Source organism: Lissotriton helveticus, chromosome 10 (genome assembly GCF_964261635.1).
Source record: "Lissotriton helveticus chromosome 10, aLisHel1.1, whole genome shotgun sequence".
Taxonomy (NCBI): Eukaryota; Metazoa; Chordata; class Amphibia; order Caudata; family Salamandridae; genus Lissotriton; species Lissotriton helveticus.
In genome coordinates this window covers 364,042,591-364,114,679 of record NC_136071.1, presented here as the reverse complement: position 1 = coordinate 364,114,679, position 72,089 = coordinate 364,042,591, and the positions used below count along the sequence as shown (strand labels likewise).

General features: G+C 43.7%; 1 protein-coding gene across 1 annotated transcript; it reads left to right on the top strand.

Annotated features, from left to right (window-relative positions):
- The first annotated feature begins 25,256 nt into the window (after positions 1-25,256).
- On the top strand, positions 25,257-69,477 carry LOC144784019 (GTPase IMAP family member 8-like). The gene is made up of 5 exons (XM_078662722.1): positions 25,257-26,452; positions 57,839-58,014; positions 63,880-63,970; positions 64,538-64,625; positions 68,441-69,477. Exons 1-5 carry the CDS (start codon positions 25,259-25,261, stop codon positions 69,475-69,477), a joined length of 2,586 nt encoding a protein of 861 aa, XP_078518848.1. The 5' UTR covers positions 25,257-25,258.
- Positions 69,478-72,089: the final 2,612 nt, after the last annotated feature.

Here is a 72,089-nt window from a genome sequence, read left to right as displayed (position 1 = left end):
CATATGTGTGAACACATGTTTCCATAGACACAGAATGGGTATAAAACCCTTTAATACATCTGGCCATAAATCACAAGTAAAAATTCAGGGTGAAATGACTAATGTGCTTGATTTTACCTCCGAATCTACTCATACTTTTGATCAGTGCTTAATTTGTAAAATTTGAAGTGCAGGTGCTCAAATCTTTGTCAGAGGCCACACCTACTTTTCTTTGGCTCCACCCCCTTCCTCCACTGGCTCCACCCACTTCATCTTTAAGCTTCACCCACACCCTCAACTGGCACTGCGAAAAGTCAGAGGAATTTCAGCAAGGGAGCCTGCCTGCCTTCCTCATAGTAAGGTTTTGATAGGAACATTTTCAAAAAGATTAAATTAAAATGGCATTTAAAGCACAATTTTGGAATAAATTAGATAAAATCACTAATGGATTGAAAAGGGACAATTCCAGTATTCTATGTGCTGATTTGGGGAAAGGACAATACTGGGGTAGGGTATACCCTTTTTAATAGAGTCTATAAGATCAAAGTTACAACTTTTGCATAGCTTATAAATTGCAAGTAACACAATGATGTCTACCCACTGACCTATATACATTCTATGCACTTTGTAATTGTACTGAACTATTAACTTTTATCAAAGAACTGCATGCACACTGCAAAGATTAGATTTGAGCAAAGATTAATTTAGGAAAAAGGGTTAATTTGGGCAGAAATCTAATCTCATTTTAAGAGAACGCCCAACTATGGTGTTCCATTTAAATTCTGAGTTTGTGCTTATCCAGACCAAGTACTATTACACTATACTGCATACCAGTATTGATGACATTTGACTCTTACACCTTGTAGTCCTCAGTCTTATGGAACATTTCCTATACGCTGAGTTACACACATATGATTGATTGTCTCAGTGTAATATGTGTGTAATGCAAAGTGCTTTGACACCACACTGGTATGAGTAGCGCTATATATGCATGTGAGAGAGTGTGGTTATGTAGATTTGGGAACTATTAAGGGGTGGTGGTGAGGGAATCAGTGGTGGAGGTGGTCATTGGGGGGCGCTAACATTGTTGCCTCGTGCGCCACCAGCTCTAAAGCCGGCCCTGCTCAGATATGTTGCCTTCTGATTCCTGTGGGTGTCCTAAAGAACACTCGCAATTATTTGAATGCATCATTGTAATAAGGGGTCATTTTGTACTAGAAACTAGCCCAAATCCAAGGAGATTGCAAACAGAATATCAGTGGAAACCCAGGGAAGGTTGAAAACTAGGCGGAATAAAAAGAGGGACAGCTTTGTTTTGGAAAAAGTTACATCGGTTACCAATTTTTGCGTGGTGCACTTCTATTATTTGTATGGCCTTTGTAGAGCTTTCAGTGCCTGATTGGTGTGTACGCAGCGAGGGGAAGACACGCATTTAGAAAAAGACTGAGGTGGGGGAGAGACCAGAAGGAAGGGAGACAGAATCTGGGGGAACAGAGAGAGCGAGAGATTAGGAGCGAAGGAAAAGACAGCAAAAGACAAGAAGAGAGGCAGAGAAAGACAGGGAGCAAGAGAAAGATGCGATTTTGTGTAGTGACTGGACGCGGTGGCGTACCCAATACATCTCATGTGATGTCAGAGAAGGCGATCCATCTACAGTGCATGTCTGCCATGTGGTGCTTGGACAGGTGTATGAGCGCTTTAAGTGGGCTGGGTTCTGCGGGTGCCGAGCACTTACTAAGCAATAAAAAGAGTGACACAGGTCCCTACCACACCCTGTCTTCACAGTTTCTCCAGTAAGAATGGAAATCTAGATGGCAGCTAAAAAGCATTAGCAAAGAAAATGGAAACCACCGTCATTGCCAATGGTTCTAGCCGTGCTGTAAAGCACTTCCTATGCTGTGCTCTAACCTCTACAGCATGGCTTAAAAAAGCGCTTTGTTTTCCGATCCTAGTTGGATTGGTAAACAAAAAAGAATAATAAAAAATAGCATGGGTAAGGGGAAGCAAGGAGAGAGGGATGGGGAGGGGAATCACGGAGGGCTGGGGGAAGCAACACGGGTGAGCAGGAATTGGAAAGCAGCACAGAGGATGGGGAAGAAACACGGAGGACGAAGGTGGGGGTAGTGAACATGGAGAGAGGAACGTGGTTACATGGGGGCAGCAAACAGGCAAGAGAGTGCGCAAGGTGGAGCTGGGGTGCAGAAGCACCCAGGTTCCCAACAACTCGGTGGTATAAGCACACAAGCAGGGCATCACGTGAGAAGCACAGCACAGGGGCAGCGAAAGGCCAACACGAGCAAGTGCAGCGGGGTGTGAAGAGTACACAATCAATTAATCAATCAGTGGGCGGGTACAACAAAACACAACGCGCCCGTGGCCCCTCGGTAATGCTCTTTCCTAGACGCACTTATTGGGGACCAGTTGAGTGGGACCGGACGTGGGTGGCCAGGCCGTGGGAGGGACTCGGGACTGGGACTCTGTGCACTGCAGGCTGCTGCGCAGCTTTATTCACTTTCTGATTGATTAGGGGTTACTTAGGCCTTCCAGGAGTCCCTGTCTCACCTGATACAGCTGAAGGCTCACAACGTCATCCGGCCGCTGGCCGGGTTGCTCACTCGGTAGTTGTGAGTGCAGTCAACGGCAGTTGAATGAAACTGCATGATGGAGACCGTCACTGGGGTGTGGCACTGACTGGGCGAATGCGTGCGCACAGGCCCAACCCCCGAGAACCAAAATCCAGCCCTGCCCAACAGTGTCCCGCCCACTGGGCCGGTGGCGACATTGCATCAACATACGAGCCACGCCCTCGAGCCAACTCACCCGAGCGAGCAGTCAGTGAGATCAGAAATAAAGCAAAGAATATTATCAGTGAAGTTGAAGAACAAGTTACTGAAGTGAGTGAATACTGCAGACAGTGTCTCCGGAGTCGGACGACCGAGACGAGAAGTACACTTGAGTTTATTTTGCCTACCAAGTCCCGTAGCGATAGCGAAGCAACTAAGCAAGTTAATTAAGAGTATAATCAATTAACTGCATGCACTAGCTTGTGTAGACCCGGCCCTGATAATTAGGTGCCGGTGCTAAGCACCGGAAAGTACCGGCACAAATTAAGCACTGCTTTTGATCACAGAGGTATTGGTGTGAAGTGAAAAATAATGTGCAGTACTCTTCTAACCAGCAGACCATTGGCTATTCAGCTACCAGGCAAGTCTGAGCCCTCCTCTCACACCTGCCCAGGCCCCTTAATGCCTTGCTGGGTGCACCCCAAATCATTCTCCTCCATCTTGTGAATTGCAGCCTACCTGTGCCCCAGATTGCAGTGAGCAGAGTCCAGGAAGTGGTAAGGAGACAGACTAGTGCTGTCTCTTCCCAAAACAAAAGTTGTTTGATTTTCCATTTCTGTGATTACTGTCTTTGCATGTGGTAGTTACAGTTTAAAATTGCAGTTTTGACCTGCCTGTGATTGCATATTTCATCACCTGTGTTGTGTTTTAAACTTGTGGTTTTCCTTGCCCTTGATTGATTGCATTTAACGTGTTGAATTGTGGGATTTGCAGTCCAACCTCTGTAGTTTGTCCCTCTCATTCCTTGGTGACAAATCTGTTTTCCCTCCAAATTTCTCCTTTGCTCTCTACTAAGACCTGTGTGTTAAAACAGTGCACCCCAGCCACAGTTTTGTGTTCACAAGCCAGTGAGGCCAGCCCCCCTGCCCCCCCCCCCCAGCAACAGGGATATTCTACATCAGAGGGTGCTTCTGTGAGCTGTTTAAACTGTATTTACTGGGGCCTGTGCACTTCCTTTTTTGGCCAGCAGAGGGAGTATAGTTTCATTCAAACAGTATTGTTAGATTTCGAGTTAGTGAATCCCTTTCCTGCAGCAGTCCAAAGTGTGGATTGAGCCTGTCTGTCTCCTAGGAGATTCTGAACAGAAGAAACAACTTCCAACACCCTGGCCAGCAAACCTTGTCTGAGGTCGCTGGGACCTTATATGGTCTGCTAGTTGTTGGCACATATGTACACTGATTGGTGGTTGTATCTCTTGTTTCTATTGGGTTAGGGTTAATGTCCTCATTGGTTGGGTATTTGAGGGTTCTGATTGGTTTCTGGATCTGTGACCCAATCATTGTAGGGTTGGAACTAGGGCTAGGGTTAGGATTGCTATTGGAAGTAGGGACTAGGGCTACCTGCACCACTGGCTGCTTGGACTTGGGTTGGGACTACTGGTAGGGCTAAGGCCTTTATTGGACGTAGAGATCAGGGTTTTTGAACTGATTGGGTGCTTGGACTAGGGCTAAGATTGGCAGTAAGGTCCTGGTCTCCTATTGGTTCTAGATTTTAGGGCTAGTGTTGTGATTGGATATTGTTAGGGCTATGGTTCCCATTGGCTGAAGTGGTCACCTGATTACTAGGGCTACACGATGCCAGGGTTAGTGCGTCTCAGCCCGGGTATCGAGGCTAAGGGCGAAGAGGACAAGGGTAGTTGCCTGTTTGAGCCTGTTCGGGACTAGGGCCAGAAATGCTGCCCTTTTTCTCATTTCTATTCCTACTGCTAAGACCTAAAAAAAACCTTTCCCTCTTTTATCCCTCCACTATCCTTTTCAATCAAAATTAACAGACTAACATGTTCACTTCCCAAGTTCCATATTCAACTATACTAATATACTGCCCAAATAACTGAATAACATATCTACTACTCAAATGACTTCATATTTATACTATACTAATTTTAAACACAAATCCTTTATGGGTTCTGGAGTGACGTGCTACTCGCCAGAAAAGCGCTTCAGGGGTAACAAGTGCTATATGAATGCTAATCTTTCTTTCCCTTTTATCCCTCCGCTATCCTTCTCACTCCAAGTAACAGACTAATATCCACCACTGAAATTACCTCATATTTCGCAATATTAATTCACCAATAATCCTTTATAGGCTTAAGGAAAAGCGTGCGTCAACAAGCGAATAATAAATACAAACCTTTGTCCTCCTCTTTCCTTCTGCTATCATTTCATATCCAAATAACTGACTAACCTATCCACCACATAAAATGTACTTGCATGTTTCACTATACTAATTCAACACTAATCCTCTATGGGTCCCGGAGTAGCGTGCTACCCGCCGAAAAAGCGCTTTGACACCTCGTCAGGGGTAGTAAGCGCTATATAAATGCAATTACAATACAATACAATACCCCACTACCCCAACAACGCTACAGTATTCCACTCTACAATACTCCACTCTACACCACTACACTCTACGCTGATCCAGTCTACGCTATCCAGTGGTCAAAGTGGGCGGGATCCCAAGGGCATGATGTGCCCAAACTTTTTTACTTGAAGAAAAACATTCCCCCTCATTCATTTGATAGAGAACCCTCATTGGACGGTAAACTTTGACAGATTAAATGCTTCAGCTAAAATGTAAGGCAGAGAGTTTCCTGTGCTGTGAAACTGAGGTAGGGGTGGACAGCTAAACAAGCCTTCTTCCCATTAGGTGCCTGCTTACCTGAAAGAAATGTAAATCACTTGAAGCTTCCCCATAACACAAATTCATTATTTTTGAATGGTTTTGCAGGGAGTTCCCGGCTGCGCTGTTAAGTGTGCGCTTTTAGAGGACAGTTATAAAAAATTGGACTATGTACTGTCTGGGTAGTACTAAAATCTGTATTTTTGTAGCAATTTTTATCTAAAACGTTTTTGTGCATGTTGTAGCATGCTATAATGTGTGTAATGCAAGTTTAAAATATTTCACAACACTTATAGAAAACCGGGAGTCTAATGCAAAAGCCAAATTAATAGACTATAGAACAGGCACAACTGTTACCAAATCAGTCGAGGATACAAAATTCCTGTGAAGCCTGTAAACAAAAAACATAACAGTGAACAACAATCAGAACCACAAGTGATTGTTGGTGAGACTCAAAAGAGATATCTATGTGATTGATGGATTCCCATCAAATGTCATGCGATGATCAATAATCGCATTTGGTCATCCAAAGTCTTGAGCGGTCTGTCTCTTGATCATTGAGACCATTTCCACACCCAATCTGTAAGATATTCAATGGGTCCAGCCCACAATCACTGTGCTGACCATGAGGAAGATAGAATCATATGGGAATCAGTGCAGGGCAAAAAACGGAAAGAAGTGGTGAATAAAATAGAGTGAAGAGACACAAAAAGAGACATTTTATTCAGAATACTGTCTCTTCCCCTAATTAAAATCAAGAACAGTGCAATAAGGCAGTATCAAAAAAATAATTAACTGCCACGAGGGGCCAACATGTTTCAGCCAGTAGGGAAATGGGACCCACGGCTTTCTTCAGGGCCTCTGTTCTACTAAATTGCTACCGCTAATGTGAATACAAAAAGAATATATTAATAAATATTGAAAAGGATATGGATGTATATATTAGTCTGTATTCATATTCCTCCGTATCAACTGGTGTGTCTCACATCTACAAAAACAAACATAATGGAGTCTGAATTATACATTCACTATATATGTTAAACAATTATTTTTATAACAATTGTAAGTTTACACTCACCCAGATTAACCGGGGACTAGACCTCACCTCTCCTGGACCCAGCTCAGGAAGATGGAGGCCCCGCTCTGTGAAATTAAGGTATGGGGTGTATTGAGTGAAGAACTGGCTATGTTCATGCCTTCTTTCTTCCAAACAAAAATGCACCCTTCCAGAACCCTCTCTCACTAGCACACATCTAGTCTAATGGGGACAAGGCTCACTAAAATCAACAACCATTACTAAAGCCGCAAAGTAATGCTACTGTTAAGTGTGAAAAAAGAGAACTACTGAGAACAACTAATTAGCTTCCTGAAACCTGGCTCCGCAGTACAAAATAGGTTGTCAGTCATTAAGTAGGTGCAAACTTAATAGCCAGGATGCCAGTCTTTAGGTAGGTTTAAAATCCCCTGTAATAAAACCTGCCTGTACATGGAACGCTTGGAAAACAGGTCAGGCAAGTTATCCCCTTTCAAACCCAGCAAAGGTCACAATGATCTTAAAATAATTGACCTGTCCGTCGTTGCCCCAAAGCAAGACCTTAGTCAGGGGAGAGGCATCAGCTGCTTGGTTCTCGGCATATTTAACCTAAAAAAGGGGAGGGGGTGTCTGTGTAGGGGCGGAGTTTTGTTCATCCAAAAACGCCTCATTAATGCATAGTTTTCCCATCTAGAATTGTACTGTAGTTGCCCCCAGATGTATAACCCTCAATTCCGCATCATTAGGCATGCTCATTTTACTGTAGACTCGATGTACATTCGGTGTTTGTTGACCCGTTCCAAACACCGACTTGGAAGTCTCGTGGGATTGGAAAGAACTACAAGATGACGTCATAGGGACTCCTTCTGTAGTTCGCCTATACCCGCGATTACGCTAGGTGTTTGCAAACGTCTCACACTGCGGGTAAAGGTTGCTAAGCAACCGCGACTGACTATGCTCAAATAAATAACCATAATCATGTATTCTTCTTATCTCTTATATACAATGTAGTCATTCATCACCAAAGTGCCTGGTTCACAGGTGGTAGTTTTAGCTCAGTATTCCTGTGTCATTTTTACATTATTAAAACCCATTTCTCAAAAGCGCTGTTCCGCTAATAGGAGGCTTAGTGTAACCTGCAACGATTCAAAAAGGGGGGTGGTGATGGACAGAGTATCTGAATTAAGCAGAACACTCCTACCCAGTCAAAAGATCAGGGCTTGATCCATCACCGTTTTTTAGCTCACTGCACCATCCCAGTTCAGAACCTGGCTACATGCAAATTAGTCTGACCCTGGCCCAGTGCATCATGGGAACAGGGCAGACCAAACTACCAAGCCAATTCTTTACTGGAAAGGAAACAAGCTTCCGGGGACCGGTTTCTGGCATTACAGCCGTCTTCGGCCCGGCTTGCTTGAATCCTGACGGTGCAGTGAGCAAGGGACTCACATCTGAGCATACCCTTCCACACTTGTGGTGGCCAAAACGATTCAAAAAGGGGGGTGGTGATGGACAGAGTATCTGAATTAAGCAGAACACTCCTACCCAGTCAAAAGATCAGGGCTTGATCCATCACCGTTTTTTAGCTCACTGCACCATCCCAGTTCAGAACCTGGCTACATGCAAATTAGTCTGACCCTGGCCCAGTGCATCATGGGAACAGGGCAGACCAAACTACCAAGCCAATTCTTTACTGGAAAGGAAACAAGCTTCCGGGGACCGGTTTCTGGCATTACAGCCGTCTTCGGCCCGGCTTGCTTGAATCCTGATGGTGCAGTGAGCAAGGGACTCACATCTGAGCATACCCTTCCACACTTGTGGTGGCCAAAACGATTCAAAAAGGGGGGTGGTGATGGACAGAGTATCTGAATTAAGCAGAACACTCCTACCCAGTCAAAAGATCAGGGCTTGATCCATCACCGTTCTTTAGCTCACTGCACCATCCCAGTTCAGAACCTGGCTACATGCAAATTAGTCTGACCCTGGCCCAGTGCATCATGGGAACAGGGCAGACCAAACTACCAAGCCAATTCTTTACTGGAAAGGAAACAAGCTTCCGGGGACCGGTTTCTGGCATTACAGCCGTCTTCGGCCCGGCTTGCTTGAATCCTGATGGTGCAGTGAGCAAGGGACTCACATCTGAGCATACCCTTCCACACTTGTGGTGGCCAAAACGATTCAAAAAGGGGGGTGGTGATGGACAGAGTATCTGAATTAAGCAGACCACTCCTACCCAGTCAAAAGATTAGGGCTTGATCCATCACCGTTTTTTAGCTCACTGCACCATCCCAGTTCAGAACCTGGCTACATGCAAATTAGTCTGACCCTGGCCCAGTGCATCATGGGAACAGGGCAGACCAAACTACCAAGCCAATTCTTTACTGGAAAGGAAACAAGCTTCCGTGTTGGATCTAGCCCTGATCTCTTGACTGGGTGAGAGTATTCTGCTTAATTCAGAGACTCTGTCCCTCACCACCCCTTGTTGTAAATAATTTTGTCCACCCTAAGCGTGGAAGGGTATACTCAGACATGAGTCCCTTGCTCATTGCACCATCAGGATTCAAGCAAGCCGGGCCGAAGACGGCTGTAATGCCAGAAACCGGTCCCCGGAAGCTTGTTTCCTTCCCAGTGTAAGAATTGGCTTTTGTAGTTTGGTTTGCCCTGTTCCCATCATGCACTGGGACAGGAACAGACTAATTTGCATAAAGCCAGGTTCTGAAACTGGGATGGTGCAATGAGCTAAAAAACGGTGTTGGATCTAGCCCTGATCTCTTGACTGGGTGAGAGTATTCTGCTTAATTCAGAGACTCTGTCCCTCACCACCCCTTGTTGTAAATAATTTTGTCCACCCTAAGCGTGGAAGGGTATACTCAGACATGAGTCCCTTGCTCATTGCACCATCAGGATTCAAGCAAGCCGGGCCGAAGACGGCTGTAATGCCAGAAACCGGTCCCCGGAAGCTTGTTTCCTTCCCAGTGTAAGAATTGGCTTTTGTAGTTTGGTTTGCCCTGTTCCCATCATGCACTGGGACAGGAACAGACTAATTTGCATAAAGCCAGGTTCTGAAACTGGGATGGTGCAATGAGCTAAAAAACGGTGTTGGATCTAGCCCTGATCTCTTGACTGGGTGAGAGTATTCTGCTTAATTCAGAGACTCTGTCCCTCACCACCCCTTGTTGTAAATAGTGTAACCTGCAAGGCATTCATTCATCGTAGTTCAAAACTTATCCTTCGATTTGCAAAGATAACACAAGACTCAAGAAGGATATGTGTCACAGGCATTTGACTTTATCCTTGTTGTTATCTGAACGTAATATTACCGTGCTACCACTGTAGATTATCTATATACACACATATATATATATATATATATATATATATATATATATATATATATATATATATATATTGCACACACAGAGTTAGCGTGCTTTAGCCTCTTGGACGGCGGGCTCACGACGGGGTACGCCAGCCCCTAATATACACACACTCCTGGTCACGCTTCTTTGATGAAAAACCAGAGTCGGAGCCCAATTGCATTACGATGCTGTCAGTTTATTTGGCAGAGCAAACCCAACGCGTTTCGAGATCCGCCGATCTCTTGCTCACGGGTGGGGCTATGCAGGTACTCACAGTCATTTAAAGAGACATGGTGTTTACAAATTGTGCACGTGTGTATAAACATAAAGAAAATACCATTATAGGCTAAGTCTGTTCGTTGTAAACATAGTTTCATGTAAACAATTGTAACACTTCCAAAACAAAATTGGGAATTAATTAGGAAGCCACATTCTTGACTTGTTATTCAAATTATAGGAACAATGGTCGTATTCAAGAGACAGACTAAATATTTGTACTGTCCATTTAACCTGCGCCCATACGCCAGCCATAATGTGCGGTACTGTGTTAGATTCACACAATTCATCAGATTAGGATTTTTGTTATGTACCAGCGCAAAATGCCTCGCTACAGGATATTGCTGATTCTCGTTTCGTATTGCTCTCTGATGCTCCAAAATTCTTAACTTTGCCTGTTTCGTTGTACAGCCTATATAAAATTTCTTACACGGACACTCTAGAGCGTAAACCACATACTGCGTTGTACAACTAAGATGCTTGGTAATTTTGTGAGCACCTCTGTCTTTAGACAGTTCAATTGATTTCCGAGTACAACTGTATTTACAGGCTTTGCATCTGTAACATGGAAAGAAACCCTGAATAGAATTGGTTTTTTCACTCTCTTTTATCAGTGTACTACTCAAAGTGTCCTTAAGAGATTTGGCTTTCCTGTAAGTCAGTGAGGGAATTTCATGGATTACCTCTTTGACATCATTGTCCAATTTCAGTGTCTCTCAATACTTAGTTAAGCATTTACGAAGTTTCCATGATTGGCTGTTATAGGTCGTAATAAAACGCACCTTCTCATCTTTTTTATGCTCTTTGGGGATTAATAGGTCTTTCCTGTCCATCGCATTGACTTTTGTCAGTGCCTGCTGTATTACTTTTTCACTGTACCCCCTCTCAGAGAATCGCTGCATCATAATTTTGCTTTCTTCATGAAAAACCTCTGCAGTGCTACAGCACCCCCCGGCAGACCTATTGTTTCGTCGGTAGGCAGTCTGTATGAAAAATCTAGCAGATATGTGGACCATTTTTTGCAGCCCTATGTGAGTGAATTACCCTCATATGTTAGGGACTCATCTGATTTTCTAGGTATCATTAAGGATGTTGTGTGGAGTCCCCAATATTGGCTGGTTAGCTTTGATGTGGCCAGTTTGTATACCAGTATCCCGAAGGAGCTAGGGTTAGAAGCATGTAAATTCTATCTCAGAAACAGATCGGTTTCCCTTCTATCACACACCCACATGTTACTTGACATGATTTGGGAGTGTATGAATAACAACTATTTCATTTTCAACAAATCCATGTTCAAACAGATCCGGGGGGTGGCGATGGGTACTTGTTTTTCCCCCAGCCTGGCTTGTTTATATCTGGGCTGGTGGGAGGAGCTAGTAGTGAAGAAGATCGCCCACTACAGTGCCCACGTCATCCTCTGGAAGAGATATATAGACGATATTTTCTGTGTTTGGGATGGTACCTTGGACCAAATACACGAATTTGAAGCTATTTTGAATAACAACTCTCTTAATCTAAAATTCACAAGTGTAATCAGTAAAGATCAATTGGAATTCTTAGACATCAAACTTGCAGTCAAGGGTGGTAATCTCACAAGCACCTTATTTCGAAAATTGACTGCTGGAAATAGCCTGCTTCATGCAGGGAGCAGCCATCCCCAAAGCCTTATACGCAGTATTCCCTTGGGTGAATTAATAAGGGCTAAGAGAAACTGTAGCACTGCAGAGGGTTTTCATGAAGAAAGCAAAATTATGATGCAGCGATTCTCTGGGAGGGGGTACAGTGAAAAAGTAATACAGCAGGCACTGACAAAAGTCACTGACTTACAGGAAAGCCAAATCTCTTAAGGACACTTTGAGTAGTACACTGATAAAAGAGAGTGAAAAAACCAATTCTATTCAGGGTTTCTTTCCATGTTACAGATGCAAAGCCTGTAAATACAGTTGTACTCGGAAATCAATTGAACTGTCTAAAGACAGAGGTGCTCACAAAATTACCAAGCATCTTAGTTGTACAACGCAGTATGTGGTTTACGCTCTAGAGTGTCCGTGTAAGAAATTTTATATAGGCTGTACAACGAAACAGGCAAAGTTAAGAATTTTGGAGCATCAGAGAGCAATACGAAACGAGAATCAGCAATATCCTGTAGCGAGGCATTTCGCGCTGGTACATAACAAAAATCCTAATCTGATGAAATTTTGTGTTTTGGACAGCGTTGAACTCAATGAGAGGGGAGGCAACAGGTGGCTAGAGTTACGGAAACTTGAATCAAAATACATTATAATGTACAATACCTTGCAACCCACAGGACACAATTTGGGTGAAGAGTTAGCCATTCACCTCCAAACATAAAGTATGGTTTTTCTGCGATGTAGAATATGCTGCTGCTTTTTTGGTATCTGAAGTTTAAATTTTAAACAGTTTTTAACAAAACAGATGTTTGCACTGATCTAAAAATGTAAATATCCAATAGTATAGCTACAGTCTTGTTTTCTTTTTTCCGTTACAGGATATGGGAGATACCACCGCCCACATGGGCATTATTGGAAGTCAATTCTGATTAATTTGATGGACTTTGGCCCACTGGGGCAATACAATACATGAACAATGACTCGGGGAATTGTGTGAATCTAACACAGTACCGCACATTATGGCTGGCGTATGGGCGCAGGTTAAATGGACAGTACAAATATTTAGTCTGTCTCTTGAATACGACCATTGTTCCTATAATTTGAATAACAAGTCAAGAATGTGGCTTCCTAATTAATTCCCAATTTTGTTTTGGAAGTGTTACAATTGTTTACATGAAACTATGTTTACAACGAACAGACTTAGCCTATAATGGTATTTTCTTTATGTTTATACACACGTGCACAATTTGTAAACACCATGTCTCTTTAAATGACTGTCAGTACCTGCATAGCCCCACCCGTGAGCAAGAGATCGGCGGATCTCGAAACGCGTTGGGTTTGCTCTGCCAAATAAACTGACAGCATCGTAATGCAATTGGGCTCCGACTCTGGTTTTTCATCAAAGAAGCGTGACCAGGAGTGTGTGTATATATATATATATGTATATATATATATATATATATATATATATATATATATATATATATATATATATATATATATATATATATATATATATATATATATATATATATATATATATATATATATATATATATATATCTCCTGACCCTAGGACCTAAAAGGTGGCTATCGGTCAAATATGCATAAATATCATAGTTCAGTGTGACTGGGGAGTACTACCTCCTAGGGAAAGGCATATGCCCTTGAATGGTTGCTTAATTGTCAAGAGTGACATGTACAAAGGTCTGTATCGTACATTTTCATCAAAGACTTGTCCACTGTATCCCGTCGTTCAAACCGAGGGAATCAGTGGACAGTTTATAAATCCATAGTTGGTCTTTCTTTAATAGATGTTTAAATACATCCCCAATATGTGATGGTATGAATGGTTTTTCCAACACTGTCCATGTGAAATCCTCTTCTGTGTAGTTCTGTTCCACAAAGTGCCTACTGAGTCTAGTTATCGTCTTTTTACACCTGAACGCACTTTTGTGTTCCAACATCCTTAGGCGTACTTTGCGCGTTGTCATTCCAACATACCCAATAGCACAAGGGCAAGTCAACAGGTAAATTACATGTGTGCTATTACAGTTTGTAAAATGTTGTTGTTCCCATGGGCGATCAGTCCCAATATCTACTTCTGTAGTGTGTTTTGTTTGGGAACACACCGAACAGCATCCACAGGGATGATGTCCTGTTACTGCTGGTAGATCCCATAGAGTGCCAATTGTGCGTTTGGGGATTTCTTTTGGGCGAGTGTGAATTAAGCGATCGTGTATACTGCTTGATCGCTTGAAAGCAATCAATGGAGGTTCGATCTTATCATTGCTCGCGTTCAGAATGCGCCAAAGGTGACGGACGATCTTCTTGATTTGAATGGACTTCATGCTAAAAGTACTCATAAAGGTTAGCTGATTAAGGGGAGGTTTCTCCTGGGGGGGCTTCAACAGTGCTTCCCGATGGTTGTTCTCGGCCCGCTTGAAAGAGCGTTTGATCAGGCTTTTCGGATAATGTCGGGCTTTGAGTTGTTGGGATAAGCCTTGTGAATGTTTAGAAAAAGTCTCTTTGGTGGAGCAGTTCCGCCGCACGCGGAGGAACTGTCCGTAAGGCAAATTATCATGCAGGGCTTTCGGGTGTTGGCTTTCATATAACAACAGAGAATTTCTAGCCCTGGGTTTTCGCAAAAGCTCGCTCTCTAGTCCCGTGGGGTGGCATAGATTGAAAGATCAAGGAAAAAAAGTCGATCCTTACTGATCTCCACAGTGAAACGTAAATAACGGTTCTGACTGTTAAGCCACTGGTGGAATAGTAAGATAGATTCCCTGTCACCTCTCCATACCACAAGCACGTCGTCTATATATCGTTTCCACCATATGATAGATGGAAAAAAAGGGTTGGTGGGTGTCAAAACGTGCTGTTGCTCGAATGTGTGCACGTAGAGATTAGCCAGAGACGGTGCAAAAATACTGCCCATGCTCGTCCCGGACACTTGTAGATAAGTTGTTTTTCTTCATACTTAAAGAAGTTTCCTTTATGGCGAGTCTGGCCAAGGACATTATAAATTGAACTGGTGTGATAGAGTTCAATTCAGTCTCACCCAGGATGGACATGATGGTATCCAAAGTCTCATCCTGGGGTATTGAGTTATAAAGAGACTCCACATCGAAGGAAACTAAATAGTCTGTTTCAAGATTGTACTCTATCTCAGGTATTACTCGCAACACATCTTTAGTGTCTTGCAAGTATGTCGGCATGGTATGTACAATAGGTCTCAGAAAGTAGTCTACAAATTCCGACAGGGGTTCTAAAAGAGAGCCTAGACCAGATATTATTGGTCTTCCGGGAGGTGGTCTTTGGGATTTATGCACTTTTGGCAACGTATAGACATAGGGTACAGTGGGGTATTTTGTCTGTAGAAATTGAGCCTCATGGTTGGTAATCCAACCTTCGTTTAAGGCTTCCTCTACCGAAATCTTAATTTGGTGACTCAAACGTTCAGTGGGGTCTACTTCCAAGGGTTCATATGACGATCTGTCGCTCAGTTGTCGAAGACATTCTGATCTGTAATCGCAAGTGTTTTGGATAACAATAGACCCGGCCTTGTCGGCTGGCTTAATCGTGATGGTACAAAAACCAAAACGAGCACCAATATTGCCACCTTATTTCTACAGGGGCCTAGAATGACCACACGACCTACTGATCTAAACAGTAAGTACCAAGACCAATTTTTTAGTCCAGAATAAATCAATTATTTTAATCTGTTTGACACAATATATTTGGACAAGATTCACATAATTAGAAACATTGCTTACTTCACTCTACACTTACTCACAACAACAATTCTTGCATTCAAATCAATCATTCAACCATACATACAATCTATACAAAACATAGAATACATTTACATCAGTGGTTACAAAAAATTATTTACAAACATCATTTCACAAAACAGCATCGGAAATAATTTGAGTTTTTTTAAAGCAGTTTTGATTTTAGAACAACACTCCTAACGTAGACCCTCCACTGGAGACCATCCACTCTATGGCAATACAGTCTATGCTTCTCCACTGTATGCTACTCCACTCTAAAACACTCCACTCTATGCTACACCACGATACACTCACTAGTATACTGTACACCACTACAGTCTAACCCCTACTCTCTACCCAGCTCCAGTTTACAACACTCTATTCTATGTTATTCCATTTTGCAACACTACAGTGTACACCACTACACTGTATGCCACGCCATTCTATGTCACTCCAGTCTGCTCTATTCCACTAAACAGCCCTACAGAGTACGTCACTCCACTCAAGCTACTCTACTGTGTGCTACTCTACTGTACCCCACTGCACTCTATAATATTCCACTCTATGCCACTCTACCCTATGCCAGTGCACTTCTATCCCTCTCTAGTATAAATTATTCTAATGTATGGTACTTCTTTGTATGCAACTCCACTCCACTCCACTCTACGCCACTCCACTCTTCGCGATTCCACTTTATGCCTCAATGCTGTACTTCACTCCACTCTATGTCAGTCAACTCTAGAACACTTCATTGTTTGCCACTCCACTCTATGTCACTCAATTCTGTGCCACTCCATTGCACCCCACTGCACTAGGCTCTATTCCACTGTACGCCACTCGACTCTAACACACTTCACTGTACACCACTTCACCATACCCCACTACACTTTACACCAATCACTCTGCACTATTTTACTGTAGGCGACACCACTGCACAGCACTACACTCAATCCACTGTATGACACTCCACTGTATGCCACTCTAATATACTCTGTTCCACTCTATGCTACTCCACTATACTCTACTCTACTGTACCACACTCCAAATTAGAACACTCCACTCCAAAGTACAACACTGCATGCTATTCCACTGTACATCTCTGTACTCTACGGCACTCTACTCTATTCTACCTCACTCCACTCTTTGCCACTCCACTGTTTGCTACTCTACACAACTCCCTTCTATGCTATTGAAGTCTAAGCCATTGCACTTTATGCTAGTCCCCTCTACTCTACTTGACTCTGCGCTATTCCACTAAACGCAACTCCACTTTCACCCTACTCTACACCATTCCACACTATGCCTCTTCACTCTACACCACTCCACTCGACTATATGCCACTCTGCTGTACGCTATTCAAACTCTACCTCACTACACTCTACGTCACTCCACTGTATGCGCTCAACTCTATGTCACTACACTTTATGACACTCCACTCCATGCTATTGTTCTGTATGCCACTACACTCCACTCTTCACCACTTCACTCTATGATACATCGCTGTATGCTATTAAACCCTACAACACTACCCTATATGCCACTACGCTCTTCGCCACTCCATTGTATGCTATTCTACTGTACGTCACTCCACACTATGCCACTCTACTCTACAACTCTCCACTCTACGCTATTCAACTCTACTCCACTCCATGCTATTTCAATGTAGACCACTCCATTGTACCACATTCCACTCTACTTCACTCTACTCTTCTCTCTACGACACTATAGTGCATGACAGTACACTGTATGACACTCTCCTCTACTCTATTGTACCACACTCTACTTAATGACCCAACACTCGACTACAGTAAACTCTACAATTTACAAAACATTAAAAAATGCAAATCATTAAAATTCAATGAATGAAACAATAGTTATACCTTTCTGATAGTTTGGAAAACATTATTTATTCTTTCTGTACAAACCAAATAGTTGTTGTTATACTTTATTTAAGTGCCACTGTTGTATTAGTGTAACTTTATATTCTTTACCTGCAAATAAAATTTGTACTACACAAAAAAGTTAATTTCTACATTTCTATCTTTATAATTTATGAAACACCTGTAAATGAATATACCTCACGCACCTCCATACACTGTGTATTCTACTCGATAGCCACACTACATCAACTGTAACTTGTTCCTCCTTCAAGTGGGTGAATGGATGTAAATTTTTTGTGGGAGAAAAATACATTTTGAGGTGTAAATTGCATTTTTGGAAGTATGTGTGAATAGTGTGAGTAGCGTTAAATGTCTAAGTTTTAAAAACCATAATTATACATCGTGGCGCTGAATAATGCAGTGAGTTTTATGTATACTGTGGTACTTGTAAATGAGGATTACTGCAAAACCTAATACTTGCCTAGGTCTGAAGGCATTACGGAGAATACAGCCAAACTGGCCCTAAAAACTGCATGGCTGCCTTTAACTTTTGTAAAGAAAGTCATTAGCCTATCACCTAATGACTTGTCATTGATATGTACCTCAGTACTCCAGTGAAATACCGCAACAATAGATATCACAAAGTTAAAATACCTTATAAGTTAGTGAAACACTTACCTTACTTACCTTTGGTATCAAAAGGATAATCTGCCAAACATAATGCCTTGTCCTGCCAAACTTGATGTAAATCCATTCAGCCGTTTAGCTGCTAGGTCTAATACAAAAAAAGTCATGTAAAACCTTTTTTGAGGCCCCCTTTTTTTCTTTGCACCACCTTGACCAATCCTCAGTGGGCAGGGGCTTTAAAAATACTCCCACCAGCTGGGAGCAGACATGTATTGTTTCCCTACCCACACTGATGTGGCCAGGATAACAGAACAAGATATTGCTCCCACTCTCAGGGAGCAACATAAATAGCTGCTCCTTCTGGGCAGGAACAATGTTGGCTCCAGCAGCATGGGGGAGCTGGCTGGGGCTGCAAAAGCCTGGGGGCTCCCCCATGGCCTCTAACATGTTCGTGGTGGGTGCCCGATTATGCACTGGGGCACAATCCTTAAATGATGTGGGCCCTGGGTATTGGGTTCCCAGGCACCCCTCACCTTAATTTAGATGTTTTGGCTGCAAGGGATGGGGTCCCCAATTCCCGAAGGCCAATAGCAGTGTGGGGCTGGTCTGACTGTGGGGGGTTTAACGCAGGGCCTAGCCATTTTAGAGGTTATCAGTGTTGTCATAAGTGGTGCCATAGAGCTAGTGGTGGGCAGTAAACTCGCAGTTCATAGAGTTTTGCCACTTCACGCTCCACTTGGAGTGCGGAATTTTGCAAAAACTCCTCCAACCACCCCTTGTTGGAGTTTACCAGTGCACAGCTTCACACCAAACTGTAAATATAGCATGGTGTGTCAATGCTCCTAGTTCACTGAAGTAACAGGATACCCCTTTCCAGCTGTGCCGCATGGTTGGCTCTCTATGGCTTACATCTCCATCCCAAAGTAATGTTCTTCTGAGTTGTGACATGGGCCCGGTTGTCGTGCATTAGTGCCGCTCACTGGCAGTAGACTTGGATGTGGTGACTGCCAAGTAGGTAGATCGTAACATGGAATCGATCATTGACCTGCAGGCTGCAACTATAGCCCAATTCTGAAGCAGGACACAAGACTGTTGTCACACGCTAAATCTGCTGCGCTTCTAAAGCTCCAACATAGTGCCTTTCAGTTCAGGTGACCAGATTTTCATTATGACTTTGTGTGTGCGAAGTCATGAGGTCATTAACCAAAATGTAATATTGAGCTAAACGTGCAATCCAATGGGAGTGCCCCAAGGGAAATGCACAAACAGCTTAAATTATCTGACGGCTATCAAGAATATATGCAAATCATTTGAGATGATGATCAATGTATTTTAGATTCATATGTATATATTAATTCAAATGGTTCCAATTCCATGAAAGTAACGATCCTGTGTCACTTAGTGATGTTTCAAACGAAAAGTGTTTCCTGGTTTAAGTTCTGAACGATGAGAGCCAGTGCATTTCGATCATTCAAACACTCAATCAGGGGAAACCTATGACCTAAATATTAAGAAAACAAAGTGAAGTTAACAGGGAACCCTGGTCAACTGTGCACCTAACTACATCTGGTATTAAAACAAACTCAAAAGGTGATTGTGTTTAAATTATAACGAAAATCATAATGTTAACCTGTATTGGAATAGGCAGGATCTGAGAGTAGTCAATGATAACCAAACTAATAACAAAAGGTAAAGTGCACTTATGGGTCAAGTTACAGTGAGGCTGTTCTTGCATTAAGACGGCTCCCAGTTTGAACAGGCTGGCATCCACTGCCATGTTGGTGGGCTTCGTGAGGTCAAAGTACGATAGGGTGGTGTCGGAGGATAGTGCTTCCTTGGTCCTCTGGAAGGAGAGCTCTTGTTTCTCTCCCCACAGCCATGTCATGGTCCATTTAGTGAGATCGGGAAGTGGTCGGGTCAGGTTCATCAGGTCTGGGATAGACCTGCCACAGAAATTGACCATCCCTAGGAAACTCCACATTTCTGTGATATGCTGGTGGTGCTAGGGCTTCCTGGATGACCTTCTCCTGATTAGGGGTGATGCTTTTGTCAGAGACGGTGTATCCAAAGAAACATATGTTTTGCTTTAAAAACTCACACTTCTTCTTGTGTAAGGTCATGCCAGCCTCCTTGACACATTGCAGTACACCTCATAGGTCCTGGTGGTGTTCTTTGAGTGACTTTGTGTAGACAAGGTCATCATCACTCACGTTGAGAACTTCAGGCAGTCCGCTGAGCATTTCCCTGATGGCATTCTGAAATACCTCAGCTGCGCTGGAGATTCTGAAGTTTAGGCATCGGTATCATCGCAGACCAACATGGTTTGAAAACATGGAGATGTAACGTGAGTCGAGGTAAAGTTGCAGTTGGTGATAACCTTACCTGAGGTCCATCTTTGAGAACCACACTGCACCTTTCAACTCCCCCAATATGTCGTCGATGATAGGGGTGAGGTGCTGTTCGCTCTTGATTGCTGCGTTCGGGAGGCACATGTCCAAGCAAATTCGCACATACCCCTTTTGCATCAGTTTCTTCATGGCCACTATCAAGGAGAACCCCAGGGTGGGGCAGGTAACCTTCTCAGCTATTCCTTCGCGTTCTTACTTCTCATGCTCCTCCTTGACTTTGTGCCTCAGGTTGAAGGCGATACGCCTGTGCCTCAGCACCACGAGTTGGATGGACTTATCGATGTGAAGTGTGATTTATTTGTTCTTGAGGCATCCAATGCCATGGAAGATTTCACTGTACTCCTCTAGGATCGTCGCAATTTCTTCCTCATGCGCTGCAAAAGCAAAAGATTTCAGCTTGAGTGCTTCTGCTGTAGCTCCACTTATGAGCATGCCTTGTCCTTCCTGGGCTACGTACATGGCAGTGTTCACTGTCTGCTCTTGGTGAGATATCACGGACATGAAACGCCCAATGAGAGGTATGGGTGTCTTTTGCCCATCTGCAAATGCTCAGATCTTCGTATCTCTCAGTAGGGGGCTTGGATCCATGGTGCAGTGAGTGGGTGACAACAAGGGTTCAATAGAAGCTCCAGTGTCAATGATGGCTGTTATGTTCTGTTTGTGGACTTGTATCTGACACCTGGGGAGGTGACTTTGATTGGGTGATGGATTTCCCACTGCGAGGATGTAATGTACCAGCTAGTCTTCTGCATCGTCGTCCATGTGTCCTCTTCCCGCATGTCATCCACCACATATGCATACTCTTTCTGCACTTTAGACCATCTGCATACCATCACAAAATTAATAACTTTCCCACATGATGAGCATTGTTTTCCTTTTGTTGGGCTCTCGCTCATTCAGTGTGGGGGCCCTCCATAGTACTTACATTCTTTCCTCCTCTCTTGTGGATGCTTGGTTGCAGGATGGTGTGATCGCACCTTTGCAGTGTTGATGTGCTCTCTCTTGATAGGGGGGGTGAAGAGTGGCTTCCATATGCGACGCCCTCGCCTTCTCCAATTCCTTGGACCTCCCCGTCAACAGGATATTGTGCAGCAGTTTTCTGCATTCTTGAAGGAAGTTCTTCTGAGGTTTGCAGAATGGCATCCATGAATGATTAGAGCATGAATTTCCTCTTGTTCATACTGGAACCTGCACATTCTTGTGAGTTACTTGTGAGTTACTTTGGGTGGCCTTGGAAAGTATCTAGTGACTCATCGGACTCCTGGCCAACTTGCCTGAAATGAAATGCTTCTAGCCCCTCTTTGCCCTAGGTTTGAAAGGGGCATTTAAAGCATTCATGAAGGTGCCATATGTTTTGGGAGTAGCTTCCACTTGAGTTTGTATATCCTGTGGATGTTACTTCCCCCCAAGTGTAGTAGTAATGCCTTCCTCCTTTCTCAGGCAATGATCAGCCCTTCAAAGTAGAATTGTAGGCAGTTCATCCACTGGGGCCAATGAGGATTGTATGCCATCGACCTCAAAAGGTTCAATGGGCAGGATGGTTGAAATGGCTAGCAGCAGGTGATGGAATACTCCTTTGAATGCCTCACGGCATCAGCGCTGTCACTCCTCAGTGGGATGAAGTGACAGCTGCCAGGCCGAGGGAGTGGGAATGGAGAGATGTGAGTCCATTGAGCAACTTTTCTTTGGGGTGACGCAGTGCGAATTGTGAAGATCTGTGTACTTATTCTTGGACACTTGAAACAGTGAAATAGTGAGGCATTGGACGGGCTTGGACACTTTCTTGGCAGTGCATTCCCTTGTGTATGACTTTTGTCACATTGCCTGGGAAGGTGTTTGGGCTCGGGAGAGGGGTGTGAGTCCCGTCTACAGTGGTGCACCGTCAGCTATCCTTTCACGCCAGATAGGCAGGACTGGCAGCTATTTGGGTGAGAGTGAGATAAGCATAAGCAGCCAGAAGCGATATGGGAGCAAGTGAGGGAGGGCCACGATGTGCTCGGCTCCCGATGCTAGCTCCTCTTGCCTAACACATGGCTTGCTGCTGTTGTGGGAACAGGTGTGCTTGAGACAACGCTCGGCTGGCTGCTGGATTCCCCGACCTCACAGTCCCCTTCTGCTTGAGCGGAAGCATAGCTGGCAGTCTTCAGTAAGTCGAGTGACTGGGCACGCTGGGGGCAGCTCACCTGGAACACGTAGGCCTCACTATCTTCCTCCACCATGGCCCTTCACGTCCGGAGAGCCTAGAAGGAATGGCAACACTCCTGCACTGCCTGACAGAATATTGGAGCAGGGTGGGCATCCTCTCTGTAGGGTTCATTCTTCCAGGATAGGCTGCGGGGTGAGCGACCAGCTGCCGTAGCCAGTGTAAAGTTGGCTACCGGGCCTAGGAAAAATGGAAGCCAACTAACGTGAGTGGTAGTCAGTGGAGTAACTTGTGACCATGTCGTGAGTGATGTAATATGTGGGGTCATAAGCAGTGCATTGTGGGGGCGTGAGTGATAGTTTATATTGGCTGAATTTCTCTGGTTTTGTATGAGTGAAATGTCAGCCTAGCTATAACGTTCCTGTAACCTATGTTTTTTTCTGTGGATTTCTAAGGTTTTTTAAATGCTAATTTCTAACTATAAAGTTCCTGAAACCTGTGTTTTTTTCTGTGAAATCTAAGGCTTTTTTAAACACTAATTTATAACTATAACATCCCTGAAACCTGCAGCTTTTTCAGTGATTTTCTAAGGTTTTTTAACTAGCAGCTTGCATTTGCAGAGTGGTGGAGAAAGGGGGCTGGGCCTCCAATTCAGGAATTGCACTGCGTAGGACTTACAGGAGGTACCAGGAGGGCTTCTTGGCCTCCAAGGTCCCTCATGAGTAAAGTGGACTTCATCCCCCAACCAGTAGTGTGCCAGGTGGTGCGTTTTCAGAGTGGTGAAGAAAGGGAGCCGTGGCCTCTGAAGGCCTCTTAGCAATTCCACTGTGGGGGAATTACTAGAGGTAACAGGCGGGGTGGTTGACCCCCAAGGATGTCCCACACAGCAGGATTGCTGAGTTCTGATAGCAGGCCACGCCCCCTTTGTCCACCACTCCTCCTGTTACCTCCAATAGGCCCCACACAGCTGGAAGTTGAGAGGTGGTCAGAGGCCACAGGCCTGAGGTCGATTTCGGCCTTGGGGACCCCATTCCCCTGGGCCCCGTCATTTTTTTTAATCATTATAAAGGGAGGGGATCCAGCGCCCACCATCCCCAATCCGATTTTGGCCCCGGGGACCCCATCCCCTCAATCAACTACATTTTCAGGACCAGGAGTTCTCTTCCCTAGGAACATCATATGAGAGAACGGTTTCACCTTGTTTTGTCGTATTTGTCAATCTCAGCTTATTATCAGTGGGAACCAACATATGAGAATTATATACGACCTACGTACTGGAATCGGATTTGTGTACTTGCTCAATGCATTTACTAATATGACCTCGCAGCAGAGGAGCCAAGTTCACCAAAGTATTGGCAGTCCACAGTCCCTATCATCAGGTCCACCGGGACGCCAGATGCCTAGAGTGCCCCATATGATGGTCTTACTCACATCTACGATGGTCCATTGTAAAGACTCTGTAAATGTAGTAGTACTTGTATAGCGCACAAATCACCCATGAGGCATCTCAGAGCTTGTAAGCATATTGCTGTGGAACCTGTGAAGTGCCCACTCCTGGGCACCCAGCCAGGCATCCTAGCATTTTTGGGGCCGTTGTGGAGATTAAGCAAGCTATTGCCCAAGTTGCAGAGTGGGAGTCATGAATTAGAATAGGCACTGAGGCAAGAATTATCACATCTGAGGAAATTGAGCCCAAGACCCACCGAGGCGGGAATTGAACCCTGGTCCCGGCCAGACTTCTGCATCAGGGTCTGCCGCTCTAACCAATGAGCCACACTTCTCCACACTTCACACTCTTGAATGAAAGAACTCAACCTAACTCAAGAACACTACATAAGAGTGTGTTTATTATTTTTTGTATGGTGCCAATCAACTAGATCTGGAGCCCCAAGCTTACCTTCCCTTGATTTCCCAAAACAGGGACCAAATCATAATAAAAATAGGAGGAGGGGAAATTAGCATAGGCAAAGTGCATCAATGTCTCTTCATCGTAAAAAGTACTGTCAATCCCTTGCCACATGTATTTATATAGTGCAAATCACTGATGTGGTATCTAAGCGCTTGCTTAGAGAACCTGTACTGTGAGATACCCTGGCAGGGTATCCACAAGGTGAAAGCCACGAGGGGCAGTAGTGGAGATTAAGCAAGCTATCGCCCAGTGTTGCAGAGTGTGACTGCGTGAGTCGAGTAGGCACCGGAGCGAGAATTGTTGAGTCGGTGGAATTTTGAGCCTGAGACCTGCTGCGGTGGGGAATCGAACCCTGGTCCACGGCCGATCTCAGCTTCCGGGTCTGCCGCCTCTAACCACTGAGCCACGCTTCTCCACCACATCCTTATTACAGTCACAGATGAGATAACAAGTTAGCTATGTGTATTACATACATACAAGTAAGCATGTTTTTCAATGCATATTTTCATATATAAACCACCTGCAGTGTCTTTTGGTTTTATGTATTTCCAATTAGAAACGTGAAAACAACATGTAGGTGTATTGACGAATGTAAATTACTTTCACATTGCACTTTTTCATCAAGTAATGTAAACGCTCTGCTTTGGTTGTTACAATAATGCTTATCTGTGAAAGGTTTGGAAAATGAGAAATGGCTTTGATTTGAGAGGTTTTAAAAAAAAAAAAAATTGGGGCTTCGGTATTTATGCATATTTTATTTTTCCTAACAGGTCACACGATGGATCGCAGACACACTGAACAATCGGAACTGCGCTTGGTTCTTGTTGGAAAAACTGGAGCTGGCAAAAGTGCTTCTGGAAATACTATCCTGGGTAAAAATATATTTTCTTCACGTGACGTTTCAGTGGATAAGGCATGCAGGAATCAGTCAATCACGTGGAAAGGGAGGAATGTTGTTGTTGTGGACACGCCGCCCTTCTTTGACACAGAGCTTACTCCTGCGCAGGTTGTGCAAGAGATCAAAACATGTGTCACCACAGCATCACCAGGCCCACACGCCATATTGCTGGTGGTAAAGATTGGCAGATTCACAGAGGAAGAGAAAAAGACTACTGAGAGAATCCTAGATTCTTTCGGGGAGCAAGCAGCAAAGTACATGATGGTCCTTTTCACGAGAAAAGATGATTTAGAAGATGTCTCCATTGAACATTACTTAAGTAGCTCACGTAACAGAAGTCTGCATGAGCTGATGGGCACCTGTGGTAACCGATACTGTGCCTTTACCAACAGAGCGCCCCCAGAGGAAAGAGAGGAGCAGGTCAATGAGCTTCTCACCATGATCGAGAAGATGGTGAAGGAAAACAATGGGGCTTGCTACACTCCTGAGATGTATGAGCAAGCTATGAATATTCACCTGGAGAAACTAGATGAAAGGAACAGACAAAGGAAAGTCCCACTTAAAATACTAGAAGAAAAACTGCAGCAGCAGCTTGAAGAGGAAAAGAAAAAAATGCAAGAGAAAGTGAAGGAGAGGGAAAAAGAATTAGGAATTATATCTGCAAGTGGGAATCTGCGGAAAAACAGTCAACATGAAATTTTGAAACAAGAAAATGACACAGGAAAGGAGTCGTGCTGTCAGCTTCAGTATCCGCAAAAGGCAAAGCATATGAGACAAGGTACACCAGAGACAATGACAGAAAAAGAGATCATGGCAAATCGCATGCAACAGAATGTAATGGAGGAGCTACAACAAACAATTTCCAAAGGACAGAAGCCCAACTTTGAAGGACGAGCAAAAAGCCAAGATGAAGCAGAAAAGACAAAATATTTTGGCAAACACCAGCAAACATTCCATGCGAACACCACAATGAAATCTGATGATGCTGAGAACAAAGAGAGTGAAACAGTAAGCAGATATGACAAAACACAAGAAGAAACGAGTCAAGAACAAAAAGTGCAACATACTTCACATGTAAGAAAAATTAAATATTTTATAAACACTTGGGCTTCCGGGGGGTTGGTAATGAAAATTAGCAATGTCGTAGGAAATAGAAAGTCTAAGGGAACTCTGCGGATCTGGGGGTATATTAGCAAGGGCATTATCGCCGCCTTAGAGGGACTTTTTCGTGGGAAAGCGGCGATAATTTTATTGCCCTATTAGCAAGCTGTCGCTAACAACAGTTAGCGCAGCTTTTAGGCGATAGCGACCGATTTGGGGCCCGCTTTGCATATTAGCGATAATTATCGCTAATGACATGCAAAGTGGGCATACCAAACCTGTTAGCGACTGAAAACAGTTGCTAACACAGCTATCGCCTATTAGCAAGGCAGGCGAAGCGATAAAAAATGTTGCACTAAGCGCAAATATCGCCAAAACCTAACGCCTGCTCAGACCACTTGTTAACCTGTATATCCAATGGGAGGTGGATATTCAGGTTAAGTCCCAATTAGCGTTAATGCCTGAATATCGCTGGATTTCCAGCGATATTCACGCATTGAGCCGCTATCGACGGATATTTTATGGCTTTTGAGATAAACATTGCTAATAGCACGTTATCTCAGCGATAATATCCGGCGATGTGTGGCAATAAAAAAAATGCGCTAAGCACATTTAGTGATAAATATCGCTATTTGTTGCTAATATGCCCCTTGGTGTCTTTGATCCAGCTGAAGAAGTGGGGAGAATGAGAAATAGCTAGAGGCACGGGGGGCCAAATTATCTATTCTCCCCACAATTCCTGTTTTTTAATCGAACCCTCAAGATCCCATTCATAAAATCTGGCAACATGCCTCCCCAAAGTTACTGATTCTCATAATATCGTTAACTTTGGAAAGTTGGTGTAATTAACGGGCTAAATTCCTGGACACCTAGAATAAGGCCCGCAGTGGAAGTGGCTCAATGAACAGCTGAGTATGGGTCAGAAATAATACTTTTTTCACATAATTGCAGTGATAAAGGCATACATGCCTCCTTTGTAGAAATAATTGTACCTATTGTTTGTTCTGTAACTCTTAACTATGATATTGTATGATAATTAGTATTTGGAGCTTAGGAAGCGTACCCTTGATTAGGGATTTTGAGATTCCTGACAGCTTGTCCATTGAGCATTCCATAGGAAAAGAAGTACAGAAATCCAGTTCATATCGTTTGCAAAGGAATGATATCGTAGGCAAATCTCAAACAGATTTGAGGGGAAGCCTGTGCAGCATTTCCCTGACTGCGCTTTCGGTGCTTTGGCAAAGAGTCCTGGTCAGAGGTAATTTGTAATTCAGCAGAAAACTTATGAGTGCCCTTTATTTAAGTGCCGAATTACAACATAAACGACAGTGCTAGACTCCCATTGCAAAATGTGCATCCAATCCTGACCACTTGCATTTAATGCGTTTTTAGGTCTTTTGCTTCAGACAACTTCATGCACAGCTGTCCAATCTACACATTACGGTTTAAATAAGTGCAATGAAGAGCAGTGCACACTGAGTTACAGACCACGCCTGAGTCTGACAAACTGTCAGTCCCCATGACTTATTGAGAGGGAGGCGGACAGTAAACTTTAGGGCGTCGAAAAACTCTATCGGGTCGTCGAAGGAAGCAAGGCCCACTGGAGGAAGGGCATTACACCACCTTCCGTACTCAGGCTGGATGCTGTAGGGTCCTTTCTTTCTGTCCATTCAAGGGTGAATAAAGAAATGGTCCCCACGTCCTGGAAAAACGACCAGGATCTGGTGGTCATTAGCTTTTTGAATTTCAGAAATAAACCCACACTTTTGGAGCTTGTTACTGAGAAACAAGAAAAGTTTAAAAGTTTGGTAAATGGTAGTCAAAATCGAAGGGGGGGTGCCCCCAAATTTGTTGTGCCTTGAAGGGAACCATCGTGATGGTGGTTCCTTTCACAGTACTGAGATGACTTCTGTGCCAGCGGTTTGATGCATGGTAGTCTGTCAAGGTAGCAGAGGTACAGACCTCTGCCACCCCGTTGGGCGAAGCACCACATGCCAAAAGTCTAAATCCAGCTCTTAGTGCTTACCTTGCCTGCCCTAGTCCGTCTAAACTTGTCATGTGCCGTGGCTTGGCTTTTATTGTCTGATGACATCAGTATGTTTTAGTTGGCACAAACTAAAAATTTACTTAACTATTCTGCTGGTAATAGGGAATAGATACTCAAAAATGTGTGCCACAGATTAATGTGCTAGCAACCATTTAGGCAGTCATCTTGAAACTGTATTAGACCATGCCTATTTTGCAGTGCACTCTGCAAGATGGCTGCTCCAGGACTAAATCTGTGGTATTGTGTTTTATTAACCTCCCATCGAGTGCCAATGGTTTCAAAATATGTTAGCTGCACAACACTCCCTAGCCATGAAAGGGAATAAACTCATATGACAAAAGTGTTTACAGAGTAGCTAATGTGGCACTGTGTGTTATTATTTTGATTATTATACTTTATGGAAACTGTTGAATCAAAATAATGGTGCTTTATGGCAAGCATACCTGAGGAAAGGGCTATTGGAAGAAGTTTCACTGCTGATACCTAGTGGCATTGCTAATGATTGTTTTCAAATATGGGAATATGGACGGATGCAGAACTAGCACCAGACCTTAATGTAAATGAAAGCAAATAAAAGCAGCGCCCACCACAACCACACAACTGCTGCTATTATGAGTGTGGGGTTGTAGGCAACAATGGGTGGTCTTGCTAGAAAACAGTTTCATTGGTGTGTTCACCCACAATATGCTGATACACCTGAGCTCAACTGCGAAGTCTGGAATGATGATGTGACAAATTGCTCTTCCCAAGCCTGTGCAGTACAGTTGTGCTACTGAGCCATTCCTCTGGAGGATCTTCTACTTGCAATGCAAACGGCAACTAAAAATCGACTGCAACTTTATCGATTAGCCAAAATGATACCCATTATATCCCTGCTGGGACCCACACATAAACCCTTACTGGTTGTTGCTGCAGCAATTGATAGGATTAGACTACTGCAATTGCTTATATGTGGATCGTCTGTGCCTCAAAGATCAAGGCCCAGAATTACTAACATTTTGCATCAGGGTTATGTCACTATTTAGACATAGCCCCACACAGAATGTATTTCAGGAATTACTAAGTCATGTAGGGGCATATGTAGGTAATTTCCATTTTGCGATTCTCAAATAGCGATTTGTAAGGAAATGCTATTTGAGAATTGCAAAATGGAATGTAGGTAATCAATCACAATTTTTTTGCGAATCTCTAAAATTCCTTAATTGGGATTAGCAAATTGCGAATCGCAATTAAGGAATGAGTGTCCCATTCATTCCTCAGGATTGAAAGGGAATTAATTCCCCAAATTTAAACGTGCCACAGGGCGTGTTTGCACACATGGCACCTCATGCCCCTCCCCCTCCCTTCACCACTATGCAAATGTGCCCTGTGGTGCGTTTTAAGTTGGGGGATTAAGTTCCCTTAAATCCTGAGGCCCCCTGGGGGCCAAGTAGCCTACCAGGTACCTCCAGTAAGCGCCATAGAACTACGTTGTAGAGAGGTGTAAAAAGGGGCGTGGCCTGGACCACCTCTCTGCAATGCAGTGCAGTAGCACTTATTGGAAGCACCTTGTGGGCTAGTGGGCCCAGGAGCCCTCATGATTGAAAGGGAATTAATTCCCAAACTTTTAATGCGCCACAGGGCGTGTTTGCACACATGTCACCTCAGGCCCCTCCCCCTCCCTTCACCACTGTGCAAACACGCCCCATGGCCCATTTTAAGTTGGGGGATCAAGTCCCCTTAAATCCTGAGGGTCCCTGGGGTCCAACTAGCCCATCAGGTACCTCCAGTAAGCGCCACAGAGCTGCATTGCAGAGAGGTATAAAAAGGGGCATGGTCTGGATCACCTCTCAGCAACACAGATTTCTGGTGCTTTTTGGAGGTACCTGATGGGCTAGTTGGCCCCAGGGGCCCTCAGGATTAAAGGGGAGTTAATTCCCCAACTTAAAACACACCACAGGGCATGTTTGCACACATGCCACATCAGGCCCCACCCCTCCCTTCACCACTGTGCAAACACGCCCCGTGGCACGTTTTAAATTGGGGCATTAGGTCCCCTTAAATCCTGAGGGTCCCTGGGGTCCAACTAGCCCACCAGGTCCTCCAGTAAGTGCCACAGAGCTGCGTTGCAAAGAGGTGTAAGAAGGGGCGAGACCTGGAATACCACTCTGCCATGCAGGCCTCTGGTGCTTTTTTGAGGTACCTGATGGGGTAGTTGGCCCCCAGGGGCACTCAGGATGGAAAGAGAATTAATTCCCCAACTTAAAATGTGCCACAGGGCATGTTTGCACACTTGTCACCTCAGTCCCCGCCCCCTCCCTTCACCACTGTGCAAACACGCCCCGTGGTGTGTTTTCAGTTGGTCGATTAAGTCCCCTTAAATCCTGAGGGTCCCTGGGGTCTAACTAGCACACCAGGTACCTCCAGTAAGCGCCAAAGAGCTGCGTTGCAGAGAGGTGTAAAAAGGGGCGTGGCCTGGACCACCTCTCTGCAACGCAGCTCTGGGTGCTTACTGGAGGTACCTGGTGGGGTAGTTGGCCCCCAGGGACCCCCTGTATTGAGGGGAAATTAAATCCCCATTGTAAAACACTTCACAGGGCGTGTTTGCAGAGTGCTGCTATAAGGGGGCGTTTTTATTTTTTAGAATGGGGGCTGTGTTGCCCCCCTCCTTTTTACTTTCTTTGGGCCCCGGGGACCCCATCCCCCAGAGCCTTACCCATATTAAAAAAAAAAAATGGGAGGGGGCCACTTGGGCTCCCCTCCCGTGGCCAACACGGCCATGGGAGGGGGCCGTACAACGCCCGACCTGTCATAGCAAACTGCAATGTCCCGGAGGTGGGCACCCCGGGAAACTGCAGGAGCTTGCCCTGGGGGTGGTGGTCCCCAAGGCCCTCACAGGCTCCAGGAGGGGGGGCGCTTGCCCCCCCTGTCAACATCTGCACAGCCCCGTGGAGTGGTGGTCCCCGGGGCTCGGGGGTCCGTTACAGACCCCAGAATTTGACTAATTAGTGCCCCAGAGCACGTGGGGGGGCTCGAGCCACCCCACACAGGTTGTTTCTTTAAAAAAACAAATTAAGCCCCGGGGGTGGCGTTCCCCGGGACTGTGGGGGGGCCATGTGCAAATATTTTTAAAAAGCCCCGGGGAGGTGGCGGTCCCCGGGGCAGTGTGGGGGGTTTGGGAACATCCACACTTTTTTTATTCACTGCCCCAGGGACCTGGCCCACCCAGGGGTCTAAATATTAACGAAGAGCTTCGTTTTTTAAATTTTCACGGCCGGATCCTCGCACCCAACGCCAATTCGGCCAATTTTTTTTAAATGTTTTTCTGGGCCCTGGGGTCCTTGTGGGACCCCCTGAGCAGGCCTAGGGGGTCAGGGTGTTTCTACCCTGCCCCCTTTTCTTGTTTTGTGCATTTCTTTTTCTCTTTTCTTGTGCCTCGGTTCTATCAAGGTGTTGACAGCCAATTAGCATGCAGCTCGTGATCTGCAGAGTGCGTGGATCCTCCGCTCCTCTAGATATCAAAACTTTTATTTTTGATTTTCTCAGCAACTACTGAACGGATTTACACCATATAAGAAAAAGAGTTCTTCCTGAGCCAACGGCTACCTTCATGCCAAATTTGGTGTAATTCCGTTCAGCAGTTCGAGCTGAAGCCGTGTCTAAAATTTGCAAAGGAAAATGCATTTTATGACCACTTTTTTTTTATTTCTCAGGAACTACTGAACAGATTTACACCATTTAACAAAACGAGTTCTTTCTGAACCGAGGGCTACCTTTTTCCAAATTCGGTTTAATTCCGTTCAGCAGTTTGGGCTGTAGCCATGTCTAAAGTTTCCTATGGGAACATGGAGAAAACACGTTTTGGGACTCCTATTTTTTCTCGCCCCCCAGCATTCCGAATCACCCCGAAACTGTCATGATAGGAGCTGACAAGAGCGGGTCATAAGTTTTGAAAAATTCGCGAAGATTCATCAACCAGGGCCAAAGTTATTGGGAAAAGAAAATATGCTTTTCCTATTGATAATAGGCCCTAAGTAAAACTACCTACTGGCGATCAACAGTAGGTAATAAATCAACAAACACCACTGCGCTTCAGAGGGCACACAACGGTGCTCTGTTCCTTCTGTGACTATTTGCCTTCAGCAGCCCGCTTTTCCTTAATTCCATATTAAACTATGGCCGACGCGTTTCAAGGCAACAGCGCCTCTTAATCATGGGCTTCTACAGAGGCACAGACACGCTCACCTGCTCTGGCCCTGGCTGCCGTGCAAAGACATAAATCAACAAACACCACTGCGCTTGAGAGGACACACGATGGTGCTCTGTTCCTTCTGGAATTATTTATCTTCAGCAGCCCAAGTTTCCTCAATTCCACATTGCACCATGCCCGACGCGTTTCAAGGCAACAACGCCTCTTCATCATGGGCTTTTACATATATTTATATATATATATATATATATATAGGCTTTCCACCTAAACTTGAGAACTACCCAGAGTTCGCTCCTTTTTTGCATAATTTATGCGTAACTCTATACCTGAAAGGGTTTTGTTTTGACTTATACTGGGTGCTCCCTTGTGTCTGGACAAAGCTATACCTCTCTGAAGAGCTCTAATTAGAGCAAAACACTGTGTCAGGGGTTGCTGTTACTCATTTCAGGTTGGCTTGAGTTGGTATTTTACCAATTCAAAGCTGTAATATTGTGCCTGGAGTGATAAATGACTTTTGTCATTTTACAGCTCGGCAAGGACAGCACTGTGCTAATCCTATGCTTAAAGACTTTGCTGTATAAATGGCAAAAGACTTTCACCTAGATTCATCAATGTCCCGTTTTGCGAGTCCTTAATAGCGATTATTAAGGTATCGCTATTAAAAACTCGCAAAACGGGATTCATGTAGAAATCGCAAAAATAATTGCAATTTCTACATGTTCCTTATTTGCGATTTGCAATTTGCTAATCGCAAATAAGGATGCTATTTCAAGGGTGCCAGGGGCGTCCAAAGGACACCCTGTAGCACCCCTGAAATGTAAATTTAGCCTGATGTTGCGCACACACATGTCCAAAGGACATGTGTGTGTGTAACATACCACTTAGAAAAATGCACTATAGTGCATTTTAAGTTTTCGCTATTTACCACGAAGTGAGACTTTGCGGTAAATAGCGTCCAGAAATAGCGAATTCGCAAATAATAAATGGTTAATGGATTGCATTTAAGGAATCTCAAATAGAGATTCCTTAAATGCAATTCCTCGCAAATATGCGATTTCGCAATTAGCGATTTTTGCATTTGGGATGATGAATCCCAAATGCAAAAATTGCGCTCGCAAAGGGCCAGATTCTCAGAATCTGGCCTTTTGCAAGCGGATTTAAGCTTGATGAATCTTGATGAATTTAGCGCCAAGACGCCTACGGGCATACGTCGCGCTTTACAAAATTTAAAAATAAATCAGTAAATAAATAGCTGCAAGTCCTTTTCTATCTCAGCGTGGATAGCACTGTGCTAATCCTATGCTTAAAAACTTTGATAGAAAAACAGACATTTGCGGTGAGCAGATCTAGAGTGTCGCTGGTGTTGAGAGTGCTCTAACAGGAGCTGCTTTCCACCTAAACTTGAGAACTACCCAGAGTTCTCTCCTTCTTTTTTGCATAAATTATGCGTCACTCTCTGCTTGAAAGGGTTTTGTTTTGACTTGTATTGGGTGCTCCCTTGTGTCTGGACAAAGCTATACCTCTGTGAAGAGCTCTAATTAGAGCGAAACACTGTGTCAGGGGTTGCTTTTACTCATTTCAGGTTGGCTTGAGTTGGTATTTTACCAATTCAAAGCTGTAATATTGTGCCTGGAGTGATAAATGGCTTTTGTCATTTTACAACTCGGCAAGGACAGCACTGAGATAATCCTATGCTTAAAGACTTTACTGTATGAATGGCAAAAGACTTTGTCCTTTTCTATCTCGGCGTGGATAGCACTGTGCTAATCCTATGCTTAAAATCTTTGATAGAAAAACAGACATTTGAGGTGAGCAGATCTAGAGTGTCGCTGGTGTTCAGAGTGCTCTAACAGGAGCTGCTTTCCACCTAAACTTGGGAACTACCCAGAGTTCTCTCATTCTGTTTTGCATAATTTATGCGTTACTCTATGCCAGAAAGGGTTTTGTTTTGACTTATACTGGGTGCTCTCTTGTGTCTGGATAAAGCTATACCTCTCTGAAGGGCTCTAATTAGAGCGAAACACTGTGTCAGGGGTTGCTTTTACTCATTTCAGTTTGGCTTGAGTTGGTATTTTACCAATTCAATGCTGTAATATTGTGCCTGGAGCGAAAAATGGCTTTTGTCATTTCACTGCTCGGCAAGGACAGCACTGTGCTAGTCCTATGCTTAAAGACTTTGCTGTATAATTGACAAAATACTTTGGGCCAGATGTAGGTAGGCTTTTACCGGTCGGTAACGGCCGAAATCGGCCATCACCGACCGGTAAAAGCCTTTTCCTATGTAGGAGGCTATTTTACCGATTCGGTAAATAATGAATCGGTATTTACCGATTCGGTATTTACCGAATCATCATTTACCGATTCGGTATTTACCGAATCGGTAAATGAGATGTAGTAAGCACTGTCAACAGTGATTCTGCCCTTCAGGAATTCGTTATTGACCACCAACTATTAGTTGGTGGTAAATAAGGAATTCCTATGTAAATGCATAAATGTGCATTTACACCTGTGCCATGTGACAGACATACATGCCCTTAGGGCACGTATGTATGCCACATGTGCACACCAGCACTAATCAGGGATGCAACCGGGTGTCAAAGTGTCACCCTGCCACCCTTGACTTTTTCACAATTTTACCGAATCGGTAATTACCGATTCGGTAATTGACATTCATTCCTATGGGCCTCCAGGCCCCTAGGATTGAATGGCAAATACCGAATCGGTAAATACCGATTCGTTAAATACCTAATCTTACCGATTCAGTATTTTTTAACGAATTATTACCTACATTGCAATTACCAATTCAAAAATACCGAATCGGTAAAATTTTATATTTTCGAATCGGTAATTTACAATTACCTACGTCTAGCCCTTTGTCCTTTTCTATCTCAGTGTGGATAGCACTGTGCTACTCCTATGCTTAAAATCTTTGATAGAAAAACAGACATTTGAGGTGAGCAGAATTAGAGTGTCGCTGGTCTTGAGAGTGCTCTAACAGGAGCTGCTTTCCACCTAAACTTGAGAACTACCCAGAGTTCTCTCCTTCTTTTATGCATTTTATATATATATATATATATATATATATATATATATATATATATATATATATATATATATATATATATATATATATATATATATATTTCTCACTCTTCCGTGAACACGAAAGTATTGGGCGCACTCGCTCCGATTTTCCACAATTTCATTTATTTAATTATGTTTTAGCATGAAAACAACAAACGATCTACGCGTTTCAGTGCTCCTGGCACCTTGTTCACGATCACTTTTCTCAAGTTTTTTCATGATATTTAAAGCAACCAATAACATTTGATGTTACATCACATCCTGTTTTCAAATTCTAAGCATTGTGGTATTTGTAGTATTTATATTAAAAAGAGTCTCTAATGGAGTTACACCATTCAATTTTACAAGAGAGTCCCAATAACCATTATTTCATTTCATAATAAGGTGAAGGTTCAATTAATTTGCTTTTGTTTTATGTTTTGTATTTTATTTTATTTTATTTTGTCCATTTCTATCCCTCCAGTGGGATTTGTCACTTTTTCGTCCGTCTTTGTGGGACCCTTATTTTCCATCTGTGTGGTCTTGTTTGAAAACAGGATGTGATGTAACATCAAATGTTATTGGTTGCTTTAAATATCATGAAAAAACTTGAGAAAAGTGATCGTGAGCAAGGTGCCAGGAGCACTGAAACGCGTAGATCGTTTGTTGTTTTCATGCTAAAACAGAATTAAATAAATGAAATTGTGGAAAATCGGAGCGAGTGCGCCCAATACTTTCGTGTTCACGGAAGAGTGAGAAATATTTAACGGCGAGGTTCCGCCGTAGGGAACGCACCCACCTTGAGCACTCACAAGTCGGGAAACCTGGAACCGGCGTGTAGAGAATTAATTTTACCCGACCGGAGTGACCGCTGACAAGAGGAAGCAGCAGCTACAGCTCGGGACACACACACCGCTCTGCGAGGAGGTAAGAGTGTGATTGTGTTGGGAAGAGCTAAGCTGCGAGTCAAACACGCATATCTAACGCGAAGCCAGCTTTGGTGCCAAACAGTTACACATTGGGAATGAATAGCGCGACTCAAATGTCATCACAGAATGAAACGCGCCGAAGTATCCTATCTGTTTAATGTGTAACAGTACGGTCTCTGTTTTTTCACGTGTCACGACAAAAAACATACAAATATAAAGAATAGCAAGTGAAAACAAAATGGAACAAAGGGCAGCAAAACGAGATGAATTGCTGACAACAATGTTTGTGAAGGGCAATGTGGAAAAGGATAAAGGAGATAAACAAACAAAACCAGACACTCCAAAATCGGATGTAAAAAGCAAATTGAGAATGTGGGAAAAACTAAGCCGCAAAGAGATAAACAAGTCCTGGGAATTCATAACTTTAAAAAAATATTTGGAAGTAAAAATGATACCAAGAGGCCTGAGAATCATGTTGATGCCCAGTCATCAAGATACATCGAACGAATTACTTGAGGAATGGGGTGAATTTATTCTACACTCATCCCTGGGACTGGTAGCAATTTTGGTAAAACATATTGAAATCAGTTTGAACAAGATACAGGAGGAACTCAAGGAAATGGAAAAAGAAATTACCTCACTAAAGCTGAACAGCAAAATGACTAAATTTAAGGAGGAGCTGGACAGCCAAATTGCAAAACATGAAGATACAGTGCGAGAGCGTAAACACAATAAATTCATACGAGACACGGTGGATTACGAGGAGGGTTGCATCTTCACCTTCTCTAGAAAATATGATTTTTTCAAACAAATGTCCCCCCAAAAACGAGGCTCTAATTTATCCAGCAGTGCCTCATCCTCATGTTCACTAGTATCAACAGAAGGAAATGAAGGCGAACCAAGTACATCAGTAAACACAGAAAGAATGCCTTTTTTAGGGGATATGCGCCTCGTGCTACAACAAAGACAATGGGAACAGAGCCGGGGCGCACAAAATCAATCACGAGGAAGAGGAAGAGGACGACGCTGGACCACAAACAGAAAAAGACAAGAAGGGGCAACAGAAACAAATCAACCAACCGAGAAAGTGGGCACAGAAACACGAAGTATGCGCCAGAAGAGGGGGAAATAATGGATGAATTACAAATCATAAATCTTTCAAAAAGAACAATCACTGAATCGGAAACTAAACTTTTGAAACGAGGCATAAATTTCTGTCCAAAGAAAAAGATGAACATCGCTCAAGCAAGGATAGATCTGTATCTATATGTAAGAAAAATCAAATTAGCAAAGTTTTTTGAAGAAAACAAAAACAAAAAGGTAACACCAAAAACACAACTGGAAGATCAAGGCACTTCAAATCTATGTGTAAGAGAAGCGGAGGCATTCACCACACTCTTGAATTTAGATATAACTGATGAGGATGAAACAACAGTCAGCCAAGCTATTGCACAAAAGAGAGCAGGCATCAGCAAATTAAAACCAAAATCTAAATTCTATCCTCAGCTGCCACCGGGAAACAAAGTGGACACCTTCCAAGAAGCCGTGATCCAGGACCTATATAAAATCAAAGGATCTAATTACAAAGATAATCTGACTCAGGAAGAAAGAAAAGCATTGGAAAACCTATGCAATGATGACCAAATTGAAATAAAAATGGCTGACAAGGGAGGAAATATAGTGATTTGGGAAAAGAGCTTATATATCATTGAAGCGCACCGACAATTGAAAGACACTAAATATTATGAAAGACTAAAAACCAACCCAACACAGGAAATTAAGTCCAAACTGGACGAAAAACTAAGACAATGGAAATTAAACAATTTGATTGATGGAGATGAACAAAAATACCTAACAACTAATCACCCAGTAACAGCCACAATATATTTCCTGCCAAAGGTTCATAAAGATCGGAACAAACCACCAGGAAGACCAATCCTATCCGCAAAGGGCTCTTTGTTGGAACCAATCTCAAACTATATTGATTATTTCCTCAAACCACACGTAACACAGTTAAGCTCATATATACAGGATACCAATGACCTATTGAGACGACTGGAAAACACACCATGGCAGGAGAATTACCATCTAATATCTATGGATGTCGTATCACTGTATACGAATATACAAATAACATTGGGTTAAAGGCATGCAATTTTTTTTTGCAACAAAGAGACATTCAATACAAAAACCATAACCAAATGCTACAAGACATGATTGAACTATGCTTATCGCAAAATATCTTTCTATTCGGTGAAGAGCTATACAGACAATGTAACGGAACCGCAATGGGTTTTTCATTTAGCCCAAATTATGCCTGCCTCACAATGGGATACTGGGAAAAGGAAATAGCATGGGCCTCTGAAAACGACCAATTCACAAGCAAAATCATGTGTTGGATAAGGTTCATAGACGACCTGCTGATAATCTGGGATGGCACCAAAGAAGAATTCCAGGATTACTATAAAATCATCAATGCCAGTATGACAGGATTAACATTTACGTATGAAATCAACAACAAGGAGGTAACATTCCTGGACACTCGCATCTACATCAAAGATAACCATATCCACACAACACTGCATAGGAAGGAGACGGCCACCAATTCGACACTGGAAGCAACCAGTTGCCACCAAGCTTCCCTAATATCAAGCATTCCATATGGGGAGTTCCTTCGGATTAGAAGGATATGCAGCGAAGACTCTGAATGGCAGAAACACAGCGCCATAACGAAACAAAGATTCAAAAATCGTAAATACAATCAAGGCAACATTGAAAAATGTTGGAATAAAGCAAATGAGAAGCCTACACAGAAATGTCTGCAACAACCGGTTAAAAATGAAAATGAACTTGAACCTATCAGACTCATCACTGATTATTCAGAAAATAGCAAAGAACTACTGCAAATCATGAGAAAAAATTGGAAGATTCTGCATTTGGATGACACAGTTGGGAAGATAGTGGGCCCACATCCAGTGGTAACATATAGAAGAGCACCAAATTTGAAGGACCAGCTGATCCATAGCCACTGCAAAACAAGCAAAAAGAAAGACTGGCTGAAAACCACAGGCTTCGTAAAATGTTACAACTGTAAAATGTGTCAAATTGCAAAACAAACCAAGGAGATACCATTACCCAATAATAAAAAGTGGCAAATACGACAACTGATCTCTTGTACAACGGAATTCACAATTTATGGCATTGTATGCCCTTGCCCCCTGATGTATGTGGGCAGCACCAAAGGGGAAGTGAAAAAACGAATAATGGAACATGTTAGAGCTACAATACATAAGGACAGAGCGAACGCAGTAGCCAAACATATGGAGCAAAAACACAATGGAGACTGGCTGAAATTGAAATTCTTCGGCATTGAAACAGTACCTAAGAATGTACGTGGAGGGGATCATGAGAAAATCATGCGAAAAAAAGAATCACGACACATCCTAAATTTCAGAACCCTAAGTCCACATGGCCTCAACCAATCGGAGGAGTTTTATATTCATCTCTAACAAAGACCAAAGTGAGCTTTTGAAGTTGAAAACCGCATTCAAAAACAAGACCACACAGATGGAAAATAAGGGTCCCACAAAGACGGACGAAAAAGTGACAAATCCCACTGGAGGGATAGAAATGGACAAAATAAAATAAAATAAAATACAAAACGTAAAACAAAAGCAAATTAATTGAACCTTCACCTTATCATGAAATGAAATATTGGTTATTGGGACTCTCTTGTAAAATTGAATGGTGTAACTCCATTAGAGACTCTTTTTAATATAAATACTACAAATACCACAATGCTTAGAATTTGAAAACAGGATGTGATGTAACATCAAATGTTATTGGTTGCTTTAAATATCATGAAAAAACTTGAGAAAAGTGATCGTGAGCAAGGTGCCAGGAGCACTGAAACGCGTAGATCGTTTGTTGTTTTCATGCTAAAACAGAATTAAATAAATGAAATTGTGGAAAATCGGAGCGAGTGCGCCCAATACTTTCGTGTTCACGGAAGAGTGAGAAATATTTAACGGCGAGGTTCCGCCGTAGGGAACGCACCCACCTTGAGCGTTCACAAGTCGGGAAACCTGGAACCGGCGTGTAGAGAATTAATTTTACCCGACCGGAGTGACCGCTGACAAGAGGAAGCAGCAGCTACAGCTCGGGACACACACACCGCTCTGCGAGGAGGTAAGAGTGTGATTGTGTTGGGAAGAGCTAAGCTGCGAGTCAAACACGCATATCTAACACGAAGCCAGCTTTGGTGCCAAACAGTTACACATTGGGAATGAATAGCGCGACTCAAATGTCATCAGAGAATGAAACGCGCCGAAGTATCCTATCTGTTTAATGTGTAACAGTACGGTCTCTGTTTTTTCACGTGTCACGACAAAAAAACATACAAATATAAAGAATAGCAAGTGAAAACAAAATGGAACAAAGGGCAGCAAAACGAGATGAATTGCTGACAACAATGTTTGTGAAGGGCAATGTGGAAAAGGATAAAGGAGATAAACAAACAAAACCAGACACTCCAAAATCGGATGTAAAAAGCAAATTGAGAATGTGGGAAAAACTAAGCCGCAAAGAGATAAACAAGTCCTGGGAATTCATAACTTTAAAAAAATATTTGGAAGTAAAAATGATACCAAGAGGCCTGAGAATCATGTTGATGCCCAGTCATCAAGATACATCGAACGAATTACTTGAGGAATGGGGTGAATTTATTCTACACTCATCCCTGGGACTGGTAGCAATTTTGGTAAAACATATTGAAATCAGTTTGAACAAGATACAGGAGGAACTCAAGGAAATGGAAAAAGAAATTACCTCACTAAAGCTGAACAGCAAAATGACTAAATTTAAGGAGGAGCTGGACAGCAAAATTGCAAAACATGAAGATACAGTGCGAGAGCGTAAACACAATAAATTCATACGAGACACGGTGGATTACGAGGAGGGTTGCATCTTCACCTTCTCTAGAAAATATGATTTTTTCAAACAAATGTCCCCCCAAAAACGAGGCTCTAATTTATCCAGCAGTGCCTCATCCTCATGTTCACTAGTATCAACAGAAGGAAATGAAGGCGAACCAAGTACATCAGTAAACACAGAAAGAATGCCTTTTTTAGGGGATATGCGCCTCGTGCTACAACAAAGACAATGGGAACAGAGCCGGGGCGCACAAAATCAATCATGAGGAAGAGGAAGAGGACGACGCTGGACCACAAACAGAAAAAGACAAGAAGGGGCAACAGAAACAAATCAACCAACCGAGAAAGTGGGCACAGAAACACGAAGTATGCGCCAGAAGAGGGGGAAATAATGGATGAATTACAAATCATAAATCTTTCAAAAAGAACAATCACTGAATCGGAAACTAAACTTTTGAAACGAGGCATAAATTTCTGTCCAAAGAAAAAGATGAACATCGCTCAAGCAAGGATAGATCTGTATCTATATGTAAGAAAAATCAAATTAGCAAAGTTTTTTGAAGAAAACAAAAACAAAAAGGTAACACCAAAAACACAACTGGAAGATCAAGGCACTTCAAATCTATGTGTAAGAGAAGCGGAGGCATTCACCACACTCTTGAATTTAGATATAACTGATGAGGATGAAACAACAGTCAGCCAAGCTATTGCACAAAAGGGAGCAGGCATCAGCAAATTAAAACCAAAATCTAAATTCTATCCTCAGCTGCCACCGGGAAACAAAGTGGACACCTTCCAAGAAGCCGTGATCCAGGACCTATATAAAATCAAAGGATCTAATTACAAAGATAATCTGACTCAGGAAGAAAGAAAAGCATTGGAAAACCTATGCAATGATGACCAAATTGAAATAAAAATGGCTGACAAGGGAGGAAATATAGTGATTTGGGAAAAGAGCTTATATATCATTGAAGCGCACCGACAATTGAAAGACACTAAATATTATGAAAGACTAAAAACCAACCCAACACAGGAAATTAAGTCCAAACTGGACGAAAAACTAAGACAATGGAAATTAAACAATTTGATTGATGGAGATGAACAAAAATACCTAACAACTAATCACCCAGTAACAGCCACAATATATTTCCTGCCAAAGGTTCATAAAGATCGGAACAAACCACCAGGAAGACCAATCCAATCCGCAAAGGGCTCTTTGTTGGAACCAATCTCAAACTATATTGATTATTTCCTCAAACCACACGTAACACAGTTAAGCTCATATATACAGGATACCAATGACCTATTGAGACGACTGGAAAACACACCATGGCAGGAGAATTACCATCTAATATCTATGGATGTCGTATCACTGTATACGAATATACAAAATAACATTGGGTTAAAGGCATGCAATTATTTTTTGCAACAAAGAGACATTCAATACAAAAACCATAACCAAATGCTACAAGACATGATTGAACTATGCTTATCGCAAAATATCTTTCTATTCGGTGAAGAGCTATACAGACAATGTAACGGAACCGCAATGGGTTTTTCATTTAGCCCAAATTATGCCTGCCTCACAATGGGATACTGGGAAAAGGAAATAGCATGGGCCTCTGAAAACGACCACTTCACAAGCAAAATCATGTGTTGGATAAGGTTCATAGACGACCTGCTGATAATCTGGGATGGCACCAAAGAAGAATTCCAGGATTACTATAAAATCATCAATGCCAGTATGACAGGATTAACATTTACGTATGAAATCAACAACAAGGAGGTAACATTCCTGGACACTCGCATCTACATCAAAGATAACCATATCCACACAACACTGCATAGGAAGGAGACGGCCACCAATTCGACACTGGAAGCAACCAGTTGCCACCAAGCTTCCCTAATATCAAGCATTCCATATGGGGAGTTCCTTCGGATTAGAAGGATATGCAGCGAAGACTCTGAATGGCAGAAACACAGCGCCATAACGAAACAAAGATTCAAAAATCGTAAATACAATCAAGGCAACATTTAAAAATGTTGGAATAAAGCAAATGAGAAGCCTAGACAGGAATGTCTGCAACAACCGGTTAAAAATGAAAATGAACTTGAACCTATCAGACTCATCACTGATTATTCAGAAAATAGCAAAGAACTACTGCAAATCATGAGGAAAAAATTGGAAGATTCTGCATTTGGATGACACAGTTGGGAAGATAGTGGGCCCACATCCAGTGGTAACATATAGAAGAGCACCAAATTTGAAGGACCAGCTGATCCATAGCCACTGCAAAACAAGCAAAAAGAAAGACTGGCTGAAAACCACAGGCTTCGTAAAATGTTACAACTGTAAAATGTGTCAAATTGCAAAACAAACCAAGGAGATACCATTACCCAATAATAAAAAGTGGCAAATACGACAACTGATCTCTTGTACAACGGAATTCACAATTTATGGCATTGTATGCCCTTGCCCCCTGATGTATGTGGGCAGCACCAAAGGGGAAGTGAAAAAACGAATAATGGAACATGTTAGAGCTACAATACATAAGGACAGAGCGAACGCAGTAGCCAAACATATGGAGCAAAAACACAATGGAGACTGGCTGAAATTGAAATTCTTCGGCATTGAAACAGTACCTAAGAATGTACGTGGAGGGGATCGTGAGAAAATCATGCGAAAAAAAGAATCATGACACATCCTAAATTTCAGAACCCTAAGTCCACATGGCCTCAACCAATCGGAGGAGTTATATATTCATCTCTAACAAAGACCAAAGTGAGCTTTCGAAGTTGAAAACCGCATTCAAAAACAAGACCACACAGATGGAAAATAAGGGTCCCACAAAGACGGACGAAAAAGTGACAAATCCCACTGGAGGGATAGAAATGAACAAAATAAAATAAAATAAAATATAAAACGTAAAACAAAAGCAAATTAATTGAACCTTCACCTTATCATGAAATGAAATAATGGTTATTGGGACTCTCTTGTAAAATTGAATGGTGTAACTCCATTAGAGACTCTTTTTAATATAAATACTACAAATACCACAATGCTTAGAATTTGAAAACAGGATGTGATGTAACATCAAATGTTATTGGTTGCTTTAAATATCATGAAAAAACTTGAGAAAAGTGATCGTGAGCAAGGTGCCAGGAGCACTGAAACGCGTAGATCGTTTGTTGTTTTCATGCTAAAACAGAATTAAATAAATGAAATTGTGGAAAATAGGAGCGAGTGCGCCCAATACTTTCGTGTTCACGGAAGAGTGAGAAATATTTAACGGCGAGGTTCCGCCGTAGGGAACGCACCCACCTTGAGCGCTCACAAGTCGGGAAACCTGAAACCGGCGTGTAGAGATATATATATATATATATATATTTATATATTTTTTTGCATTCCCCATTGGGTTTCACACTTGTTTCCACCATAAACCACCACCCAGAAAACTGTCAGTTGACTACATTCACTTGGACATTTTTTGAATGTGGGCATAGAGTGACAGAGAAGATTGTCTCCCTATAGAATAGCTTGTATGACTAGGTTTCGCTTGGCAGCTTCTATGCCATAATGTCTCCTAGGGACTGACCCAGGTTCATGAACTAGTTTGTTACTACCAAATGCATTTATTCGTGTTTGTAGAGTGTGGATCACTGCTCATGTTGGATTGCCACCAGAGGTACCTTGTTTACTTTCTCTGGCATACAGTGAATGGCTAGCACCAGTTCCCTCCCACAAAATGTCACTGCTTCTCGCCCGGCTGCAGGAGGATCATATCATTCCAAGATGGAGCTCCATTAATCCTTTCCTCGTTTTGCTTTTCTGGCTGCTACGTCACCTCCAAAAGGCATATAATGTTATCGCCCACACCAACATGGAGCTTTGAGGTTGTCAGGACCTTACAAATGTATGGGGTTGAAATGTTTATTTAATTAAGTGGGCAATTTCAGTATGTGGCTTGGGAACTCCACACTGGAGCATCTGCATTGCTTTAGTGCTTGCCACACCCCCTACCCAAGTTGAATCATTTTGTATGTGCATTAGAGCAAATGTGAAATGTGTCATAGACTAACCAGTTGGTGCAATCTAGAAGCCAGTCAATCACCTGCAGCTAAAGTCTGGGGCCTGTGTTACCATCCCGTTTCCCCTTTTGTGTGTGCCATGCTGAATGCAGATCTTAGTATACAGTCGTGTGTGCTGACGAGGGAAAAGGAAAGTTAGCTTCACTGTCCAGAAGTTCTTGAAGTTGAAGCTGAAAAAGGATTTATAGAGCGCACATTCACCATGCGGTTTCTTGGCACTGTAGACGGATTAGCACAGAGGGGCAGTGGAGGGTCATTGCAATGGGAATGCAAGAGAAAAAAGGTGAGTCTTGAGAGCTTTTCGGAAGACTGTGTAAGTGGGGGTGGTCCTAATGGCGAACGGAAGGGCATTCCAAAAGGGGGGGTCGAGGGTAGAGAACCTCATGCCGCCGTGTTTTTTCCTCCTAAAGCGGGGAACGCTGAGGAGACAGAGACCTTTGCTAAGTCTGGTGTGATCATCAAGTTTAGTCTTTGACTGAAAAAATAAGTGTAATGGCAAGACTCAAGGTAACCTGATATTCTAACATCCACAAAGCCACTAATACAGATGAACATCCAGTCATGAGAGCTGACAAGCCTGTTGCAGACTGGGTGCTGTAAAGTAGTCGTGCAGCTTTGAGCTGACCAGTGGCTATTGGCAGATTGCTTTAGTGCCTAGTACCAAGAAGAAAACTGCTCTTTCCATGGCAGAGGGATTATTTAGGTTTAAAGTAATTTTCTTTGGGTAGAAAATGTTCCTGCTACTCTCCAACCCCCTTCCTCCCCATGAGTTAGGTCCTATTAGGGCAAGAAGTGTTCTGCATGATCTATCTGGATGACGTTGATGTGCTTATTAATTAAATGGAGGACCGCCTGATGCACCCAGAACTGTATAAAGGGCAGCAAATGAAAACAAATGCTTTGTCATAGTTTGGGCTTTGAAAAGTGTCTATTTGAATGTCTTTGGCACTATGTCTGTGGTGCACATAGGTTACAACCCACTCAGGTGGTTGATGGCAATCGAGGAAGAAAATCCTCACATTTTTGGGATAGTCTATCCTGTGACACAGTCTGGATTTCACAGTGGAATACAAAGCCACAATGAATCATGGCAATGTAGATGACCTTCCTGCCACTTTTGCAGATCCTATGTACAGATTTCTCCAATGGTGGACTAAGGTTCTGGGCAATTTGATATGCCGGGGCATTTGGTAGGATAGGAATGTGCTTTGCTTAATGTACTGTTGTGTTCTTCTATGTTAATTGTCTAGCTGTGAGGTTCTAGTATGCTGTTTTTTTGTTTTAGCCCTAGCCTCACACTAATCTTGCATATTTGCAAAGGCCTATGCCTGTCCATTGACCATAGAGAGGTTACAAAGAGAAGACCAAAGAGAGCATCAAGCATGCTCTCAAGAACAGACAGGGGCTGCAGGAAAGTAGGATCTGCTTCTTATGGTTACCCACACTTTTTGCTGATATAGCACTGTTTTTGGCCTAGTCTGACTGGGAACCTGCTATCCAGGACCTTCTTTCTCCCTTAAATTGTAATGTATTTACTTTAGGTACACTCCATATTGGAAAATGGGGTACCCTTATCAGACCTAGTATGTGGTACAGGATGTACCCAGGGCATAGGTACCCCAGAGGCCTCCCATGGGCTGAAGCATGTATTATGCCACCCAGGAGAGGCCATTCAAAATGACACAACAGGCCTGCTACTGCAGACTGTGTAAGATGGTGCTTGCACCACTTACTGAGATATAAGTTCACTATATCTATCTAAATCACTACACTTAAAAACCTACCATTCACCCCTATTGCAGGCCTTATCAATCCTGAATGCATGGTGCTGGGTTTTATGTGAGAGGGTGCCCCGCATGACCAGAGCCCCTCTGCAGTCTTTGGAGACCATTCTCCGTGGTTGTCTAATGCAGCCAGACATATATGTTTAAGTGCATTATAACCTCGCGTACATGCTAACTTTAAAACAGCTGCTTAGAAACATGTTGTGTTTGGTGTCAAACACTTTGGAATCATACCTCCACACCAGTAACTGGTGTGGGAGGTATGATGCTACCCTTCTAGAACCACTACTGTGGGTCACCATTGTACCCGGTACCGGCTTTCACGACCTGGGCAGCACAAAATGGATGCTGCCAGCCACAGACACGATTCTGCTCTCCTGCTGCTGAGCCAAGCTTGAGCAAAGGAAGGCATGACAATAGGCATCCTGTCACAGGGAGCTGTGACCACCTCTCAGACAGGGTTTAGTGTATTGGGGCTTGGTGGGTGCACTCTGAGAGTGCCAGAAAGTCTGCACTGAGAGCACATTTGGTGTCCCTGTGCATCGTCCAGCTCAAACCAGTTCTGGGAGCCATTGGCTTCTGCTCTGGCGTGAAACTGGACAAAGGACATGGGTGTAGCCACCCCTTTGTCCTGCCCCTCCCCTAGGAGGTTCCACAGAATCTGTCCAACCCCTTTCCATGGGTATAAAGTGGGTTACCTGACTACAGGACTTTGGATTTTACCTGGACAAAATTCCGCTAAGAAGAAACCAAGTACTTCGACTGCCTGCACGATGCTGGATGACTGAAGAATCTCCCTTGGAGTAAAGCAGTTACTCCCCTGCAAAAGCAGGCACCTAAATGGATGTGACTGGTTTGCTTCTCCCGAGCTCTTGAGGACTCAGAAAACTTCAGCAACAAAGGAGGTGGGCTCCTGAAGGTCCCTGAGGTGGATCTGTCCTCTCAGCGAGTCCAGTATCCCTCAAGGGGACCGTGCAACCCGAACCCCTGTGCACAGCTTACATTTGCAGTTGCATATGCTTGTTGATGATTCCAGAGCTTGTGCATTGGACTCCATGTAGTCCTGATCCCGAGCAGTATTTGTGGCCTCCACTCACCGAGTGTCCTGTGGGTTGGTACATTGCAAACTTGCTTGAGGTCTCCTCACAATCCCTGGTCCGTTGGCCTGTGGGTCCCGGCGAGGGTCACCTTGTTTGATCTTGGGCTTACCTGGTTGATCCAGACGTGCCCTGACTCTCCATTGCTTGGAGAGTCCCCTGGAACTTGTTGGTCCACTACGTAACCTGTTTCCTCTCACAGCGTGGGTTGCATTTGTCAAGGCGGGTTAGTGCTCCAGCCGAAAACCGACCCCTCAGCACTCGACATCCTTCTTGGGACAGATCACCTCCAGATCCTGGTCATCCTCAACAACTCCTGGTCCCCACGGCTGCAGAGTCAAGCAACCCTTCTTTGCACCTTAAGCACCCGACATCTGTGGGCATTCGACTACCAAGCCCCTGGTCACCTGAAGTGACCCAGACTCAGTCCTCTCTGCTTTCAGGTTGCTCTCACCTGGAATCATGGCTTGGATTCCACCGGACACTCTTCGCCTTCCTGGCAGCAGTACTTCTTTGCAGCTCTCCATAGAAAAACACCATTTGACCCCTAGGCACCCGGCTCCTCTGGAATAGGTAGCACGGGCACCTCGGTACTCACTGGTTGGTTGGCCTTAGAACCTCCTATGTTCCAAAGGATTTGCTCGAAGTTCTCATAGAAGTGTCCTTAAACTGTAAATTGACAACCGCGACTTTCCCATAGAGTTGTACGGGGCACGCGGTCGTGCTTCCTCACTGCGCCCGTCCTCCGTGGGCTCCCTGTGTCACTCCTCTGGGTGGTTCCTTGGGGTCTCAGTGATTCTACATGATCTAGGCACTGTGTCTAGTCAAGTTGTTGTTATACCATTTTTTTAGTATATGGTTCGGTCTCCCCCTGGAGCCCACTGTATAATTTGCTATTTACGAATGTTCTATTGATTCAGTATTGTGTACTTTGTGCCCTAGTCTTGCTTAGAAACTAGTAGAGAGTGTTATATTAATAAATACATATTTTTATATAACTACTGTGTGGTTCTCCTTTCATTTAGTCATTTAAGAGGTGATATTCTGGTAAAACAAGCTGCTTTACATTCCTTCAAGATTAAGCCTGAAGGCTGCTCTCCACAGCTGCCACTAGGATAGGTTTCTGAGGGATATCTTAGACCTCATACATCATAAGGGTTGTGTGGACTGGTACAGGGTGCCCACTTTAATTAGTGGACAGCATATACCAGGCCACCTTCTCACAGAGGCCTACTATCAATGTTATGTATTTAGGGCCTCAATTATGAAAAGTAACTTATCGTTGGGTGAAAACAGCGATGCGTCAATTTTCACTGCGCTCTCCCTGCGACACTAACGATGCGTCATATTTACAGTATGACGCATCGTGTCGCAAGGAGTTACAGATATGTCAGTATTTCTGATGTATCTGTAGGCGCAAAAGTGACGCATTGCTGGAGTGTGTCACAAAAGTGACGCAACTCCAGCAATGTGTACTTTCACATGGGCAAGTCCCATGTTGTTAGTGCCTGCGTCAGTCTTACGCCTGCCATGAGGCAGGCATCAGATTTTGACGCATCAGCGGCCAGGAAATGGTGCAGTGAAATCTTATAGATTTCATTGCATCACTTCTATGACTCTTTCTTGCGTCAAAACACCCCCCTTGCATGCATTATACCTGGCGCAGGTATAATGCAATAGCGCGGGGATGCCCTCGGGTCACCAGGCGCTCTATAAATCCTTAAAAGAAAAAGAAAAAGAAAGAAAGAATGTGGCGCAGGGGTTTACAAAGTAACGCAGTAAATATGGCGCAACAAGGCACATTTTTTACGCCACTGGTGTGTCACAAAAAGTGAAGCACCGGCGGCGTAAAAGTGATGCACAGCTTCATAAATGAGGCCCTTAGCAGTTAGAGCGGTGTAAGGTAACTTTGCTTAGAACTTTATTCACTGGAGTGGAGACCTACTGTCCAACATTTGTATAGTTATAATTCTATGCACTTACCCAGATAATAAGGCCAAAATCATAACTCTATGTTGTTCCTATTTTTATAAATAACCTCCGCAGTACATGCATTGTATTTAAGAGAACTTAAATCATGGTCATGAAAGCCTGTGAGTTCCATTTTGGATACCCATGGTCTGGCGCTTTTGTACAAGATAGAGAGGAGGTTGATTTTCCAGGCAGTGAAAGTGCATTGCTGGCATTCCGAAAGCTAGACCGAGGAAACCTAGCTATTGAAGTACGGTAAGAGGAGACAAGCATATTCAGAATATATATTAGTTCTTTTTCTGAGAAAGGAGCTTCTGATCAGTATCCCTGTAGCTCTTCCATTTGATTGATACTAGGGGTGATGTTTGGGATGGCAGTCTCTGCTATACAAGATGAAGGGGACTCTTTAGGTGATGTACATTCTATTATCTTTCCCTGATCACACTCATCGGTTTGGCTGATAACAGTCAGGTGCAACAAAACCTCAAACCTCTTTGTGACTTTATTGTTGAGTGCTCCAGACTGAATACAACCCTGCTGTACCAAACATTTTGACACAAATATTATTGCTGGAGAGCATCCTGGCAAGGACACTAAAAAGAGAGCCAACCCTAACCATTTCTGAAAGTACAAATTATATTTATAGAGTTAATGGAGAATTGATGAAAAATATTGGATGAGGCTTATGGAATAAGAGAACATTAGATGGATCAGATTACTCAAGGAAAGGAGATACAGGGTGCTGGATAGATACTATTTGTTGCAAATGGGCTCCACCTGTTTAGTCTGACAGGATTTATTTATTTTAACTACCCAGTTTGTGGACCTCTACTGTGGGAGAATCCGACTACCTGCGTCTCACTTATGGTCATTCCATGGTAAATTGGACTGAGGGTGTTTACTGTCAGTGGCCACATCTTAAGAAAACGTTGCTGTAACACAGTTAGGGTAAGGGCCACTGGGCTGGTTACAGGAGAACATTTGTGCACATGTGTGAGACCTTTGTTGTGAGCCACCTGACATATTTTAAATTGGATATTCAACCTGTCAAAATAACCCATTTTGAAAGGCCTAAATCTTCATTTTAAATATTGATAAGTCGACTCTAATTAGGCCTTATTGCCCATAAAGGCAGAGAGCATGATATGTGAAAGTAGGACATCTGGAAATTCATGATGAACATGCCTTTACAGTGAAATATCTCCCAAAATGATTTTCGCTGTAGCAAGGCTGGCTGCTTCCATAAGGAATTATTGGGCTACATTGTTACATTTATTAAATGCTACATTTGGATTGATAGTAGCTAGAGAAATATTTAAAAGACTAATTTTAAAAGTCATTCAAAATGCCTTGTAAGGGTGAAGTAAAATTGTGTCTAACTAATAGCAACTGGTACTTTTAGAAAGTTACCAGTTTTGCACCTAAAACTTGTAAGACTTCAATTGTCACCTGGCAGTTGATGGATTCCAATTGATGAGATGTGTATCGCTCCCAGAGACAGGATAAATGGCTTGTCCAATTGGTCGCACACTGCTTGTCCTATCAGCGTGTTGCCCCAAAGCATTGTGATCCATGAAGTAAGCATCAGCGGGTGCGCCTCTGCCAGGGTCTTGAGCAAAAAATCACTGTCGCGTTGGCCATCCCTGGACACGTGTTTCAAGGTTGTTGCCTCTCGTCAGCAGGGAATAGGCATATATGTAGGGGTGCTGCGTAGTCTGCCAAAAAATATCCTCAGGTCAGGTAACACTCGTGGCACGCAGGTGCGTAACACAGGCTCGTCAGCCCCACCAGCTCAAGGGAGCTTGAATATAAAAGAAAGTCCAATTGGTCGCACACTGCTTGTCCTATCAGCGTTTTGCCCCAAAGCATTGTGATCCATGAAGTAAGCATCAGCGGGTGCGCCTCTGCCAGGGTCTTGAGCAAAAAATCACTGTCGCGTTGGCCATCCCTGGACACGTGTTTCAAGTTTGTTACCTCTCGTCAGCAGGGATAAGGCATATATGTAGGGGTGCTGCGTAGGCTGGCAAAAAATATCCTCAGGTCCAGTACCACTCGTGGCACGCAGGTGCGTAACCCGGGCTCGTCAGCCCCACCAGCTCAAGGGAGCTTGAATATAAAAGAAAGTCCAATTGGTCGCACACTGCTTGTCCTATCAGCGTGTTGCCCCAAAGCATTGTGATCCATGAAGTAAGCATCAGCTGGTGCGCCTCTGCCAGGGTCTTGAGAAAAAAATCACTGTCACGTTGGCCATCCCTGGACACGTGTTTCAAGGTTGTTACCTCTCGTCAGCAGGGAATAGGCATATATGTAGGGGTGCTGCGTAGGCTGCCAAAAAATATCCTCAGGTCCGGTACCACTCGTGGCACGCAGGTGCGTAACCCGGGTTTGTCAGCCCCACCAGCTCAAGGGAGCTTGAATATAAAAGAAATTCCAATTGGTCGCACACTGCTTGTCCTATCAGCGTGTTGCCCCAAAGCATTGTGATCCATGAAGTAAGCATCAGCGGGTGCGCCTCTGCCAGGGTCTTGAGCAAAAAATCACTGTCGCGTTGGCCATCCCTGGACACGTGTTTCAAGGTTGTTACCTCTCGTCAGCAGGGAATAGGCATATATGTAGTGGTGCTGCGTAGGCTGCCAAAAAATATCCTCAGGTCCGGTACCACTCGTGGCACGCAGGTGCGTAACCCGGGCTCGTCATTCCCACCAGCTCAAGGGAGCTTGACTATAAAAGAAAGTCCAATTGGTCGCACACTGCTTGTCCTATCAGCGTGTTGCCCCAAAGCATTGTGATCCATGAAGTAAGCATCAGCGGGTGCGCCTCTGCCAGGGTCTTGAGCAAAAAATCACTGTTGCGTTGGCCTTCCCTAGACACGTGTTTCAAGGTTGTTACCTCTTGTCAGCAGGGAATAGGCATATATGTAGGGGTGCTGCATAGGCTGCCAAAAAATATCCTCAGGTCCGGTACCACTCGTGGCACGCCGGTGCGTAACCCGGGCTCGCCAGTCCCACCAGCTCAAGGGAGCTTGAATATAAAAGAAAGTCCAATTGGTCGCACACTGCTTTTCCCATCAGCGTGTTGCCCCAAAGCATTGTGATCCATGAAGTAAGCAGCAGCGGGTGCGCCTCTGCCTGGGTCTTGAGCAAAAAATCACTGTCGCGTTGGCCATCCCTGGACACGTGTTTCAAGGTTGTTACCTCTCGTCAGCAGGGAATAGGCATGTATGTAGGGGTGCTGCGTAGGCTGCCAAAAAATATCCTCAGGTCCGGTACCACTTGTGGCACGCAGGTGCGTAACCCGGGCTCGTCAGCCCCACCAGCTCAAGGGAGCTTGAATATAAAAGAAAGTCCAATTGGTCGCACACTGCTTGTCCTATCAGCGTGTTGCCCCAAAGCATTGTGATCCATGAAGTAAGCATCAGCGGGTGCGCCTCTGTCAGGGTCTTGAGAAAAAAATCACTGTCGCGTTGGCCATCCCTGGACACGTGTTTCAAGGTTGTTACCTCTCGTCAGCAGGGAATAGGCATATATGTAGGGGTGCTGCGTAGGCTGCCAAAAAATATCCTCAGGTCCGGTACCACTCGTGGCACGCAGGTGCGTAACCCGGGCTCGTCAGCCCAACCAGCTCAAGGGAACTTGAATATAAAAGAAAGTCCAATTGGTCGCACACTGCTTGTCCTATCGGCGTGTTGCCCCAAAGCATTGTGATCCATGAAGTAAGCATCAGCGGGTGCGCCTCTGCCAGGGTCTTGAGCAACAAATCACTGTCGCGTTGGCCATCCCTGGACACGTGTTTCAAGGTTGTTACCTCTCGTCAGCAGGGAATAGGCATATATGTAGGGGTGCTGCGTAGGCTGCCAAAAAATATCCTCAGGTCCGGTAACACTCGTGGCACGCAGGTGCGTAACACGGGCTCGTCAGCCCCACCAGCTCAAGGGAGCTTGAATATAAAAGAAAGTCCAATTGGTCGCACACTGCTTGTCCTATCAGCGTGTTGCCCCAAAGCATTGTGATCCATGAAGTAAGCATCAGCTGGTGCGCCTCTGCCAGGGTCTTGAGCAACAAATCACTGTCGCGTTGGCCATCCCTGGACACGTGTTTCAAGGTTGTTACCTCTCGTCAGCAGGGAATAGGCATATATGTAGGGGTGCTGCGTAGGCTGCCAAAAAATATCCTCAGGTCCGGTAACACTCGTGGCACGCAGGTGCGTAACACGGGCTCGTCAGCCCCACCAGCTCAAGGGAGCTTGAATATAAAAGAAAGTCCAATTGGTCGCACACTGCTTGTCCTATCAGCGTGTTGCCCCAAAGCATTGTGATCCATGAAGTAAGCATCAGCGGGTGCGCCTCTGCCAGGGTCTTGAGCAAAAAATCACTGTCGCGTTGGCCATCCCTGGACACTTGTTTCAAGGTTGTTACCTCTCGTCAGCAGGGAATAGGCATATATGTAGGGGTGCTGCGTCGGCTGCCAAAAAATATCCTCAGGTCCGGTACCACTCGTGGCACGCAGGTGCGTAACCCGGGCTCGTCAGCCCCACCAGCTCAAGGGAGCTTGAATATAAAAGAAAGTCCAATTGGTCGCACACTGCTTGTCCTATCAGCGTTTTGCCCCAAAGCATTGTGATCCATGAAGTAAGCATCAGCGGGTGCGCCTCTGCCAGGGTCTTGAGCAAAAAATCACTGTCGCGTTGGCCATCCCTGGACACGTCTTTCAAGGTTGTTACCTCTCATCAGCAGGGAATAGGCATATATGTAGGGGTGCTGCATAGGCAAGCACACCAGTGAACACCCTCAAGACTCAACACTCGGGTAGAAGCGCACCCACTGATACCGACTACATCGACCATCATGCTCCGGGGTCACACGCTGATGGGACGAGCAGTGTGCGACCTCATTCGGACACAGGATAAATGGCTTGGTTGTGGGCAGAAGCTGGTTTTCCCTTGATAAGATGGTCTGAAGGCTGTGCCCAGGACTATTTATACTTCAAAGAAGCATCCACTTTCACAAACATAAGACATTGACACCAGACCTGCCCTCATTCTTTGTGCTTCAAGCCAACTTGTCTTTAAACTCAGTGTAAGGGATGCTGTCTCTGAACTTTTTTGCTATGTTGGATTGCACCAGAATGCTGTGAGAGAGGGTTTGGACAGGTGGAGTGTTGATGTGGCATCCTACGATTGGCTAGGACCTGGCAACCAGGCTAATGACTTTGCCTTAAGCTGACTCACAGGACTGGATGCATTTCTCTAGGGTCAGTGGTACTGGCCCCCTTACAGCACTTGAGGGCCAGTTGTGGGGAAAACCTGGACTCCATTGCCACAGCAGATTCCCTGTATAACAGTCAGGGTACCATGGGGTTTTTAGAGGACTAAAGACTAAGCAGAGGAGAATTCTGAAGAAGAGAGTCGGAAAAACCAGCTCCCCAGGTGGTGTGCCCATCTTTTGAGGCCATGAGACTTGCTAAAAATGCTCCATGTGCCTAGAGCTCACCACCAAGAGTAAAATGAGCCCAAAAGCATGGAAAATGTGTCCATCAGTGTTGGAGCCTTGACCCCTGCGCAAGAAATACATCACCTGGGGCTCCGTCACTAAGTATGCCCCTGGGGTGGGCCAGTGCCCAAGGGTCAGAGCAGGTTTAAATATTTTCTTTGCCCAGGGAGAGGGCATGCCTGAGGCCCCATCTCCACACCCTTCCTGGCGCAAGAACACCTAGGCCCAGCGGTAATACTGGGAGCCAAGATTACCCTCGCCATGGCAGGAAGAGGAAACAATGGCTGCCCCCACCGGGCAGGAACAGAAGAAATTGCTGCTGACTCCTGACACTGACAGAGAAGTCGCTGGGGAGCCAGTCAGGCACCACTAGAGTAGGTTCCCCTAGGGCAATAATTTAGTGAGTGTTATTGCTGTGTGCCAGCAAATTGGGATGATTAGCCCACACCATACCGCCCCCCAGAATAGGCCTTGGACTGCTCTACTTCGCTACTCTGAGAGAATCAAGTGCTAGAATGGGAAATTTGGTTCCCAGTAAGGAGACAATCGCTGACCAATTACTGAATTTCTTACACTATTCATGAAGTTTAAAGGTGTTGGCTGTAATAAGTGGTGATTGAGTGAATGTGGAAAGAGGTGTATTATTAATTTAGTTAATGGATAATTTGGATAAATATTGCTTGTGGTGTTAATCAGAGATTGAACAAGTACTGTGAGGATCAAAAAGGAAGATCAATTTATGTTTTCCATCAAGTGAGGTTCAAAAGACAAGGATTCATCGAAAAAACTGATAGTTGGAGGGATCTTAATAGATAAAAAGGTCTCTTGGATCTATAATAAACTGTGAGTGAAGTGGCGGCTCATTCTCATGGACTAAAAGGTTATTATATTAGTAATGTAAATCACATGAAGCAGAGGTAGGGTGAATACTGATCAAAGAATGAAGTAGAAGTTCAATGAATATCATAAATGACTGATGTGGTAAAGTGATGATTCTCATTGAGGAATGGGGTCTGGTTTGGACAACGTTGAAGGTGGGGGGAATGAACAATTCTTTCAGAGTGAAATGGTGGTTGGATATATAGTACTCATGATGTGGAGGGCATATTGCTCAATTAATTTTCGCAAGTGGAAATGAGTGAGACTGGACTTGGATGATGGTGAAATGGCGAAAAGGGTAATTGGGAGCAGAATCTAAATGTAATGTAGATAATACCCATCCAGAGAGTGGATGGTCTATGGCTAATACTCATACTTTGAGGGGAGATGAAATGGACAAATGCTGTGAAGGTGATATAGGATGGCTTAAATATTTATGGTGTGAAGGAAAGTTTGTGGGAATAAAATCCCTGGATTAGAAGAGAGGACGAAAAAAATATTTAACGAATAGTATGCTGGATTACCAATGCTCCTTGTACATCTTTTAATAGCAGTATCAACTGAAGGAAATGAAAATGAAGAGAAGAATACATTATCTCAGTGATATGTAGCGTGGAATACAGATGTGCTATTGATGGCAACATGTTTAATGTAAAGAATAAATGACCTGGATCTTGAACGTTAAAGAAGAACTCAATTATAAAATTATTGATTTGCATTTTATACCGATAGATATTTAAATTGAAAAATGAAAATCCACATGACATATCTTTAGAATATAGACTATTTACATTAATGTTCAAAGTTGCTCTTAAACTTAACTTTTTTCATTTTACTATGTTTTATTCCTTACACTCTTATAATGGCTAATATGTTGTTTTGCATATTTTAGACACCCAATAACGTCAGTTCCAAAGAGAAGACAAACGTTCCTCATTATGGTCCCAATTTAGTATGGAGAACTCACCTACACCACAATGTCCATTCGACGACCTCAGCGATAGAACAATCTTACAACCATCCATCTGGCTGTGACAATATCCACAAGTGTGAAAACAATCATGGCAAGTATTTGAGATCAAGCTATGTTATATTCCTTTATCCACACTATGGTGCTAGTGATTCCCTTTCTGTTGCATTATAAAGAACCCTTCTCTCTTTATGAAGAAGGATGTCATTACCTGCGTATTACCAGTTGTAACATGTTATTCACAGGATTATCTCCTGCAGCAGAAACATCTATTGTTAATGTAGTCTTTGATCAGCCTTCAACTTGTAACTTGTATATCATCATCTTGTTTTACATCATTGTCCTTTTCACTGAGATTAACAATGTTTCTGCAAGTACAATCTAGTATTATTTTATTGAAACTCCTATGCTGGTGTTGCCTCCAACCTGTGTTCTTTAACCAATAGTGCCACCTTCTCACACCATATCTTACTATATAATGATGCACCTTGACAATAAAACAAAGTCTTCCAACATCCTTGAACAATTAAGCGCTCTCCACCCTCTGCCTTCAAGGTACTTGTGCTGATATGTATTTAGAAAATCCAATCCACAGAACCAAGGGCATGCTACTAAAGGCATGTTGACTTAGCACCAAGACAGCGTGGGCTCATAGGAAGGAAGCAAGCAGTGGACTTTGAGCTCTACCTGCATCGGGGAACAAGGGAGTATGTAACTGATTGGAATACAGAGCAGACTTGATTGTGATTGGTTTGAGTGACAAACAGCTGTTTGAAGAGAGTAACACAACCTTTTACTACACTTTACCAGTACAAATATGAGAATAGTCAGTCTTTCACATGATACAACTTGGACAGGAAACACCCAAACCATTGTGTATGTTTTATTCTAGGTAGCCCATGCACTAACATGGGAAGGGCTGTTTCATGGATCATATCATTAAAGTATTTTGGGAAGGATAGCGTTGCCTGAAAAGGAAGGCACCCTCATGGTTATGCCAGTAACCGCTATTCTCAAGGGTCAGGCCCTTATTTTCAGTTGTTCCAGTTATTGTACACTGAGATGGGCAGGTTTTTGTGCTATAGGTTCTCAATGTTATATTTGCTTCCACGGTTAACTGTTCCTAATCTATAATATCAGCGCCTGAGATTAGGGATCAGTAACTATGCAGAATGGGAAGAAACTGGAACAGGCTGTCTGCCTGTTTTTCTTGCTGTCCGAACGATAGCTGTCTTGTGTGAAAAGTGCTCTGAGCATGTCAATGACAGGCCAGCCAACCGAAAGGGCTATGGACGTGGTCCAGACCATAGACGCTTTCCCTTAACCTACATTTTTCAAACATAACGAGGAATGCTCTGGGTTTAATACAGTGGCGGTCAGCATGGTGGCTGGTGGGCCGGTCGCGCTGGAGGTGGGTGGGGGATTCGGAGGGCGGGGTCGTGCTTCGTGCATATAAAAGAAAACAAGCATTTACAATGCAATGGTCTCGGCATTATTAAAGGTAGAGCTATTGGCATTGCTCAAGAAATTTTTTTATTCCTTTTTTTAAACATAAATAAATGGTATTGTCATTTATAATGGCAACAGGTGAGCATTAGAGAGTAGTAGAGAGTATTCGCGGACACAGAGCCGTGGACACAGAGCCACATACACAGAGCCACACACACAGAGAGCCACACACACAGACACACACACACACACGGACAGAGCGACACACACACACACACAGAGCCACACACACACACAGAGCCCCCCCCCACACACACACAGAGCCCCCCCACACACACACACACAGAGCCCCACACACACACACACAGAGCCCCACACACACACAGAGCCCCACACACACAGAGCCCCACACACACATACAGAGGCCCACACACACACACAGAGCCCCACACACACACAGCCCCCCACACACACATAGCCCCCCACACACACACACAGAGCCCCACACACACACACAGAGAGAGCCCCACACACACACACACAGAGCCCCCCCACACACACAGAGCCCCCTCACACACACACAGCCCCACACACACACACCTAAAGATGTTCCTTACTTCATTAGAGCGCACTTTGGTGTGGCGCCGGTCAACCCAATCAGTGTGTGCTTCTTGGCGCTAGTATAAGGACCAGTGAGCGGAGTCCACATTCCCACGTCTTGGAGGCAGCGTTGTTTGTCCCCCTCCTTAAGTTCGCGCTCCTGGTGTCATGCTGCGGTCATCTTTAAGAGAACATGCAGTGACAGGCAGAGCAGCAACTAAATATTCAACTTTTTTCCGAATGCTCGGCTGGGTCCCTGGGCCACGGTTTCTTTCCCTCAAGCCATCAAGCCCTGCTCACAGCCGTGCCACATAGTAGAGAACTGGAGGGGCCGTTCCTATTTAGGAGGGGACCCCGCAGGGATCCGTAAACCCCAGAGGTAGCAGCACTCTGAAAGAACTGTGGCAGAACGGAATGTCCCTCGGAAAGCCGCAGGCACGCTCGTCTGTTATCTCCCAGCCTCGGGAGGCTGCTTCGGCTGCCCCTGCCTTCCACTGAGGTGCTAGTGGCTGCTTTCCCAACTGCTCCTGCATGCTGTCAGGCAGCTCCTCCTCTCAGCTCCCAGCCCAGCCGATCAGAGCCCAGCCAGAGGATGAGGAGTGGCACTGCTTCCGTTAAGAATTTATTTTTCATCCTGAGGGGGAGGGCAAAAAGGAAGGGCCCGATAGGAACCCGTCTGAGCACCTGCTTTTAATAACAGCCGATGCTGAGGACCAGCAGGACCCGGCCCACTTAAAGCCCTGGGCATACTGGATGCCGATGTCCTGAGAAAATGCAGCAGGCGCATTAACCCACCAAACCATTCTGTCAGGAATAAACTGCATCATCGCCTCTATAAAATTTGCTATTTCAAAAGTACACTGGATCTGACGCTCGTGAGCAGAACACAATACTTTCAGTCATGTGCGGCGCGAAAGTTGTCTCCAATGCAGATGTGACGCTCTCCAAAACATGACACCCACGCCTGGGACATTGTTGAGGTCAGAGCGGGCATCCTTCCAAGGGGCTGAAACTTTCCAGACTCCTGCAGGCATGGCTCGTCGCGGAGGAAGCCTTTGCCTGTCTGGGTGGAATATACGTAGTAGGGGTTAGGAGAGAGGGCGCAGGAGATTGTAGGTGGGTAACGAGGAACACGGGCAGGGGATCTGACAGGACAGGCAGAGAGGGAGGTGACAGGCAAGGGGAGGAAAGAATAGACAGGCAGACGAAAGGTACAGGGAAGAACAATAAAAAAAACACGGCAGAGGCGGGACACACCCGGGAGCTGGGAAGAGTCTGAACAGGAACAGCGACACGCGGCCAGTGAATAGTGAGAGTTGGGCAGCGAAAAGGAGGGGGGAGGAGGGCACAGGAGGGAGGGGCGTCCACCCAAGGAGGGAAACCCAGCACGAAGCGGAGATTGTATTGTGGCCCGACCTCCTGCAGGAGTTTGCGGAAGCGGCTGCGGTGAGGACTGGATGTGACTTTCCCTGCAGCCGGCCGAGGGACAGTGTAAATACGGACGGGGCCCCTGGCGGGAATTCAAGCAGCCTCCACGCTAAAGCTGCATGCCACATACCTGTACCTCCGGCAGCAGACGTTCGCCTCCGGAGGGTGTCTTTAGAGAGTCCTCTCCATAGAGACCTGGGCCGCCCCCACGGGCCCCCGGCTGCACTGGTTTGAGCTTGGTGAAAACGGGAGGCTCCTTCTGGTGCATTCCTGGGTAGAGACGCTGCGGGCCCAGCCTGGAGGACATGCTCAGCACGGCGCTGGTGCCCATGGGGAGTGCAGGCTGTGCGCGCTGCAGGACGGGGTGTGATGGGGATGCTGCTTGTGCGCTCTGGCTCCCGCTCCGTACCTGTGATCCTGTGCTTGTCTTCTGTCTGGGCCGGGCTGCCTCCGCCTAACTCCCCGGCCATTGCGAGCTCTGTTGCAGTAATGCAGCAGCAGGGGCGAGGACTCGGCGACTTCTTGGGGCGGCGGTCGTCGCGAAATGGCATAAAGAAAAGCGCCGCCATTTTCAGATTCGGGGCGTGTTTTGGCGTTCTGAGTGACGGATGACGTCACAGGGCGAAAGAACGCCAAAAACACGCCCCCGAATCCGAAAGAGACGGGGCTTTATTGGAGTGACTCCCTTCTCCTCCAATGGCTGGCCTCCGTTTAGGAAGCCAGCCAATGGAGGAGAATGGAGGAGAGAGGTGGGTTCCTAGCCCCCTAACTCCAAAACATGAATTCTTCGGGACTCCGCCCCCTCACTGCTTTGCAGTGAGAAGCGACGGTCCATCGACCTAAAAAGACAAAATAAACTTTACTTTGCACAGGGTCCTGCGTCCCTGCTCCTGCTCTCATTTGGAACTCGGGGAACCAGAAGCAGGCCCTACTGACCAATCACAACGCTGCAATGCAGCGTTGTTATTGGTAAGCACCCAGGCTACCCTGACCAATCACACAGCAGTGCAGCATTGTGATTGGTTTTGAGCATCCTGGTTCGACGCTCAACCAGGGAATGGGGGCCTGGGGTTGTTCTCCACGCAGGCTGTAATGCAGCCTGCATGTAGAACCAGCAAAGTGCGCATGACTAGTCATTGCGCACTTAGGAGTGGGCAACCCACTCCTCCCCTGCGCTGCTCCGAAAGCAGAGCAGCCCTGCCCATCCACCCGCAAAGCAGCATAAAATTATAATAACTTAAAGTTATTATCATTTTATGTTTTTTCTTCAAACTGCATAAAAGCAGTGGGGTGACACTTCTCCGCCATTGCGGAGGAGCCACTCATTGTAGAAGACGAAATGAAATGAAAATAATTTAACATCGATGAGCCTAAAGTTTTTGTTTGAAGAATCCCATGATAGGTGATTCGGGAATGCCAAGGAAAACAAGTCAACACACAATCGTTCAGCTTCAGTGCCTTCTGCATTCTCAGGACCTTTAAAGTGGGCGGATTATGGCACCAAAACTGAGTTCAAAGTCCTTGAGTAACATATAACAGTTACTTTGTGTTTTAATGCACTTTTTAATATATATGGCAGGCCCGAAGAGGTGTACATATTCTTTTCTGATGTTAATAGATTTCACAAGAATTAAATACAGAGAAAAGGCCAAAGGTTTATACAAAAATGCTAATAATTTACAGGGTACAAATGCAAATTAGAACACTGGTATATTGAAAGCTTCATTGAAGACACTGGAGCAGGAACACTGCAACACTGATCTGTAATTTTGACGTAAACAGTTTCCTATTTTATTTCCGCCTTCTTCTATGGACAGGTGTCACTGGAGTCAATAGAAGGAGGACTTGGAAATTCTCTGCAGCTTCAGTGCCTCCCATATGTTCCCCAGTTGATTTGGTATTCTGAGTAGTTAGAAAAGCAGGGGATTAGATCTGTGAGATGTGAAATTGAAATCTCTGGATTCAATAGGATTAACAAAATGTTGTTTGTGTGCCTCAATGCTTTAAGCTCCCCTACAGGGGTTGGAATGCCACGGATGCCAGAGTGAATTCGAATGGTTATTTTCAAGGTTGAACGGAATGGAATAAAGAGCAGAGTGGAGAGAAGGCATCCATGCCTTGTACCTCTGCTTTCGCAAGGGGTTGGGATATGTTCCCATTACAGGAAATCACCACTGTGGGTTTGAAAAACAGCCTTTGGTGAGGAATTCTTGCTACAGTCCCATCACATTCAGCAGTCTGAACAGGTAGCCCCACTCCACCCGATCAAAAACCTGCTTGATGTTGAAGGAGACTCCCGGTTTCTCCTTCCTATTTTTCCGGACATGGTCTGATGAGGGACGAACCCCACTTGATCCAGTGGATGAGAGAGGGAAGGGGGCCATTCAGTCTGTTGGCAAGGAGTTTGGCCAGGATCATTAGTTCAACATTATTTAGAGAAATTGGCATGTAGTTGTACAGGAATGAGGATCTTTGTCCTGTTTCAGGATCACTGTGATCCTGGCCTTGTTAGCCTCTAGTAGCAGTGAGGATTCCTCTTGTATCTCATTGAACAGTATTTGCAGTACAGGGACCACAGTTAGTTTGTTGATCTTAAAAAATGTAGGTGAGTAACATCTAGTCCAGGTGCTTTAGAGGTGGCCAGAGTGGTGATGACTTGACCAACTTCTTCCTTAGTATTATTTTCTGCTAAGGAAGGCACTGCTTCCAGGAGAGTCTGGGCATCTTGATTTGGAAGAGGAGCTCCAAGTGATTATTCTTGGAGTTTTCAGAAGTGTAGAGCTGGGCAAAAAGTTAAAAGAAGGCTTGGAGAATGTCTAGGGGTTGCACAATTTTGTTTCCCTGGTCGGTCCTGTTGCTTGGATATAAATTTAGTGTTGGCTGGTTTCATACATGTCTTGCAAGTACCATAAATTGATTGCTGCATACTTTTTAATTTTATTTTTAAATGTATTTATTGGCATTTTGACATACGTAGATGAACAGCAAGTGGTATATATTGTCAATAATACAATATATATCATTATAATAGACAAGGGTATATAAACCAGAACAGAGGCATCACATTTGCAGGTGTATATACAAGAATCATCATCTCATGTGAGAACTTAATCTTCATTCATTACGTACTGAATATATTGCTAGGGTCACAAAGAGAAAAGTGAAGAAGTGGCCTGGTATATTGAAGATTATGACATTGGGGGCAAAGATATGGCCGGTAGGAGTCTCACAGGTGAGTGTGGTAGAAGCCACTGAGTTTTGTGTAGTATCTGAATTTCGAGAGGACAGTCAAGTTAGAAACGGACCCCAGATATCTTTGGGTCAAGATGCCTGGGGCATGAGTTCCCAATATGTGTTAAACTGCTCTTGACAGAGTTATGACTAGTATCCAATTTTTTATAGCAGGTGGCCTGCTCATACCCTGGTGCATTGCAATTTGCCATTTAGCCAGGAGTAGTATCATGGCCAGAAGTTTGCAGTGTCCTGGTAAGACTTCTTGAACAAATCCTAGAAGATATAGTCTAGGGGAAGCTGTCAGCTGAGTAGTCAGTATCTCATTTGTGGATTTAAGTATATAGTTCCAAAAACGTGCTAAGGCGGGTCAGTTCCAGGCCATATGCAAAAAGGAGGCATCTGGTGATGCACACCTCCAGCAGTTCGCCTCTGGCCGGAGACACATGCGTTACAGTTGTAGGGGTGATCTGTAAATGCGATGTAAATATTTAAAATATATGAGGTGAAATCTGTAATTAGGAGATACCATCTCCAGTTGCCCGCAACAACTCTGCCATTGAGCCTCTGTCAGCGGTTCGGCTAGGTCGTTGTTCCAGTCTGCAAAGGCCTTCGGATGTGTGAGCGGGAAGAAATACTGCATTTTACTATATAGTTTGATTATCAGCTTGTCTGAAGATGAATTTGACAGCATTAATTCCAGGGCTGGGAGAGATGAAGGAGGAGCTGGGAATGTGTCATGTAATGTGCGGCATGCACCTGTAATAGAATAATAGAATAATAGATTAGAAAAGTTGACAGGGTTGCCCGGTGGAGTTGCAGGTGGGAGCAAAAAGGTGTCGCCCCGATATAAGTCAGCAAAGGTATTCCATCCTAGAGTGTGAGCACATTCAGAATTACCTTTGTTTTCTAATATAGCAATTTGCGGGTTGTGCTCAATCGTGATAGCGGGCGCATATAAGATGGAATGACCTGCGCAGGTACAAAGTTTATCCTAGGCCCATCTCAAAGTGTCTGGTGTGTGTATCATCGCACAATGGCATTTGGGTGTTTGATATAGGGCAGGTGTCAATTGTACGCGTGCGATGCTTTCGGCCTATGCTGCAACATGGGGTTGGAAAAATCCAATGATGTAAAAATGGTGCCTGTGCAAAAAAGGCATAAAGTGCCAAGTCTGGGGCCAAGTCCAACTTGCGATAATGATAGTGTAAGTACTTCCGAGGCAACGCACAGTTGCTTACCGGCCCAGACCAGAGAGATCATTGAGGATTTTAGAGATTTCAAGAATGATTGGGTGGATTGCAATCGAAGATTTACAAATAAATATAACAGCTTAGGCAGCACGATCATCGTAGCTATGGCAATGCAGCCAGCTAAGGATATAGGGAGTTTAGCCAGATTGTTATTTTCTCTTCCAGCCATGCCATTGTACGACCAAGATTCATGTCCTAGAGTTCCTGGACGTCTGTGTTGAGACAAATCCACAGGTAGCAGACAGGGCTGAACGTCCATTGAATGTGATAGTCTGGGTCAAAAGTGATACAATTGTGGGTCAGAGGTAGTAGTGTAGATTTGGTCCAGTTGATGTGTACCCCAGAGAGACCGCCAAACTTGGTAAGTTCCTGAGGAACAGTGTCTAGATTGACTTGTGGATCCCGAAGATAGATAGTGATGTCGTCAGCATATGGTGATATGATAATGTCTCTCATGGGGAAGTCTAGACCTCGCGTTTTGTGGTGTTGTCTAATTCTGGCTGCCAGGGGCTCCATAGCAATGGCAAAAAGGAGGGGCAACAAGGGGCACCCCTGTCTACCTCTCTTGCCTCTTTGTGAACCTCTTCTACCTGTTTTCTGTACTACTCTTGCTTCTTTTTGCATATCTGTTGGTAATTTCTCCACTGCTCTTGCTTCTTTCTGCACCTCTTTTACCTTTTTCTGTGCCGCTTTTGCTTTTTTCGTTACCTCTGTTGCTTCATTCTGCACTTCTCTTTCTTCATTCTGTACTCTTCTTGCCTCTATCTGTACTCCTCTTGCTTCTTTGCACACCTCTCCTACATCTTTCTGCACTAATCTTGCCTTTTTTGCACCTTTGTTGGCTTATTCTGCACCACTCTTGCATCTTTCTGTACCCCTCTTGCCTCTTTCTATACCTCACTTGCCTCTTTCTGCACTTCTCTTGCTTCTTCATACACTTCTGTTGCCTCTTTCAGTAACTCTCTTGCCTCCTTCTGCACTTCCCCTTCTTTCTGAATCCCTCCTGCCTTTTTCTCTACCTCTCTTGCCTCTTTGTATACCCCTCCATCCTTTTTCTGCACTCCTCTTGCCTCTTTCAGCATCTCTGTTGCTTCTTTCTGCACTTTTCTTCCTTCTTTCTGTATTCCTCCTGCCTCTTTCTCCCACTTACTCACCTATACAGTTATAAACACACCACCTCAAATTTTAATACATATATTAACACATAGTAATTTTCTTATACAATCACTGATACAAGCACATACTCATCCATACCGCCACTCTCACAATCACTCACTCTCACATAGTCATTTATATACTCCAACACTCACATATACTGCCTTTTACATATGTAGTTACACACATATGTACCACTGAGATATCCATTCACTAACCAACACACCCATAGATACACTCACCCACCTATAAAGCCCTTCAGAGAAACACTCTTGAACCCATATACCCAGTGAATCACCCACTCACCTATCTATGCACAGTCACACACCCCCACCCACCCACGCAGACACTCAGGCACTCATACAGATACTCAGACAACCCATCAATAACCCAAATAGACACTCATGTAGCTACTCACCAACCCATGGAGCCGCTTATACACCACCTGACAGACTGATACAGACATTCACACAGATTAGTCACTAATCCTTGCATTCAGTAAAACACATTTAATCACTCCTGTATACAGTCAGTCACACACCTACTAAAACATCCATTCAGATCTTTAGACACCCACTCATGCGTCAATACACCTTGATATATATATATATATATATATATATATATATATATATATATATATATATATATATATATATATATATATATATATATATATATATATATATATATATATATATATGTATATATATATAAATATAGATATATATAACATATTTAAACTTTACAGAAACACACAGTCACTGGATGATGTCATCAGTGATGTCATCTGTGATGTCCTTTGAGATGTCCCTTGGATGCTTGATTCCGGTCTGGGAAAGACATGGCTTGGTAGTTCGGACTGGACTGTTCCCATGAGGCACAGGGTCAGAGCTGATTTGCATATAGCCAGTGTCTAACCCAGGGTGGTGTGGAGTGCAAAAAAACGATGGATTTAGGCCCAGATCCTTGTACTGGGGTGAATGTATGACATTGTTCTACATTCTGTCCATCAACTGTGGTTTTTTTTTGCAGTCATCATTGATGTCATTTGTGACCATGACATGAATGATGTAATATGTGACGTCATCAGCAGTGCTTTGCAGGGGCCCGAGTTATAGTTAGCTCAACTAACTATAACGGCCGATTTTCTCTGGTTATGTACGAGTGAAATGTCCAACTAACTATAATGTCCCTGAAACCTGTACTTTTTCAGTGAATATATATATATATATATATAACATCAAATCGACAGAGACCAAATACCCACTCTGTTGAAATAAACGGCTTGAATGAAAATGTTCAAAAACATAGATATGTTGCTGTGTATTACCAGATCCAAATGGCATTGATTTGAACTTTCTATGTTTACTTTTATCACACTTTGGTACATTTTATCCCAATGCAGATTCTACACTGAGATGTCTGAGCCATGGAGACAGTGATCTAAGATTGATACTTCTGGGCAAATCAGGAACTGGTAAAAGTGCTTCTGGAAACACCATCTTGGGTGAGAATAAGTTTATCAGCAGAGCCAGCTCAACATCAGTGGACCTTACGTGTAAGAGTGAGATGGTATATTGGAGAGGGAGGCATGTCATCGTCACTGACACTCCAGGCTTCTGTAATACAGAGCTAAAGTATGATCAAGTTTTGAAAGAGATTCATGCAAGTATCTCTGCACAGCGGCCTCATGTCCTTGTGTTGGTAGTGAAGATTGACCGATATACATCAGAAGAGATGAAAGCCATTAAGAAAATTAAGAATCTGTTCGGAAAACAAGCAGCAAGCAACATGATTGTCTTGTTCACAAAAAAAGATGATTTACAAGGTGTTTCCATTGAAGAGTACTTAAATTATTCTGAAAGAAAACCACTAGGAAAGCTAATTCAAATGTGTGGGGGCCGGTACTGTGCTTTCAACAATAGAGCACCGCCTGAGGAATGCCACAAGCAGGTTGATGAGTTTCTTGTCAAAGTTGCGCAAATGGTGAATCAGAATGGTAAAACTTTCTACACAACAAACTATCACCAAGGCAAAAAAGGGGCTGTTAGAATACGAACCAAGAAAAGCAATGGAAAAGTAGGAAAACAGGGAAAGACACAAAAACAAAATTGTCAATTTGATGAGCTAAGCAGGAACTCTAGTGAAAATATTATCCACCATCCTAATAACAGAAATGTTCCAGAAAACCAAATTCACTTAGAAGGATTAAAAATGACAGAGGGAGAGAATCAAAGTATGACAATAGCAAGCCAAATGGACAAAAACAAAACTGAGTCAAACACATATCTTGGCCGAGACAGAATGCAGAAAGCTGAAGAAAATGACAAGCAATGTTATAAACACAGTGAAAAAGAGAATGAAAAGTGTGTCAATAGTTTAGGAACAACTCCAGTTCCCGGAGCAACCGGTGGATTTACGGATCGCTGTAGCATCTGTTAACTCTTAAAAGGTTTCTGTGTAAGGGGCACAGGTGTAAGTACAGGAGAAAAGGTAAAAAGACGGTTCAGAACTGTAAAGAAAGAGTGATATCAGTGACCTCGAAAGCTGGCAAAATATGGTTATAGTTATGTCTCTAAATTAAATAGGCTGCATTGTTTTTTTTTGTTTAAGCACTGCTACGTCTGTGCCAATACCTTTTATAATACATGGGATTCTGCAAATTCTCTATAAACTCCTGTCTATAATTTCTTCATCATTTGTGGTTTGTGGCACACCCATTCCCCATTTATAAAGAAAACGGTCAGGACTCAACTGTAATAAGTTATTATAGCTGCATTCTGATGTTACAATGACTGATGGCAAAGCCAGCAGCCCAGGTGAAAGCAGGCCAGGTCACAGAGCAGCTGCTTAAAGCAACATAATCTAAAGTTGCTTTTCTAATTCTGCTCTATTTTTCTAGCTTTCAGTTACTAGCAGAAAGAACATCTTTGTTTTTTGCATTCCTTAGATGAACATAGAAAAGTTAGAATCTTTCTGAATGTTTCTACACATTCTGAACTAATGCAGCTTTTTTTTTAAAACTGACTTGTATTGAGCTGTTTGTAATATCTTTTTCAAAACATATCTAACAGGTTTTTGATGTGTTTAACTTTCCACTAGAGGTTCTATTTTTATCTTCATGTTTGCAAACATGATCTCTCTTTCAAATGAAAGAGCTACACGCCAAGTTTTTTAGTGGTTGGTGGGAAAGATCATGATTTGACCATGTGTTACATAGGATAAAGTACCCCAGCCATACATGATAAGGATATTGTAAGTCACTTTGGAGTTATAAAGGAACTCAGCCTTCAGCCTTTTTCCTTTATATAGTTATGGAACTCTTTAGTTACTTGCAATATCCTTATAATGAATGGCGGGGGGGACTTTATCCTGTCACACAATGATCTTAGTTGGCTGAGCCATGATATTCCTAAAGTCAGTCATAGATGCAACCCCGAATTCACAAAGGTGAAGATGCTGTGTTTCTATCAGGGACTAAAAATTAGGTTTTGGTCATAATATTAAGAGAATTGTTAACCCAGTTGTGCAAGTCAGTTGGAAAGTGATGAGAATTGATTCACTATGTTCAAGGAGAGCGAGAACTCATAGTGTTCTACAATACTTAAATTGGGATACAGTGTGTTTAAAATCAAAACTGATCACCGATGTCATCAAAGTTCCTATCACTTGCTCGTGATATCACTGCAATATGATTTGAATTTTACATGTCACAGAGGTGACACTGATGGTAGATCAACTCAAGGTACTTCCAGGATCACATTAAGACCAGGGCTTTGAGTTTATGCTTCTTGTACAAATGTAGTTAAAGCAGAAAATAATTTAGGAAATTGAAGGATATCTCTCGTACCTTTAAAATTAAAGTGTAGTTTGATATCTAAAATGTAGTCTTGGCACTATTTATGTTTGATTATACACAAAGTGAGCCAGAGTGTCCCTCACGGATCTTTGTGAAAAACAAGATTCCCAATCAAGCATGGCAGTCCCATATTAAAGCATTGTGCTTGGTGCTAAAGACCAAAGAGACAACTGAATTGAATTAGACAGAGATGGTCCTTTTAGTTAACAGAGATGTTGGTCCTTTTCTAGGACACCAAAAATAACTAATACATTGCCAAAGTCTAGGACTCCCTAATATCTGATGTTAAGACAAATTGGGGCATTGATCGTACCCAGTAAAAAACTGTTTGCCTGTAGAGGATGTATATTCACCTATTCATGAGAACAAACATTATTAAACTAGTCCATAAGGTTGGATTGGAAAATCACACAAAACAGCTTTCTGTCCATATTACTTTGCTAGCATATGAATACAGGCAATGAAGGCTGACCCCAACTGAGAAAAGATTTTAAAGTGCACAGGCCATGGGGCAATGTTTTAATTGTTCAGCTGTGTTTTATGGAGTCTGCCTCACAGTGGCTTAAAAATGTTAACAATAGGCAAAATGTAAGAGATAAAACTGATAAATAGAGAACTTATTCATCAACGATCATCAAAAGTGAATTATTAATCAAGAAAATATCAATTGTGTAGGTCATTATGACCAGTGGCTGGTATACAGTGCCATGCTTATTCCACATAGCACTTGGAGCCAGATCAACAAACATTAGGAATACCTACTTCCTAATTGCAGTTGTCTCTGAATCACAAATAAAAAATCGGTATTCCTAACGCATGAAACTCATTGAGTTTTATGTAGGGATTCCTCATGTGTCGCAAATCAACATAAGTATGACAGAACTATGTAAGCCATTACCACGCTTGGCTTTATAACATAATCATTACAATGACCATGACAGTCCCATGCAAGTATTTACCGAGCAAGTCTTTACCAAGCATATGCCTTTACCACGCATGCCTTTACAATGAAATTTGCATTGTTAAGGCATGAATGGTAAGATCATATGCATGGTAAAAACTTACCATTTAAGTTTAACCCCAATATATATATAGATATAGATATATATTGATATATATACATTTATCTATCTATCTATATATCTATCTATATATATATGTGTGTAAAAACGCCCCTTGAGACAGCGACAGTAGC

Excerpts from the sequence above, each read along its gene's own strand:
- LOC144784019 (XM_078662722.1), top strand. The coding sequence starts at position 25,259 with ATGGATCGCAGACACACTGAACAATCGGAACTGCGCTTGGTTCTTGTT. Across the intron at positions 63,971-64,537 it reads TTTGCAGTACAGGGACCACA|GGTCACAAAGAGAAAAGTGA; the intron begins GTTAGTTTGTTG and ends ATATATTGCTAG. Across the intron at positions 64,626-68,440 it reads GGCCGGTAGGAGTCTCACAG|ATTCTACACTGAGATGTCTG; the intron begins GTGAGTGTGGTA and ends ATCCCAATGCAG.